The sequence below is a fragment of the Mytilus trossulus genome, chromosome 12 (genome assembly GCF_036588685.1).
Source record: "Mytilus trossulus isolate FHL-02 chromosome 12, PNRI_Mtr1.1.1.hap1, whole genome shotgun sequence".
Classification (NCBI taxonomy): domain Eukaryota; kingdom Metazoa; phylum Mollusca; class Bivalvia; order Mytilida; family Mytilidae; genus Mytilus; species Mytilus trossulus.
Window position 1 is genome coordinate 50,286,408 of NC_086384.1, and position 72,089 is coordinate 50,358,496.

At 31.7% G+C, this 72,089-nt stretch overlaps 4 protein-coding genes across 4 annotated transcripts; 1 reads left to right on the top strand and 3 right to left on the bottom strand.

The window, feature by feature from the left end:
* Window positions 1-23,328: 23,328 nt before the first annotated feature.
* Window positions 23,329-23,802, bottom strand: LOC134692544 (toll-like receptor 5). The gene has a single exon (XM_063553000.1). The coding sequence runs from the start codon at window positions 23,800-23,802 to the stop codon at window positions 23,329-23,331; it is 474 nt and encodes a 157-aa protein (XP_063409070.1).
* Window positions 23,803-31,181: 7,379 nt separating this feature from the next.
* On the bottom strand, window positions 31,182-31,655 carry LOC134692545 (toll-like receptor 13). The gene has a single exon (XM_063553001.1). The coding sequence runs from the start codon at window positions 31,653-31,655 to the stop codon at window positions 31,182-31,184; it is 474 nt and encodes a 157-aa protein (XP_063409071.1).
* Window positions 31,656-34,580: 2,925 nt separating this feature from the next.
* Window positions 34,581-36,451, top strand: LOC134692766 (toll-like receptor 4). Its single transcript, XM_063553283.1, has one exon. The coding sequence runs from the start codon at window positions 34,724-34,726 to the stop codon at window positions 36,440-36,442; it is 1,719 nt and encodes a 572-aa protein (XP_063409353.1). The 5' UTR covers window positions 34,581-34,723; the 3' UTR covers window positions 36,443-36,451.
* A 15,762-nt stretch (window positions 36,452-52,213) lies between these two features.
* On the bottom strand, window positions 52,214-53,011 carry LOC134692546 (uncharacterized). The gene has a single exon (XM_063553002.1). The coding sequence runs from the start codon at window positions 53,009-53,011 to the stop codon at window positions 52,214-52,216; it is 798 nt and encodes a 265-aa protein (XP_063409072.1).
* Window positions 53,012-72,089: the final 19,078 nt, after the last annotated feature.

A 72,089-nucleotide genomic window follows, 5' to 3' on the forward strand; every position in this document is an offset into this window, starting at 1 on the left:
AAATCCATTGAAATCACTCGTAATATTTCCAATGACTCCAGATTACCTTCGTTATACAAATAAAGATAATTGTAAGACAAACTAAATAATAATCATAATAAAAAACAACAAATAGTAAGTTTGAATTTTTGGCAATTTTTTGTCATGGATTTATTAGGACAGTTCAACTATTCATCAACCGGCCTATGAATTTGCATTCATCGACAATGTCTCATTAATGTCCAAGATAAAAACATTGAAGGGCAACCATCATATGTTTTCTCCAAATGGCAACTGGGCTACCAGACGCCAACTGTAATAAATTCAGCCATTCAGTAAATCAATATATTCAGTTCATATTCTGTCCAATCCATGACGCTTCTTTAACAATATCTGAAAATATACAACAGAGAGCAGAAAATATTCTCAAGGGTGGGATAGGGTGGGTTTTGTGTTCCTTCGGTTCAAATCACGCAATGAACAATTCACGAAAAGCATGCAATTTTATACCAAATAAAAGCGGGAAAACCGCTTATGAAATTAGTAGGTAAATAAAAGACGCTCAAGTCCTTCAAAATTAAAGAAAAGATAACTCAAGTTTTAGCAGACGATAATCTTAATTTATTAAATTGATTTAATGCTTAATGATTAAATCTTATTATTAAATATTCGAAAGAAACCAACAGATATAGATTTAGGAATTCGATATACCAAATAAAAGATAACCCAAATCCATTGAAATCACTCGTAATATTTCCAATGACTCCAGATTACCTTCGTTATACAAATAAAGATAATTGTAAGACAAACTAAATAATAATCATAATAAAAAACAACAAATAGTAAGTTTGAATTTTTGGCAATTTTTTGTCATGGATTTATTAGGACAGTTCAACTATTCATCAACCGGCCTATGAATTTGCATTCATCGACAATGTCTCATTAATGTCCAAGATAAAAACATTGAAGGGCAACCATCATATGTTTTCTCCAAATGGCAACTGGGCTACCAGACGCCAACTGTAATAAATTCAGCCAAATGCTAACAAACTTGTTTGTAAGCATCGCCAACAAAATTTATCAATCCATGACAAAAAATTAATTTTAACGCACAAAACAAATGAAAAATTCTAGGTTTTGAACAAATATATCAATTCAAACAAAGTTCACAACTAAACATTAGTTCAACGAAGTATATCAACTTTACTATACAACAGTTCAACGAAGTATATCAAATAAACTATACAACAGTTCAACGAAGTATCTCAACTATACTAAACAACATTTCAACGAAGTATAACAACTATAATAACAACAGTTCAAAGAAGTAATCAACTTTACTATACAACAGAATAAACAACTTTCACAACAACCAAAATTATTCAACTATGTATTTACAACTAACAACAAAACTGTTGTATCTTCAACAGAGCTTTCAACTTGATACATGCGTTTAACAACTGAATAAATTATTCAACTGACATACAACATCATGAGTCCATGCACGATGGCTGACAAATTAGAACACTTTAAAGTTCATTTGGATATAAAAATCTGTTTGGATATTTAATGAACAACTCTAATGCTGACTGAATAGCATTAATAAAAATGTCATTGCCAATATATGACAGATGTACGCCATCATCAGCGAAAAGAGTTGGATGGATATCATCAAAATCAGTATGTTTAATAGCCTTGCCCCCAACTTTGTGTAGGTAAGATCTAACACCCCTATTTACACGGGCTCTAGATCGTTCTATTGCCTTTTTATTCATGGCATTCCTCCAAATTCGTCTTGGCAAAATGTATGACCAAATAACAGTTGTGTTTGGTAACGATGACATTAACTGACGTAAAGTGTCCTTAATATTGTATAAAAGTTTACCATTTTGAATGTTACATAAATCATTACCACCGCAATGAATAATAATTATTGAAGGTTGCGATCTCCAATTCAACAATGCAGTTATAATTGAAGGAACCATATGCCATAACATTCCTGAATGACCTATCCACACAACACTGTAACCAAGTTTTTCCAGACCCAGATCAATACCAGTTGCTCTAGTTTGGGTGTGTTCAGATGCCTTTTTTTTTTAAAAGATGAACCAATGATCCAAATGTCATTTTTTGCTGAAACAAATTAAATATTAGGAATTCTAATGTAGCGCTGAAATGATGACGACATCCAGCGACCCATGGTTTTAATCTGATTTTCAGTTTTACCAGACATAAAGGCTGACGTTGCTGCTCCTATTCTAAACGAATGCGTATTATATCTAGATGTGTTTAAACTCAAAAACTTGAGTCCTTTGTTTAAAATAGTCTGAAACTGAAATCTTGTCAATGATTTCCCATTTATATGGCAAAAAAGAGGACCATCATTTCTAGGTCTAATTTGCAAAAAAGCTTTCAAACTTTGTAGAGGACAAATCTCATTTGATTCATTTTTTTCCACAACTAAAGTAGTGGATCTCCCATTTTGATCAGTTTTCGAAAATTTTATCGTAACAAACAGCTGATTTTTTACATGGTCAATATAAACATCCCGCCTATGTAAAACATGCTCTAGCATAACATTCGTTGTAATGGCAAATTCACTCACACGTAAAAATGCAGCAAAAGCTAAGTTAAATGCTGTTTGAAACAATATTGTTTCATATCTTGAAGAGCACACGTGTCTCAAAGCCACATTTAATCTAATCAAAATATCAATAGTCAAAGGTTCCCGAAGATCTTTACACTTGTAAAGTCTATCACAACCACCCAAAAGTTTCTGAATAATAAAAGATTTCGTTAAATCTTCATTCCCTTGAATTTTTAATTTGTAACTTATTCCAGATATATATGATCTAATTGTAGATGATGAATAATGATTAAGTGACAAAAAACCAATATAACGAATAATTTGTCTGGTACTTGGTGGCCAAATAAGGGGAATAGAATATTCCACCCTGAACATATTGAACGAATGCAATGCATTTTCATAAACATTTCTGGTACTTTGAGAAATTGAATAATTCAACAATTTTGAAGCTTCTACATCAAAAGATCTAAGAATTCTTGTGGAATAGTCTGTGGCGTCGGGTCGGCATTGCTCGTTACTTCTCTGAACTTCTTCATCTGCCCACGAGATAAAGCATCAGCAATAAAATTGTCTTTTGAAAAAATATGCAATGCTTTAAATTGAAAATTGAATAATAATGTCCACAAAACTATTTTTCTCAACAAAAACATAACCCTGTCATTTTTTGAAGATTTTGAATTTAAAATTGTAACAACAGCCATATTATCACAATGAAAAATTATCTTCTTATTTGTAAACCTTTCTTTCCATAAATAGATGGCCAAAGCAATAGGTATAATTTCCAAATAAGTAATGTCACTTAATAAAACTTTGCTCCAATTATATGGCCATTGTAAAATTGCCCATGACCCATTTAAATAAGCTGCACAACCCAGTGAATGACCACCTGCACTGTCTGTATACAAATGTAAATCAGCATTTGAAACCCAGTCTAAATCTTGGATATATGAATAGCCATTAAATTCTTTAAGAAAATATTGCCACATTTGCAAATCATCTCGTATTCCTTTGGTCAATCTTATAAAATGATGAGGTTTTTTAACATTTTTAAAAGAGCCATATAGGCGCCTCAAAAATGCTCTACCAGAGGGAAGAGCCCTTGCACAAAAAGCCAACGAACCTGTTAAAGACTGCATTTCTTTCAGAGTAATTTTTCTTTTTTCCAATACACAATTTATCTGATCTTTAAGTTTTAGAATTTTATCATCTGGTATTCTAACCAACATCTCATCTGAATCAATTAACAAACCTAAATATTCCAGTTTTGTGCAAGGACCTTCAGTTTTTTCATTTGCTATAGGAACTTCCAAGCTTGAACAAACATTTGAAAATGCAGTCATAAGAAAAAGACAGTCATCTTTATGAGCTTCTCCAACAAATATAAAATCATCAAGATAATGATCCAAATTTTCAGAATGCGTTTTATTTTTAACTGACCAATGTAAAAAGGTTGAAAATTTTTTAAATGTAGCACAACTAATAGAACATCCCATGGGCATTGTTTTTTGGATATAGTAAAGACCATTTAGTTTGATGCCAAGTAAATCAAAATCACCAGGATAACATTTAAGTAAAGGAAATGCTGATTTAATATCCATTTTAGCCATTAAAGCCGATTTCCCCATTCGTTTAACAATTTTGACTGCATTGTCAAATGATGAATAAGTGACCTTGGTAAACTGAGTATCAATAAAATCATTGATACTTTCATTCGGTGGGTAAGACAAATGAGTTATCAATCTAAGTCCACCAGTTTTCTTAGGAACTAAACCAATAGGAGAGCACCGAAGATTTGAAATAGGTTTATGTTTGAATGGGCCTGCCATTCGACCTAATGATATCTCATTATTCAACTTCATTTGAGCTTCAATAGGGTTTTTTAAAACAGACAACAAATTTCTATATTCACATGAATGTCTAGGACCTTCGTAATGAATTTTAAAACCATATTTAAATCCATTCAAAAGTTCAACAGAGCTTTGCTTATCATGATATACTTCCAGAAGCTTAGAGAGTTCATTTACATTAACCGGAGATTTTCCTAGGGCCCAAATATTAAACTGGTCTGGATGTAGTTCTGAAAAATTGTAAATTATCTCTTGTTAAAACCACCTTTTGAGTTTTGTCTATTATCAGAGTTGTTTACCAAAGGTGTAAAGTTATTTCTCTTAAACTTAGATGGACCAGTATTACCTTCATTGTCCATAAAGCGACGACATCGTAAAGCAGGGTGATTAAAACCACATTTGAGACATGCATGTCTGTATTGGCAATTGCGTTTATTGCAAAAACCTTTAAAATTAAAATCATAACATTTATAACCAACATTAGCCTGCTGTTGTTTTTGAGTATTGTTATTCAAAATACGCAACCACAAAAACCCATCTATGGATGACCATTTTTTTGTATGATCCCTTGATACTCTCAAACGAAATTGCTGGTCATAAGAATACCATTTTGCAACAGGGTAATCAGCCGCTGCACCCCTTATTATGGACATATATGAGAAAAGTTCACTTGCTTTTCCAGGATGCCTTTCAATAAGGACCTGGGCATAAGCAATAAAGCAATCAGTCCAATTTTCAACAGAAGTAACAGTATGGTTATTCTTAACTTTGTTTTGTATTACCAGCAGGCCTTCATTAATGCCAATGGTGTTTTCATTTGTTTGACTGTTGAAATTGTTGCGATGCATAAGAGACAAATCAACATATTCAAAATTCCAAATTTTATCCTTAAGCTTTTGACTTATAAAAATATCAACCTCATTAAAACCAGGCATCATTAGAGGTTCATCAAAAACTTCATTAACCTCACCTAAGTCAGCTAATGGAAGTTCATTCTCTTGCAATTCTACATCTGGTTGCAAGGCAACTAATTGAGGTTCAACTCTCCGTCTTCTAACTACAGGGGCATCTTCATCAACCTCAACTTGGGGACGCCTTCTCTCATTCCTAACTGGTGGTTGCTGTTGTTCCCTAGGAGCCCTTCTATGACGAAGTTCTCGACCTCCTCCAACCGGGTCCTGCCGACGACGCCTGCCTCTACCCCTTGGCATTGTTATTAACTATTATAATTATAAAAACAGATTAGATACATACATCAAGTATTAAAAGCCCTAATCATATTTCAAAATATAAATTCAGGTTCTTATTCAATCATTCAATTTAGATACATTAAATACCACATATAACCCACTACGTTGTCTTCAATAAACTTAATACATTTGAATGCATTAAACAACTGAAGTTGGTAAGTAAATACAATTAACTTATAAAAATGCACGTGTATCAAATAAAACATTAGCGGACATGTAAATGTTAATACGGCTTACACTACAAACATGTAATTACCTGTTTAAAGAATATCGTTCATACATTACAATCAAAACAACTGAAGTTGGCAAGAAAACACAATTAAAACAAGTATAATGTTCTTTTTAACCAAATAAAACGTCGTTATAAACGGCAAGTTAAATAACCAAGCTTAATTAATTATTCGCAAATTAATAACTTATAAAAAATGAACGTGTATCAAATTAAACATTAGCGGACATGTAAATGTTAATACGGCTTACACTAAAACATGTAATTACCTGTTTAAAGAATATCGCTCATACATTACAAAGAATACAAATATATCACCTGTATTAAAGCATTTTAATTTTAATGCTATTCACTGATTAATATATGTGTGCACAAATGTAACTATTAAATAATAGTCTACTCCGTATAAAAGCTATCCAAGTACGCGATAATTTGAATTAGAACCAAACTATTGCAAGAACAACTTTCAATAAAATAAAATTATTCGTCACAAATTACAGAAATAAAATCATTCGGAAAATTCAACTGCAATAAATATATCTAACACTAAAACATATGTACTTATCTTATGTCTGAATCCTGTCCTTTTGTGTTCCTTCGGTTCAAATCACGCAATGAACAATTCACGAAAAGCATGCAATTTTATACCAAATAAAAGCGGGAAAACCGCTTATGAAATTAGTAGGTAAATAAAAGACGCTCAAGTCCTTCAAAATTAAAGAAAAGATAACTCAAGTTTTAGCAGACGATAATCTTAATTTATTAAATTGATTTAATGCTTAATGATTAAATCTTATTAATATTATATCAGATATATATAACAATAGTCAAGCATGTGTAAGAGTTGGAGCTTATCTCATTGACCCTTTTAGCATTAAATTAGGTGTAAGACAAGGAGACAACTTGAGTCCTACATTATTTAATTTTTTTATAAATGACTTCCCATCTTATCTTGACTCCTGCCTGGATGCAGTTTCCCTGCACTCCGAGGAATTAAATTGTTTGATGTATGCAGATGATATTGTGATTATGTCAACATCAGCCACAGGGCTTCAAAGTAGACTTGATCAGCTAGAAAAATATTGTGCTGACTGGTGCCTCATAGTTAATATTTAAAAGACTAAAGTCATAATTTTTAATAAGGCTGGAAGGAAAATTCAGGCGAATTTTCGACTGCAGAATAACTTGATTGACTGTGTCGCTCATTACAAATATTTAGGTGTTCACTTTAATGCATCTGGAAGTTTTCATCTAGCTAAAACTGAACTTTATAATAAGGCTCTTAAGGCCTACTATAAACTTAGAAAGGAGTTTATCAATTTTTCTCCTGGAATAAAATCTTGTGTTCATATTTTTGATCATACCCTTAAACCAATTCTGTTATATAATTCAGAGGTATGGGGAGGTTATAATGTTTCTTGTAATAAATTACAGTCTTCCTTATTTAATCTTGAAAATATTTTTAAAAATCTTAAGTGTGAGAATCTCCATCTTAAATGTTCTTAATTTATACTTGGTGTACACAAAAGGAGTGTCAATTTTGTATGGAACGCCAACACTGTCTTGTTATGACCATTTTCATTATATGATGTGCATTTACCTTTATATGATGTGCATTTACCTTTATATGCTGTGCTTTTACCTTTATATGATGTGCACTTGTCATTATATGATGTGCAAACACCTTTATATTAAGTGCAAATATCTTTATATGATGTGCAAATATCCTTATATGATGTGCAAATATCCTTATATAGTGTGCAAACATCATTATATTATGTGCAAACATACTTATATGATGTTCATATATACTTATATGATGTGCAAGTATACTTATAGGATGTGCAAATATACTTATAGGATGTGCAAACATTCTTATATGATGTGCAAATGTACTTATATCATGTGCAAAGATCCTTATATGATGTGCAAAGATCCTTTTATGGTATGTACATATCCCTCTTTGATGTGCAGTTTTCTTTATATTACGTGCAAACATCTTTATATGATGTGGTTGTGTCATTATATTATGTGGTTGTGTCATTATATTATGTGCTTGTAATCTTATATTATGTGGTTAGGTTTACTTCATTATATGATGTCGAAACGTCATTATGATGTGCTTTCATCGTCGTTATGGTCAATGAACAATAATTTAGTTTTTGAGAGATCCATGCACTTAATCACAAGATATTATAAAATAGAAGATGTGGTATGACTGCCAATGAGACAACTCTTTATAAGAGACCAAATGACACAGAAATTGTCTGGAAACTTGTTTTTGGTGCCTATTTTGGCCCCTTAATTTTAAACTGTGTTTATTTGCAATTTGTGTGACTTGAAGTGAATTATCAGAAATGTATCAAGACCATATCCCACTTGGAATGGCCAACCTCATTTATTTTTTTAAATATGCAATTTCAACAACACATGTTGGCACAAACATGCGTGAATGTGTTGAAAACAACCTGAAAATCAGCATCTATTGCAGAATGAAATATAAAATTGAGCTTTAACTAATCATGGTACTCACTTAAAAAAAAATCAGTGCAAAATATGAAGGTGTATAGAAAAAAGTCCATATAACTGTGCTTTTCAGCAATTTTCAAAGCACAAAATCCTAAATTTCAGCAAAAGTCAGAAGGGCCAAAAGATTATTTGTTTTAACTTTCAAATTAACTCTATCTCGATCTAACACATATCATGGTTAAATGAACCGGTGCATTAAACAAAGATTACTCGGCAGAAAGTCTGATGGCGTTGCGGACAGAACGACAGAATGATGGCCAAGGGTAAAACTGTTTTGCCCAGACTACTTTGTTGCGTTGCAGGGCCATAAAAAAAATTAGCAGCATTTTTAAAACTACCCCCCCCCCCCCTCCCCCCTTTTTGAGCGCATTTTCATATTACCCTGAATCCGAACTTGGTAACAATGTGTGGATAGAAAAAACGAATAATTTAATAGAACGAAAGGAGAAGGCCCGTAAGACCCCTTTTTGGCCCCAAAATATAGCAGATTAAAACATTGTTAAATTGATAATTTTTATTTATTAATTGGACAGTTGAATACTTCCACCTTTTCTAGCATTTCTCAAAAAACGGCCCCAAGCACAAACATCCGGTCTAATGTGTGAACTCTCATGTGTACAATTCTTATCAGATTTTTATATCATTAGCAATGATAATTTCGAAAATAAGTACTAAGCTTTGACCTTTTGAAATATAAATTATAACGAAAATCCCATTGCATTTTCTCTGAAGCTTTTATTTCTCCATTAAAAATAAAAGGAAAAGTAAAAACACTGTTTTTATTAGTGAATGCCCTTGTTCCTTGGTTACATAAAATATGTGCAATGCAGGGGACATATGAACTTTGTTTTTTTTTATTGAAAATAAACAGAACTCCAGATCATATATTCTCTTTAAAAACACTGATAGACAAATACTGTCACAGTAAAGAGGACAGATTATATACTTGTTTTGTAGACTTTCGCAAAGCATTCGACAGGTCTTAAACTGAAGCTTATTTATATGAAAGTTGGTACTTTATTTAATATTATATCAGATATGTATAACAATAGTCAAGCCTTGAATTTGTATTCATTTGAACTTTGATTTAACCCCTTAGCTTAATATGGATAACGCGTGAATTGTATGTGTAAAGTTATTCAAACGAACAAAATGTCAACATTGAAAGTGAAATAAAGGTAAATCCTTTGATTGACTGATTCGATCCACAGATAAACATTCTATTACAGGGAAAACGATGATAAACATTTAGTTTTTATCTGTAATATAAAATTGAATAGACCTAGAATAATTCAACAGCACGTGTTCACCATTGTTAATTATTACTTGTATTATTTGTCTGCCTCTTGTTACAGTGTAAACTGTCTAGAGTGTTAATAAAAGTTGAAGTTGAAGTTGTTTGCTTAATCTATTTATACCTATATTTATGTTAAAATCGCATATATGGTCATGGGATAACTATAGAGACCAACGATTAATAATTAAATGGCGTCTAGACATAAAACATATATCCAAGCTATTAAAAATGTAAATAAAACAAAAAACGAGGCACAGGCATGAAAATACATAGCTTCGTTTCGTGTGTATTTGATATTATTGATTTGTAATTTGAATTTATCCATTTTAAGCTAAGGGGTTAAATCAAAGTTCACATGCATATGGATTCAGTGAGGTCGAATGATTCACTTGCAAGCGAATAAGTCATAATCAATGAGTTTTGCTTATTTTGACAAAATTGAACCTTATTGGCTGCTTAAATGGAATTATTATTTCACTTTTTGTATTGAAAATGCCCCCCACCCCCCAGAATATCAAATGGTCGTTCCTAGCATCATGTGATTTTTTTCCAAGACGCCATCTAATTAACTATCGAGTTGACCTTCTAAGAGACTACGATCATATAAAAGAAATTTCTGATGCTATTGCAAGCTTAAAATCAGGCAAGGCCTGTGGACCTGATTTGATTTCAAATGAAATGTTAAAATATAGTCAGTCATATTTGATAGGTTGCTTATATAATTTTTTTAATTTGTGCCTCAAGAATAGTGTGTACCCAAAGATTTGGGCTGATGGTTTTATTTCGCCAATTTTTAAAACAGATGATCCTTGTGGTCCATCTAACTATAGAGGTATAACAATTACTAGTACCATTGGTAAACTTTTTAACAATATTTTGAATACAAGACTTGACAAATTTGTGTACCAAAACAACTTAATTCATAATTCTCAGATTGGCTTTACAAAAAATGACAGAACTCCAGATCATATATTCTCTTTAAAAACACTGATAGACAAATACTGTCACAGTAAAGAGGACAGATTATATACTTGTTTTGTAGACTTTCGCAAAGCATTCGACAGGTCTTAAACTGAAGCTTATTTATATGAAAGTTGGTACTTTATTTAATATTATATCAGATATATATAACAATAGTCAAGCATGTGTAAGAGTTGGAGCTTATCTCATTGACCCTTTTAGCATTAAATTAGGTGTAAGACAAGGAGACAACTTGAGTCCTACATTATTTAATTTTTTTATAAATGACTTCCCATCTCATCTTGACTCCTGCCTGGATGCAGTTTCCCTGCACTCCGAGGAATTAAATTGTTTGATGTATGCAGATGATATTGTGATTATGTCAACATCAGCCACAGGGCTTCAAAGTAGACTTGATCAGCTAGAAAAATATTGTGCTGACTGGTGCCTCATAGTTAATATTTAAAAGACTAAAGTCATAATTTTTAATAAGGCTGGAAGGAAAATTCAGGCGAATTTTCGACTGCAAAATAACTTGATTGACTGTGTCGCTCATTACAAATATTTAGGTGTTCACTTTAATGCATCTGGAAGTTTTCATCTAGCTAAAACTGAACTTTATAATAAGGCTCTTAAGGCCTACTATAAACTTAGAAAAGGAGATTTTTTTTTTTACTTTTAAATTAACTCTATCTCGATCTAACACATATCATGGTTAAATGAACCGGTGCATTAAACAAAGATTACTCGGCAGAAAGTCTGATGGCGTTGCGGACAGAATGACAAAATGATGGCCAAGGGTAAAACTGCTTTGCCCAGACTACTTTGTTGCGTTGCAGGGCCATAAAAAAAATTAGCAGCATTTTTAAAACTACCCCCCCCCCCCTTTTTGAGCGCATTTTTATATTACCCTGAATCCACACTTGGTAACAATGTGTGGATAGAAAAAACGAACAATTTAATAGAATGAAAGGAGAAGGACCCGTAAGACCCCTTTTTGGCCCCAAAATATAAAAGTTGTTAAATTGATAATTTTTATTTATTAATTGGACAGTTGAATACTTCCCCCTTTTCTAGCATTTCTCAAAAAACGGCCCCAAGCACAAACATCCGGTCTAATGTTTGAACTCTCATGTGTACAATTCTTATCAGATTTTTATATCATCAGCAATGATAATTTCGAAAATAAGTACTAAGCTTTGACCTTTTGAAATATAAATCATAACGGAAATCCCATTGCATTTTCTCTGAAGCTTTTATTTCTCCATTAAAAATAAAAGGAAAAGTAAAAACACTGTTTTTATTAGTTAATGCCCTTGTTCCTTGGTTACATAAAATATGTGCAATGCAGGGGACATATGAACTTTGTTTTTTTATTGAAAATAAAATTAATATGTGGACCTAGATATAAACAGGAATTTACTGTTAAGCCTAGAAATTATCACACTCTATTACAGATTAGGTTTTTTTCACATCGCCTTTCATGTCACAGGAAACGATATCAGAATATGGTGGTTTAGTTGTCAGTTATGTTGTTAGTCAGTTGTAGAAGCCATAGCTCCGCTAGGCTCAATTTCAGATGAAACATGCCCGAGGATCTCTGCATTATCCTCTGCACTTGCCTCAGCCGACAACGTAATCTTTTTACAAAAAAAAAATGAGAACACTTTTCTTCGATTTCTCCATCTTGTTTTATTACATGAACTAAATTATCCTTAATAAATGACTACGCATTCTTCATCGGAAATAATTGGATGTTATCCTCATATCCTAACCCTTGTAACATACGGATACCTCCAAGTTTAACTGCTGCGAACATATTTTTATTTATAATTTTTTTCCTGTCAAAATGATGTGGATGCTTGAGCATCTGAGCATACATGTAAGCTACGCCACTGCCGAATATGCCGACAGTTTTCGAACAAATAACTTCCGTCAGTGTCGGTTCACTGTCTGGTCACTCTCTGATCTCAGTCGGATTACATTCGGTAGAGTCGGGACGCAGTCGTGACAGACTTGGTAGAATTTTACCTGGCGAAAAATACCAATCGGATTAGAAGCGGATTCAGAACGGGATAATCGGGACTTATTCGCTTAGAAACGGTTGAATATCGGTGCTTCCTGAACACTATCTGATTGTTGTCGTGATCAAATTATTTTTTTTACAAATTTTAATTTAAGTTTGAATTTCCATCCACGATTCACAGGATCTTGATCAGACTTTTAATAAAATTTAATCGGGAATGGTCCTGTCAAGAACGGTAGTAAAAATCGTAAATAACATGGTAAATACTAATTCATTCGATAAATTCCTGTGTGACAAAATTTCTAAGCGAATAGGCATTCAACTTTATATATGTTAAGTACAAAAATGTATTATCATAAAATACAACTTACACTTGAATATTAAGGATGAACACAAATGATCGAAACCGTCTAAAATTTACCTAAAACTTTTTGTAAAATGCTAGAATTGTGAAGATTTCAGTAATTTAGCTTGACTTAATGGTGTTAGTACCCGATATATATTTGCATTGTATTGTCAAAAACAGCCCATATTTATGTAGCAGAAAAATTCTACTGTTCAATAAATAACTAAAAGTTTACATTTTAACAATTTTGTAAAACCACTATTTTTGGGGGCAAAAAAGGGGTCTTACTGGACCTACTCCTTTGATAAAAATTTGATAACCCTCCAAATTCAGACAGTAACAAGCTTCAATATTCAGACACAATAATATTGTGTCCAAACTTGCCCAAACTGTTCAGGGTTAAACCACTGCTGATCATCTTCTACTTTGTAACAGTGACCACTTTCAGCACCTTGAAGTTTATGTCACTTGTTCTATCAGGCTGCCCTCAGTGAAGTGTTTTGTTATAAATGGCCCATTAGTTTCTCAATTGTATTGTTTTATATTTTTCATTACATCCACTTAAATGGATGACCATACAGACTAACAGTATGGATTTTTTTCATTGTTGAAGGCCATATGCATGATACGGTTGTCTATAATTGCTTATTTTTACTTCATTTGCACTTTTTTGATAGTTTTCTCATTGGCAGTCATACCATATTTCCTAATTTGTATGATGACAGCTAGTCTGAAAATGATTCTCTGAATTTAATGAACATTTTTATAACATTGATACTAAATCCTTGACCCTTTAAGTTTAAAAATGATCTCATAATATCAAAGGAAAAAAAGTATGTATAAAGATTTATAATTTTTATTTTATGTATTTGTAGGGCAATGAATGCTTTTTGGTGTGTTTTTTGCTCAACATGTTTACTTGGTCACTGTATAGTATGTCTTCCTACCAGTTGTGGTGATGGATATATACAAAGATATTTTCGGACAGAACAGACAGAAAGTCACTATATTTGCTGCAGAATTCTGACAGAGAATCGCCAACAAGGTGATACATGTTTAAAATAATATGTTTTGAACATGTAAGGTGTTTGTCTAAATATAAGCAGGCATTATTCCATATAAAAAGAGACAAAAGATGATACTATTTGTTTGTATGAGATGCATTACATCTATCTGTCCAATGATAAACTGGGTTAGGGACCAGCTGTAAACTCTAGTAGAGATCCTGACTTCTACATGCATCATGGTAATACTTTGATAGAGGATGGTTGATGCTTTATTCCTTTATTGATGCATCAACTGAAGATTTACAAATTCAAGAGAGGAAATCCTACGGCTTGATATATGCTGAACATTACAAACTCAAAATAAATAGGTCAGACACTAGCATAACCAGCAACAACTAAATGGTCGTGTTAGTATTCGTACATTTTATTTTTATTGGCCCGTCGACTTCATAGAGGCAAACGAGTAGCAAGTCGTGGTTCATAGAGACCTGTACCTACAAGCAGGTACATTATCATCAGGTTTAAATTGAATAATGACCATTTTTGCTTGAACATAAGAACCTGACAAAACACTCATTGGTCAGATGGGAGTCAGTTTCCCTTACTGCCAGTAGACGCCATAATACGAATTTCGCGGGGAAAATAACGGCCTTTGACCAAAAACAGAGTTTGCGCAAGGACAGCATTCAGGGCTGATGGTGTGCCAGTACGGAGTTGCTTCTTATAAGGTAATAAGCTGGGCATGCATATTCTGCAGGGTAACATACTAAAATAAACGGACAGACATACAGAGATTTGGTGCCTTAAAACATTGTAGTCCCTCATTTTAATATTTCCCCATTTACGTCAACATTATCAATACCCTTTTACCTGGATGCAACGCTATACCACACAGGGCAAGAAATTTAACCAAGTCTAAAGAGCAACCATCCATTTACACTTTTTTTTTGTCTTCCTTGACTCCATACATAAACCCTATCAAACATGTCTGAGATGCCATTGTCGGAAATCTTAATCGCAGAGATCCACTTTTACAAAAGTAAGTCGATTAAAAAGTTGGATTTAGTGTTAAATGCAACAGATGTCCTCAAATACAGTTTTGAAGGCTTTTACAGATAAGTATACGTCGTGTTATGAAACTGTACCGGAAGAGAGGTTGGTACATATGCTATTGACAAATATTGACAATAAATTTGACGAACATACCAAAGATTGTGTGTAGAAAATTGTAATGATATTGGCCAGGTGATTCATTGTTGTAAAAAAATAAAATCACAGTGAAACTTAAATTCCGTTTCTAAATGTTGTATTTTACACTATTTCTATGAACGAAAAAACTACATGCATAGAACATCCATTAGTGACCAAAATTATGTTTGTGATTTGTTTAAGATATACATTAGCAAAATTGTTATCTATTTTTCGAGGAATAATTGATTTTTTAAATTTAAAAAAAAGATCGATGCAATAAAAGGAGTTGGTGCACTGTATATATTAGAAAATTATAGCAGTTATATTCATAATTTTTTTATATTAAAAAATCCTCGCTATGATATTTGACAAATATCGCATTGATATTATAAAATATTATTAATTCGTATATTTTAACAAATTTGATTCGTTCAGGGAAAGTCAAATGTTAAACTATATTTTCGAAGGTAGAGAGAAAACAGCGGAAAGCAAAAAGCATATCGCACGGTTATTTTTAGAATATCTAAAAACCGATATACTTTGTGACGTCATGTAATGAATTTCAGGATATTGTTTAACGTTTTGAAACACCTGATATCTGTGATCGATTATTTGACGAAAAAATCTTTGAATACATAACATGTAAAAAAAAAAAGTAAATGAAATACCACTGACTAATATTTATCTCATCAAAAGACAGTAATTGTATAATATGTTGTTATTGTCAAGGAGACAATGTTATATCTATAAATTTCCAACAAACCTAAATGACGATTTTGATAAAAAATATGGTTGAAATTAATAATATACAAGTAACACATATAGCCTTTGTATGAGGTCAATACAGAATATATCGACCCAAAGAAGTATATCGACCTCGATTTCTTTTTATTGTGTTCATATTTTCTACACGATGTTTTATTGTTAACTTCCTCAATAAGAAACTTGAGTTATATATGGATAAGTTATATGTTACTATTTGTTTTGTAATGTTTTGCATGCCTTGTTTTTGTTGGTTTAAATACAACTTTAAACTTTTGAAATAACATTATTATTTTTATATTCTTTTGCAAAATGTTGTTTTATCATTTTTTATTGTTTAATATTTGGATTATTGTTGTCAGTTCTAATGTATTACCAAATCATTGTGATAGTACATTAACTAAAAAGGAAGTAAGATGTAACTGCCGCTCAAAGAATTTAACACATATACCAACAGATTGTCCATCTTACACAACAAATCTGTATTTGTCAAATAATAATCTGGACATTTTATCAAGGAAAGTTTTCACTAAATATCCACAGCTAAGATATCTTGATTTAAGTGATGGTCATGTGACATCAATCGACCAATCAGCGTTTGACAATTTAACACATTTAAAAGAACTGAGTTTATTCAATAATCCAATGAAAACTTTCATACGGAATGTATTTGCACCACTAGATAAACTGCAAGTACTTCATATATCACATGACTTACTGTCAACGTATCCAAGAGAATCGTGAGAGGATGTTTTACATTTAACGAACGTGTTTACTTATGGTGGACCGTCAAATGGATCATTTGCGGAGATATTTTCTGCCATGAAGAGTCTGAAGTATTTACATAGTGATATTCAAATTCATGTTCTGTGTGATTGTATGTTTCACGTCTTTGATAACACGTTATTAAAAAATCTATAGATAAAAGGTAAATTAATGACAATAGAAAAAGATACTTTTTCACCTTTACGATTTCTGTCTAGTCTTGTTATTCCAAATGCATGTTTCCTTGAACTGTCACATACATTGCCAGCGTTACTCGTGTTTGAAAATCGACAAAGGGACGAACTTAATTTAAACAAAGAGTACATGGTGATTTCATTACGACAACTGTTTTATTCAAATATAGCGGTAACATTTGTGTAAAGAAGTTATTCTTGACATTCAATGGCATAAGAATAGTAAATGCCGACGCAGTTCAGAAGATGAAATACAAACATTGTCTAGAGAGTTTAAACTTAAGTAACAATGACTTTGATTTTCACCAGCTGTTAACAATATGGTTTTTTAATTTGTTTACCCATCTGAGGACGTTAGAAATGTCGGATAACAACAATCAATTTAGTCAAAATAAAGTTAAGATAGATGGGATTAAACATACGTGTTTATACTAAATGTTTCACATTTCAAATGCGGACTTTTAAATCACAACCTTCTACAATCTGCCGTCAATTTGGAACAGTTGATTATGCAAAGCTCTTCACTAAGTACCGGCCTAAACGATGTTCACCACAATCAATTCCTTCAATGACTCAAACGTTTACAGTATATAGACTTTTCAAGAAATGCATTTGAAGACCGATTCAGAATTTCAACATTTAAAAGTCCACTTGATAGTTTGCAATCTTTGATACTTGAAGGAAATTTATTCACAAGTATTCCGTTATGTCTGGAAGACTTCAACATATTACGTTTTCTAAATATTAGAAACAACAAGATAACCTACTTGACAACTGAGGAAATTGACGCCATTGAAGTGCTTTTCAGAAAATCAAATAGAACGATGACAGTCTTATTAGAGGGCAACCCTTTTGTATGCACTTGTGCTTCATTAGATTTTGTAGAATGGTTATTTACTACTTAAGTAAAACTTGACAGCAATGGTTGTTATTCGTGTGTCGGAAACGATGGAAATATTACAACAACAAATACAATTTATAACGACTTACGAATTATGAGAATAAGATGTATATCAACAGGTTGGTTAATTTTTTCTGCAACATTATTCTGTATGCTTATATTGTTTATTCTAGTTGGATATCGTTACAAATTGCACCTACAATACTTTTGTCTATTCATCGGAATGGCCAATCCACTTTTCCGGAAGTCAAAAGGAGAGACACTTGAATATGATGCATATGTAGTTTATGGCGATGGCGACTCTACATGGGTTTATGGACCTTTGCGCATATTTCTTGCAGAGAGACGAAATTATAAACTTCTACATGTACTATTAGATAGAGGTGATGTTCTTGCTGGAGAACATTTACTTTTTGCTTTATACAATGCCATTCCAAAATGCAAAAAGATAATCTTAGTAATTTCAAAAGAGTTTGTTAACAATGATTGGGCATACTATGAAGCTACTGTTGGAATTGAACATTTTCTAGGAATACAAGCAAGAATAATTGTTATAAACCTAGAAAATATAACCAAAACAGAAATACCGCAATGTGTTCTTTAAATGATGTCATTGGACGCTAACGACCACATTCGTAAAACAGACACATTAAGTAAAAATAACATTTTCTGGAAATGTTTAGATCAAGCAATGAAACGTTAATGAAAGACAGTGTCGTTATGGCTCTTTTCAATTGATGCTATTCAACAATATTTTTCATTGCACGCATGCTTTGTCAGTGTAAAGCATATGTAAATAAAGTAGACATTAAAAACCTGCACGGTGGTACTGAAGATACGATGACAACTATATTTGTCAAAGGAACAAAAGAAACCTTTGATATTAAAATACGGCTAGATGGGCTTGAAGGTATGAGCAACAACTTTCCCATAACAAAAATATACTACTAAAATTTGCTTTACCAAGATGATTTTATGTGTAAAATATCATTGTCGGTAAATCGCTTATATATATTTTGACTTAAAACGTTGCTTGAAACGACATATTTTGGTCAATATACGTGGATTTGATCACTATTTTAGAGTATTTTACAATGTGACATCATACGTAACTTTCTTTGCAAATGTATCGAGACTATGTTAACCTGTTTATTAAAATGTAACACAAAAGTAATCCTTGAATAAACTGACTATTTATGCAAAAACTAATTCCTTGATCATATCTCATGTTTTATTTTTTTGGAATTTGGCGTCTATGATGCAGGTAGTTCCAGACAAGTGCTTCAGACACAACCTTTTTTTGAAGTTTTCCTTTCATTTATATAAATTCTATATAACTAGTTACAACAGTTATCAAGGGTTCCAGGATTACAATTTAATACGCCATACGCGCGTTTCGTCTTCATTAGACTCATCAGTGACGCTCAGATCAAAATAGTTTTATAGCCAATTAAGCACAAAGTTGAAGAACATTGCGGACCCAAAATTCCAAAATACGGCTAAGGTAATATATTCCTGGGATAATAAAGTCCTTAGTTTTTGAAAAAATTGAAATTTTTGTTACAGGAAATTTATAAATATATACAAATAATTGTATTTAGATGAAGAAATACTATTTCACATAATTTTGTCAAACAGACATGCTTGATTGTATGCTAATTATGTGTATGATACAAACCATATCTGCTTTTTTAAAGAATTAATAATTTTACATTTGAAAAAGAAGTAGCTTTATTGCATTCAATACAAGGTCAGAAATTTATGTGAAGTAAAGCGATGTTCTTTGTTTTCTTCCCGTTTAAATACCACTTCCGTATAGCAATATTCATATAAAATATCTTACTCATTAAACATTACCTTATTCATCAGGTAAACACGTACGAACTATTTGAAGTAAATGTTAAAATGAATGACACCTTTTCAATACACGCATAATTTGAAATTTTTCCGTTTTAACTGCTCCTCTTTTCCTCCTTTATGTATTACAAAAAGAAATGTGAATTAACTTATTCTAACAGTTTAATTGTTTTGTGCAGTGTGATAAATACAAATGTGCAACGCGAATATTATTTTGTATATTTAAATTAATAATCTTCCATAACCAAAGGTTGTTATTTTATAGTTATTGATACTGTCTAAAATTGTATTATATGCTTTAGAAGAATAAAAAACTTACGGTCTTACATCACAAAAAGTCTTTCTATTTATAAAGGCACTTCACATTCTTTGGACTCGCTCGCTAAAAATTGTTGGAAACATAAACAACAAGTTTCGTTATTGAATAGTTGTCAAAAGTACAAGGATTATAATTTAGTACGCCAGATGCGCGTTTCCTTTACATAAGACTCATCAGTGGCACTCATATCAAAATATTTATAAAGCCAAACAAATACAAAGTTGAAGAGCATTGAGGATCAAAAATTCCAAAAAGTGGTGCCATATACGGATTAGGTAATCAATACCTGGGATAAGAATATCCTTAGTTTTTCGTAAAATTTAATTATTTGTAAACAAGAAATTTATAAAAAAAAAAATGAATACATTATTGATATTCAGGTCAACACCGAAATCTTGACTACTGGGCTGAAAACTTACGCAAGTATTGCTGCATTTAAGATGAATCAACCACTTACTATTTCAAATGTCCTTCTTCGGACTCCAACTCACAGGCTTTTAGTAATTTCAATAGTCGAGGATGAAAAATTATTCATTAACTTCTTTACACATTTAAGACTTGTTTGGTAATAAATGTATATCATTCCTGAAAAAATGTGTTGCATTTCGAATTCGCTTGCTCTCATCAATAAATGTGATAAATTGTCAAAAGAACAAATTATTATCATAGATTGCTTTAGTACAATATATATGACGAACATGAAAATAGTGGACCTTACTTTCTTTTTTTTTCTCGAAAAAGTAGTATGATTGCCAAAAACTTATTAAGGAGAGTCGAGGGTGAAACAAATTCAGAAACAATTTTAACATTATTGTTTTCATTACAAATTTTATTTATTACACTTTTAGTTGTTACTTTATAATATAATACTAAAATCAACCAAAAAGATCGATTCGGTTTGGCTCTAGATTGTTTTTAAAATATTTGTATCATTGAAAAAGCATTAAAGGATCTGCCTTTGGTGCAAACATGCCATTTGTTTACATTTAAATTGAAATAAATTTTTTAACTCATCGGTGACATATATTTTTTTATTTTTTTTTAAATAAGCTGTACTTGAACTAAACAATTGTAAACTTTTAACGATTTCTGAAATTGAGGTTTTTTTTATTCCGCTTTTCGTTCATGCATGCTTTTTTCGAAGGCAGATTATGTGCTTAAATGAACGGTGACCCCACTACTTTATTTTATTTTTCTACTAATTTTATGATAAAGTTCATTTAAAGGAAAAATAGTAAAAAACATGAATTTATACCGACAAGCCCCGTTTAGACCGTGAACGACCAAATACAAGTTAGGAACAGAAGATGCACGTATACTCATTAGCAAAAAGCAAATCAACAAAATAACACCCAGTGCAGATCTAACAGAACTCGCAGTTACTGACAGCTAGTTCATAGACAATAACATGTTTATGTCATTAATATCCATTAACAATCACTTAAATAGCATCATTCGTCATAGATATCATTAATACCAGACGATTTTTTTGAGGAATAGAATATATCAGGGTTTTTCATCTATCTTGCATGTTTATTTCTTTCTCTATATTTCTCATTATAATGTTAATAATATAAGACAATATCAGGCCTCTCATGAAGGTCTACAACTGGTTACAGAAGAAAGATTTTAGTAATACAGCAAATGCTTACACTTTGATGGGAATTGCTTACTTTGTTTCATGTTGAATGCTCGTTAACGTTTTTCAAAGCCCTCGAAACTTCCCCTATTGGTCCATCGCACTTTAGCGTGATATACTGCCGTACAGTACTTTAGCAACCAAACAACCATCGAATGTTAGCGTGAGACAACGCCATAATTGAGCGTAGACCATTGCACTTTACCGTAGCCATCGCGCTTTAGAGTCCTTCATATACTTGTATAATATGTATTGCTGTAACTTATGTAATCTGTTGATGTATAGGTAGCTTAATTTTGGAACATTAAATCTTAAAATACCACTTAACAGATAGTCATTTTATGTTAAAAAAAATGTGTATTTTATTCTTTATTGAAAATTGTATCATTGATGTACAAATGTATACTCCTTAAACTACAATTACTCAATCTTTTGTAAGCAAACTATTTAAAAAATCTACATATACATGTTATACATTACAGTAAAAATATAGAAAAGCGGGTCTTGGCCTTTTATGGTTTACTTTTAAATCAAAAGATGAAACCAACACGTTTAATAATTTAATGCGTCCGAAGCGCTTTTCTTGATTTACCTTTATCAGGAACGCTCAGAGCCAAATATTTGCCTTCCCATCCCTTTAAACAGAACAATGCGGTTTCATTGTAAATGCAAGTATAAAAACAGTAACGGCTATTTAGAATATTGCTTCAAATAATTCAAATGATATGTGGATTGTTATTTAAAGTACGTGCTCTTGGATCTAATAAAAAGACACAGCAGTTACAGTTTTAAATAGAAGAAGTTTTATTTATTTATGCATTTAAAGTGTGTCACTCCTTCTTATCTTTATTTCGATTTATTCCAATTATTTTACCTGTTAAGATAAGTTATTTTATACGAAATAGATTTGGGTATATTGAAGTGGTATTTAATATGAAAGAAAACCGTTATCGTTTAAATGCACATAAACTTTACTATTGCATGCAACGTTGTCACATCCTGTTAGAATATTTAATTTATATTGAACACAATACACATGGGTTGCATGCGTCACGGTACAAGGAAATTATATCAAAAACATATTTTACAAAATAGTTTCACATTTTTTAATGACAGTCACGTGATGTTTGTTTATTTTTTAACGTTGGGTACTTCAATATTGGTGATTGATGCGTTGAATTTTGGTACTTCCTATTTTCCTTTTTCGTTGGGTACTTGAATGTTGGTGATTGATGCGTTGAATTTTGGTACTTCCTCTTTTCCTTTTTCGTTGGGTACTTTGATGTTGGTGATTGATGCATTGAATTTTGGTACTTCCTCTTTCCTTTTTCGTGACTTGATAAATAATAGTTATACTTCCAAATAAATGTAAAATTTAACTCAAAATGATTTAAAAAATATTCGACATTTGTTTTTCTTAGGGGTTGGTGTTTTCCAGAGGTGAGGTGAAAGTATGACCATTTTAGTCATAGGGTCCACATGAACCTTAAACAAAATGTAATATATTAATGTCTTTCTCTTATTCTTTTCTAAAACAAAGCTCAATCATTTAGATATCCCAGAATATTCAATGGAATAAGTTTAAATTTGAAAATTGTTTTGTATTATAATTTTATCATTTATAAATGACAAAGTTGTTATCACTACCGTTCCATGGCTTTATCCAAACATTTCCAGAAAATGTTATTTTCATTAAATGTGTCTGTTTTACGAATGTGGTCATTGGCATCCAATGCCATCATTTGAAGAACACATTGCGGTATTTCTGTTTTTGTTATATTTTCCAGGTTTATAACAATTATTCTTGCTTGTAATCCTAGAAAATGTTCAATTCCGACAGTAGCTTCATAGTATGCCCAATCATTGTTAACAAACTCTTTTGAAATCACTAAGATTATCTTTTTGCATTTTGGAATTGAATTGTTTAAAGCAAAAAGTCTATGTTCTCCAGCAAGGACATCTCCTCTATCTAACAAAAGAAGTTTGTAATTCCGTCTCTCTTCGAGAAATAAGCGCAAAGGTCCATACACCCATTTATAGTCGCCATCGCAATAAGCTACATATGCATCATATTCAAGTGATTCTTCTTTTGACTTCCGGAAAAGTGGATTTGCCATTCCGATAAATAAACAAAAGTATTGTAGGTGCAATTTGTAACGATATCCAATTAGAATGAATAAAAGAAGAACACTGAATAAAGTTGCAGAAAAAATTAACCATACTGTAGTAATACATCTTATTCTCAAAATTCGCAAGTGATTGTAGACGATATTTGTTGTTGTAATATTTCCATCGTTTCCGACGCACGAATAACTACCATTGCTGTCAAGTTTTATTTTTGTAGTAAATAGCCATTCAACAAAATCTAATGAAGCACAAGTACAAACAAGGGGGTTTCCCTCTAATAAGACTGTCATTGTTTCATTTGATTTTTCAAATAGCACTTCAATCGCGTCAGTTTCTTCAGTTGTAAAATACGCTATTTTGTTGTTTCTGATGTTTAGGAAACTAAGACGGTTCAAGTCTTCTAGATTCAAGGGAATACTTGTGAAAAAATTTCATTCAAGTATCAAACATTGTAAACTGTCAAATTGACTTTTAAATGTTGAAGTTCTGAACTGGTCTTCGAATGCATTTCTTGAAAAGTCTATATACTGCAAATGTTTGAGTCCTTCGAGGAATTTACCTTGGTAATCCTCTTTAAGACCAACACTTAGTGAAGAACTTTGCATTATTAACTGTTCCAAATTGACGGCAGATTGCAGAAGGTTGTGATTTAAAAGTCCGCATTTGAAATGTGAAACATTAAGTATTACCACGTTCTGAAGTCCATTAAATGTGTAATTGCAGTCTGCAAGTGATGTGTACGTCAAATCTATTATTTTTAAATGTGGGATACCCTTGAAAGTTATACTGTTTATGATGCCAAAATCATGGCCAATTATAAAGGAGGCGTTTAAGAATTCGAAAGAGGAAGGAAGTCTTATTGAGTAATCTTTTTGCGTATCAGTTTTAAGACTATGTTCTCTCGTTCGTCTAGAACTATCACTCTTTTGTTTTTAAGAATTTTGTATAAAGTTACCACTAATTAAAGACATGTCTATTCTCTTGATATTGATAAAGAATTTGAAATATAAAAAGATATATTCCTGGTGAAAATCAAATTTATTTAAGTATAAAGCCTCAAGACAGTTTCTGTATTTCATTTTCTGGAAGGCGGATGTATCTATAAGCCTGATACCGTTGTCTCTTAAGGATAATCTTTTTACGCATATGTTACCGATATATGCAAATAGATCAGCCGAAATAACGTATTCACCATAACTTTTGAAATTATCGCCCAAATTTAATTCTCCATCTGTCGATTTTTAAACACGTGTAAAGCTTGTAAAGTATTTGATAGTTTCGAGAATCTTTGACCTAGCGTAATAAGACTAGAAAGTACTTTTAACGGTGCAAAAGTATCGACTTCTATTTCTCGTGTACCGCCATTGATACTTAAATACTTTAATGGCGTCCTTTTAAATGAATCAAATGTAAAGTTATGTATAGCATAACTTTCATAATCACCTTGGAAATAATGAAGATTTTTCATGACAAAAAATATCTCTGCGAATGATCCTTTTGACGGTCCACCATAAGTAAACACATTTGTTAAACGTAAAACATCTGACCACGCCTCTCTTGGATACGTTGACAACAAATCATGTGATATATGAAGTACTTGTAGGTCATCTAGTGGTGCAAATATATTCCCCCGAAATGTTTTCATTGGATTATCGAATAAATTCAGTTCGGTTAAATGTGTCAATTTTTCAAAAGCTGATTTATCTATTGCACTTATATTACAGCTGCTGATATCCAGACATCTAAGTTGTGTATATCTAGCAAATATTTCCTTACCTAGACTGTTAAGGTTATTTTTTAACCAGAAGTAAATCTGTTGTGTTTCTTGGACATTCTGTCGGTATAAATGTTAACCGTCTTGAACTGCAGTCAAATCTTGAAACCTTTTCACTACATATTACTTCACATTGCCTTGAATAAACAGAAGAACTGAACAAAAGGAAAACCAAAACGGCAATCGCCAACATTTTGTTAAAACATTTTATCGGTAGCAATCCCGTTTCGAAATCTACCTAAACAATTTAATACAAGGAAAATTTAAACATAAATTCATTCATAGGCATTTGAACATTCCGAATCCATGAGGCTTATTGGGTTACATTTTAAATGTATTTTGGCGAAAAATAAAATGACTTTCTATTAAACAAATTCGCAAATAACCGGTCGTTTCACGATTTTTTTAGTGTTAGTCAGGTATTTATAACTGTACTGATAAATTGTTGTTGGTATTATACCTGATGACGATTTCTCTCGATAGCAACTAATTGCAGTTTACAGAGAGAATGAATGGTTCCTGTATAATATTTCATATACATAATCGATTGAACGAAAATATACTACTTTTAATAGAACAGATATCGAGAAAATGGCTATCATTGAATATATCTGGTGTTTTTTTCTATTTCATACGAAACTTATCCCAGGTTAATAAGAGGAGCATTGTCACCTTCAATCCGATTAAACCTGGCAACATTCTGTGTGTCTTTCGCAAGTCATGAGTCTGTAATTCAGTGGTTGTAGTTTGCTGATATGCAACATATTTCAAATGTCGTGTAAAATTGAGAATTCATCTTGAATCATCGATACTATTCTTTTAAGCTATATTTCAAATAATGTCATCTTCTTACGTCAAGTCTAAAAAGCACGGTAAATAATATTGAACACGGTCAATAGCCTATTATTGTGGTTTCTTTCACGTATGTTTATCTGTAGTTGAGGAGTAGGTTCAGTAATAACCCTTTTTGGTCCAAAAATATAGCAGTTTTACAAAATTTGTTTCCATGGTTACACAGGAACTTATCCATGATATAGAATGTTTTGCTTAGCAACTATCGCAATTCAGAAATATATTTAAGTACAGTTCTTTGTACGAACCAGGCAGAGTGCCATAACCATGTGATATATGAGATTTTCATATTTTTTTCTATAAATGACCTGGTAGAAGAAGTAATTAAACATGTTGAAAGTATGCATTTTCCTACAAAAGAAAATCAGAATAAAGATTCCCGAAGAATATCCGTTGGATAAATTAGTTATATGAATGTTATATAAAAAAGATAATGTGGTATGATTGCCAATGAGACAACTATCCAAAAAAGACCAAAATGACACAGGCATTAACAACTATAGGTCACCGTACGGCCTTCAACAATGAGCAAAGCCCATACCGCATAGTCAGCTATAAAAGGTCCCGATAAGACAATGTAAAACAATTCAAACGAGAAAACTAACGGCCTTATTTATGTAAAAAAAATAACGAAAAACAAATATGTAACACATAAACAAACGACAACCACTGAATTACAGGCTCCTGACTTGGGACAGGCACATAAATAAATAATGTGGCGGGGTTAAACATGTTAGCCGGATCCCAACCCTCCACCTAACCTGGGACAGTGGTATAACAGTGCATCATAAGAACGAACTATAAAAATTATATTATTACATTGATAACAGTGGATTATCGGATTTATCCATCTCGATAGTTAAATTATAAATTTTAAAGTCCTCGCCAAGGCTCGGACTTTAAATTTGATAATTTAACTATCTCGATTGGATAAATCCGATAATCCACGAGTAACTATGTAAGAATCTGTTTCTCTAATGATGAACAAAATAACTTTTCATTTTTTTTTAAACTAAAATCCCCTTCGAGTGCCTACCGCTTTCTAAAAACTAAAGCATGTGTTGTCAATTTCATTAACACCTGTTAGCATATTTTGATTCATCCGATGAGCTGAAAAAAGGTTATGACCCTTACATTCTTCAATCATCTTCTGGGATCACTGGCAACCACACGTTGATTAAAATTTTTTTACACAATGGGTTCGGAAAGGTATAAATTTTCATAGAAATTGAGAAATACAGTTATAAGATCTGTGAATATTTAAATCAATAATTATAACATTGACTATGCTCTTTGTAAGTTGGCATTATAACAGAGTAATATTGTATAACTGTTAATCGCGTTGAAGACGTTATTCGAACATTGATAAAATACGATGCTTCGGACGGATGAGCAATTTCTACTTCACATAAGGTACTAGTGTATTTGCTAATATTAATACAAACCCGGTAAATAGTCAAATTCGGTAGATCACATTCGTGAAAAATGAAAGGGACGGTTGTTACGACATTAAAAACATATCTGATGTCAACAATTAAACGGATATTCTATAGCTAGCAACCAACTCTAGATGGCGTCCGTAGAACGGAAGAGAAGATTTCAACTTCACAATTTGGAACTAGGGGTAATCTTTGTGAGCAGCAGCTCTCTGTCAAGAAACTCATGATAGAAAATACAAGCCTGGAAATATCGTTTCATGTGGGATATATATACTTCCTAATTAGGCGCTACTTGATGTTGCTACATGTAAAATTGAATTAGGAAGATGAAATAATCTCTTTTGTTTAAAGTTTTGTCCGCAATCGATCCTCATTGTCAATTTATAGATGTAATTCCAGGTATGAATGCTTAACATTTAATCATTCCTTTTTCGTCGTCTTCTTTTATAGTAAACTATATGTTCACTATATTGATTTACAATCAAGAATGGAAATGAGGTATGTGACAAAGGGAAAAAACCCAAACCAAAGAGCAGAAAACATCCGAAGACCACCAATGTGTATACAATACAGCGATAAACCCTCGCACCAAGAGGTGCCCTTCAGCTTGCCCCTAAACAAAAGCATGTATTAGTTCAGTGATAATAGACGTCATACTAGTCCTCGAAAATATATGAATGAACTAAAACCATTTCTCATAGGCGTGATAACCCTCATCATACATACCAGGCTATATATTTTGCATTTGTGACAGACGCGCGTTTCTCCTTCAAAGACTCAGTAGCGACGCTCGAATCAAACAAACATCCAAAGGTCGATTAAAGTAAAAGGCATCTCTAGGTACTTGCATTTCATATGGTTTGTAGTGGTCTTAAGTATTTGCAATACTACTACATTTTGTTTGATTTTTATTGCATAGAGTTTAAAACAAGTATGTTTTTTTAAACGTCAAAAAGTAAGGTCCACTTTGTTTATTATGCGTATCAAATTAAGGCCATGTTTTTAACAAAAGCTAGTCATTTGTACTTTCTGTACATACGTTAACGAGCATAAGTGAATCTTTAGTAATACATTTTTCGGAATGAACAAATAAGTATGCATTCAAACTTTAAAAGTTCTTCTTCGTAACTTGAATTTTCCAGACTAAGAAATTATTTCAAACATCAAAAACATATTTTGTCCGTCAGTTTTGGGTGCAGGCAAATACATTTTCAATATAAAATAGCGGATTTATTTCATATGGAGCAACCTTGATAAAGTTTTAATGAAGAAACATTTTTGACTTGCCAACATTTTTAAGCAAGCAAATCCGAATTATTTGCCGTGGGCGTATGGACAGAAACATTGCCAGGGTTTAAAGATTCTTTCTTTAGCATAAGGTATAATTATAGTTTAGCATTATTGTAAATTGTATAATACAGTATTATACTATAAAAAATTTAAAAAAAATAGTAATGATTATTTACTAATATTGCATTAAATATTCAAAATGATATTTGGTTTTTAGATTTAAAGTATTTTAACTTATTAAACTGGACAAATAGAAAAAAATGTAATAGGAAGACGATGCAGATAATTTGATCATTGCTAAGGAATTTCAATTATTTTTTGTAAAATTCATTCTAACTTACCGACATGTTGGAAAAAAAGTAAAATCACAAAAATACTGAACTTAGAGGAAAATCAATTCGGAAAGTCCATAATCACATGGCAAAATCAAATAACAAAACGCATCAAAATACTTTTTCCTGTTATATAAAAATAATTTTATTCGAATTTGATTGAGGGTATAAAGAAGTGTTATTTAAAATGAAAGAAACAGTTATCGTTTAAGTACTCATGACACTTTCCTATTGCATGCAGCGTAGTTACATCCTGTTAGAATATTTAATTTTGATTTACCAAATAAAATTGAGAATGGAAATGGGGAATGTGTCAAAGAGACAACAACCCGACCAAAATAAAAAAACAACAGCAGAAGGTCACCAACAGGTCTTCAATGTAGCGAGAAATTCCCGCACCCGGAGGCGTCCTTCAGCTGGCCCCTAAACAAATATATACTAGTTCAGTGATAATGAACGCCATACTAATTTCCAAATTGTACACAAGAAACTAATATAAAATAATACAAGACTAACAAAGGCCAGAGGCTCCTGACTTGGGACAGGCGCAAAAATGCGGCGGGGTTAAACATGTTTGTGAGATCTCAACCCTCCCCCTATACCTCGAACCAATGTAGAAAAATAAACGCATAACAATACGCACATTAAAATTCAGTTCAAGAGAAGTCCGAGTCTGATGTCAGAAGATGTAACCAAAGAAAATAAACAAGTACATATGGTTTGCATGCATCACGGTACAATGAATTTATAGCAGACACAAATTTTACAACAAATAATGTAATATTTTTCAATAACTATCATCATGATCATGTGATATTTGGTTCGATTATTTCCGCAGGATATTGGGATGCTGGTGATTGATACATGATCACGTGATATTTGGTTCATTTATTTCCGCCTGATATTGGGATGTTGGTGATTGATGCGTTGAATTTTGGTACTTCCTATTTTCCTTTTTCGTTGGGTACTTGGATGTTGGTGATTAATGCGTTGAATTTTGGTACTTACTATTATCATCGTTCATGTTAGGACTTTCATAAATAACAAATTAATTTCCTAATAATTGTCAAATGTTTAAGTTTATATGATTTTAAATAATATTTAACATTGTTTCAGCTTTTATTTTTTCACAATTCCACAATCAAACTTTTTGTTTTACTTTTCATAAAGATAAAGGGGACCGATCTGAATGAATTTAAATTAATAAAACTATAGGTAGGTGTGAATATAAGAAAGTTTTATCATATTTTGATGCTTTTTTTTGTGTCAAATTTACCATGCTGTCAATTTTGTAAATTTCTGATTTTTCGCCATTTTAGGTACAAATTGCAATTTTTTTAACTTCTTTGTTATAAATGATTGAAAAAATGCATATCAGGGATATTTGAAAAGAAAAAACGGGATGTGGGATGTACATGTTTCTGGTAAAATTATTTTGTGAATCCATCCCCCGTTTTCTCACAATTTTGGCTACAAAGACTGACTTGATTGGTAATAAAATTTGAAAACTTGATTACTCTAAAAATTCTCATTGGAAATACCCAATTTTTCACAAAGTTAAGATTGCTTATAACATTTTTAAAATTCATTGATATTTTCCACTTGTGTTAAATATTTTGGAAATAATCATGATAATTCCATAACGAGATTTCAACGAGACTGCACGTCAGAAGAGTTCATCCTTAACGTTCCATGGCTTGATCCAAACATTTCCAGAAAATGTTATTTTCATTTAATGTGTCTGTTTCACGAATGTGGTCATTGGCATCCAATGCCATCATTTGAAGAACACATTGCGGTATTTCTGTTTTGGTTATATTTTCCAGGTTTATAACAATTATTCTTGCTTGTAATCCCAGGAAATGTTCAATTCCAACAGTAGCTTCATAGTATGCCCAATCATTGTTCACAAATTCTTTTGAAATCACTAAGATTATCTTTTTGCATTTTGGAATTGAATTGTTTAAAGCAAAAAGTCTATGTTCTCCAGCAAGGACATCCCCTCTATCTAACAAAAGAAGTTTGTAATTCCGTCTCTCTTCGAGAAATAAGCGCAGAGGTCCATATACCCATTTATAGTCGCCATCGCAATAAGCTACATATGCATCATATTCAAGTGATTCTTCTTTTGACTTGCGGAAAAGTGGATTGGCCATTCCGATAAATAAACAAAAGTATTGTAGATGCAATTTGTAACGATATCCAAGTAGGATAAATAATAGAATCACACCGAATAAAGTTGCAGAAAAAATTAACCATATTGTCGTTATACATCGTATTCTCATAATTCGCAAGTAATTGTAGACGATATTTGTTTTTGTAATATTTTCATCGTTTCCGACACACGAATAACTACCATTGCTGTCAAGTTTCACTTTAATAGTAAATAACCATTCTACAAATGTTAATGAAGCACACGTACAGACAAGAGGATTTCCCTCTAATAAGACTGTCAATATCTTATTTGATTTTCTAAATAGCACTTCAATTGCGTCAATTTCCTGTGTAGTCAAAGATAAGGAGCCTACACAAGATAAGAGGTTTCTGTTCCACCGGTGTTTTCAGACGTGTCATTCCATATAAGTCGGTGATCAATTCAAAATTAATATATCAGAAGTCCTCTATGACACAGATATTTCAAAACGATCAACTCGAGTAAATCTTTCAATCTTTTTACTACATGAAGTAAATCACGCTAATTTTCAAATTTTGAGTAATGTAATGTCTTCTGACCAGACAATGAATGATCCACATTTTTTTATATTTATGACTGGCCCAACATCATTAATGTTCTTTCCTACCAAAGTGTCGACTGTGGCATCATCAAATGAAATGATAAACCTAATTTGTCCTGACGTAAAACAGCACAACGGGAGCCAGGTATTGCTCACATTTTAGTAGTATTTGCGAGTTTTTTTTCAAATTTCTAAACAATCATCCCTATATTTTTAAAGAAGGAAGCGCTTCTTGTAGTACATCATCTTTATTTACCTGCTCGTGTTCTCATGGATATGAGATTTAATTTTGAAATGAAGGTTAATTTTCGAATGACTGTTAGCCAATCAAAATAACCTATAATAGTGAAATATACACGCAATGTACTCATGTGTATGGTCAAATTTTGAACGACATCAAAGAAACACGAAGACATAATTCAAAAAGATTTGATAAAGAAAAGATGAGCGAGACTTTTGACTGTGTTCTATTTTACATAGCTATTGTTATAGATCAGACTGATATAGATGATGATCATTCTTGTAACTCTGGAGTCTCTAAAGATTGATTTAAGCTGTACTACTGTAGTCGGTACTGATGATTTTTTCAGTCCGTTTGCCGCATATCAAAAATAATTCATTCATTTCATAAGAATTATTGTAACATAGAGGCAAAAATTACTAAACTTTCGAAATCATAATTCTAAAATAATATCAAGAAAAAAAAGACACATTTCAAGTAAAACATAAAAAAACACAACAAAATACTTACATACAAGAGGGACGAAAGATACCAAAGGGACAGTCAAACTCATGAATCTAAAACAAACTGACAACGCCAAGGCTAAAAATGAAAAAGACAAACAGAAAAACAATAGTACACATGACACAACATAGAAAACTGAAGAATAAACAAAACGAACCTAACCAAAAACAAAACCAGGGGTGATATCATGTGCTCCGGAAGGGTAAGCAGATCCTGCTCCACATGTGGCACCCGTCCTGTTGCTTATGTGATTACAAATCCGGTAAATAGTCTAATTCGGTAGGCCACATTCATGAAAGGGAAGGGTATTGTAGTTACGACGTAAGGAACATATCTGATATCATTTGTGAAACGGTTATTCCATAACGGGCAACCAACTCGTGATGGCGTCCGTAAAATTTACGAAGGGATGACTTCAACTTCACCATTTTGAACTCTTGGTTTAATAGCTTCCTTGTGAGCAGTAACCCTCTATCAAGAAAATCATGATAGGAAATGCAAGCACGGGAATATCGTACCAATTGGGAGATATATACCCCGTATGAAGGTGCTGCTGGAATGTTGCTACTCAGAAACGTGATTGATTTTAGGTGATCCCGTAGTCTTGCGATGATTAGTCTAAAAGTTGAAAAATTTGACATTTGATTTGAGTTTTGTGAGTGATTGTTTATTATCTACATGTATTTCATGATGTACTAGATATTTATAAATCAATTGATGATACTATAGGGATGTATTGTTATATGAAGTGGGGATTTACATTGGACACAACAGGGTTAAACTTCCTGTTATGAATGGTTAAATATTTTAACATTGTTAACAAAAGATATTTAGCACAATGAACTTAAGGTATGAGGTTTACAGTTATATATTTAAATGTTAACGTTATGGCTGACTGGCTTTATTGGGTATGGTGAACCGATCAAAAGATATCATTTCATGGTGATACATTCAGAAATTAGATTAGAATTGTAAAGATTTACATAATAGTTTTATCACAATGTTTACAACTCAATGTGTATTCTTTCTTTGTGTAAACTGTACTTTTTCATTGGTTTATTCCGGATATTGTGAGATTTCAATAAGTATAACGGAAATAAGATGTGACTGTAGTTCGCAGAATTTCACATTTATACCTACAGAATGTCCACAAAATACATCAGGATTATATCTGGCTAACAATGACCTTGGCATTTTAGGTAAGGAAGCATTTTCTAGATATAAACAACTTAGTTATCTGGATATAAGTAACTGTAAAATAGCGTCAATCGACCAATCAGCTTTTGATTATTTGACCCAATTAAAAGAACTAAAATTTGTCAATAATCCACTGAACACATTTCAAAGTAATGTATTTGCACCATTAACTGAGCTACGAGTTCTTTCCATATCGTATACTCTACTGTCAACGTATCAAAGAGAATCGTGGTCTGACTTTATCAGACTTACAACACTGTATTGTGATGATGGCCCATCGAATGGAACATTTTCTGAGATATTTTTTGCCATGAAAAGTCTAAATTTCTTCGCAGTTGATTATCAGAGTGATGTTATTTATAACTTTACATTTCATTCATTTAAAAGGACGCCATTAAAGCATTTACATATAAATAGTCATTTACGGGAAATTGAAATCGATGGTTTTGCACCGTTAGAATTTCTTTCTAGTCTTATCATTCCAAATCAAAATTTTCTTAAACTATCAAAAACATTACCAGCTTTGCACGTGTTTGAAAATCGAAAAATGGAAGAATTGGATTTGAGAAATAATTTTAGAAATTATGGTGAATATGTAATTTCGGCTGATCTATTTGCATATATCGGTAACATTTGCGTCAAAAAATTATCTTTGAGTTGGAATGGCATTAGGAGGATAGATGCTATCGCCGTTCAGAAGATGAAATACAAACATTGTCTTGAGACTTTAAACTTAAATAACAATGACTTTGACTATCACCAGGATCTTATTATCTTGTATCTTAATTTCTTTATTAACATTAAACGAATAGACATTTCTTCGATAACAAGTCGATCTATTGAAAGCATTCGCGAACAAAACAGTAATGGCACTGGAATCCTGGATCACAGAGCTATATTCGATACTCGATCAGATTGGTCTATAAGACTACCTTATTCACTCGAATTTCTAAACGCATCATTGATAATCGGACGAAATGATCCAATAAACAGTATAACTTTCAAGGGTATAAAACGATTGGAAATCTTTGACCTCTCATACTCATCACTTGCAGACGACTGCAATTACACAGTGAGGGGACTTCAGAACGTGCTGATACTTAATGTATCACATTTCAAATGTGGTCTTTTAAATCCATACTTTCTGCAATCTGCAGTCAATTTGGAACAGTTGATAATGCAAAGTTCTTCACTAAGTATTGGCCTTAAATATGATCACTATAGTCAATTCCTCTCTGGGCTCGAACGTTTGCAGTATATAGACTTTTCAAGAAATGCATTTGAAGACCATTTCAGAATTTCAACATTTAAAAGTCAATTAGACAGTTTGCAATCTTTGATTCTTGAAGGAAATTTATTCACAAGTGTTCCCTTAAATTTAGAAGAATTCAACCGTCTGCGTTTCCTTAACATCAAAAATAATAAGATAGCCTACTTGACAACAAAAGAAACTGACGCCATTGAAGTGCTATTTAGAAGATCAAATAAAACAATGACAGTGTTATTAGATGGCAACCCTCTTGTTTGTACTTGTGCTTCGTTAGATTTTGTAGAATGGTTATTTACTACAAAAGTGAAACTTGACGGCAATTGTAGTTATTCGTGTGTCGAAAACGATGGAAATATTACAACAACAAATATCGTCTACAATCACTTGCGAATTATGAGAATACGATGCATTACTACAGTATGGTTAATTTTTTCTGCAACTTTATTCGGTATGCTTCTTTTATTCATTCTAGTTGGATATCGTTACAAATTGCACCTACAATACTTTTGTTTATTCATCGGAATGGCCAATCCACTTTTCCGGAAGTCAAAAGGAGAGACACTTGAATATGATGCATATGTAGCTTATTGCGATGGAGACTATCAATGGGTTTATGGACCTTTGCGCATATTTCTCGAAGAGAGACGAAATTATAAACTTCTTTTGTTAGATAGAGGAGATGTCCTTGCTGGAGAACATAGACTTTTTGCTTTAAACAATTCAATTCCAAAATGCAAAAAGATAATCTTAGTGATTTCAAAAGAGTTTGTTAACAATGATTGGGCATATTATGAAGCAACTGTTGGAATTGAACATTTCCTAGGATTACAAGCGAGAATAATTGTTATAAACCTGGAACATATAACCAAGACAGAAATACCGCAATGTGTTCTTCAAATGATGTCATTGGACGCCAACGATCATATTCGCAAAACAGACATATTAAATGAAAATAACATTTTCTGGAAATGTTTAGATCAAGCGATGAAACGTTAATGAAGAACAGTGTCGTGATGGCTTTTTCAATTTATGCTATTCAACAATTGTTGTTTCATTGTACAAATGCAGTTTCAGTCTTAAACGTATACAAATAAAGTAAACATTAAAAACCTGCACGGTGGTATTATAGATATGATGACCACTATATGAACGAAAGGAATGAAAGAAACAAATGACATCACAATACGTCTAGATGTGCTTGCAGGTATGAGCAACAATTTATCTTAACACAAATGTATATAAAAATATAATTACAGACGATCATATGACTGTAAAAGTAAAATATCATTATCGGTAAACGCTTAAACGATATACATGTATTTTTATAAAAACTAGAGGCTCTAAAGTGCCTGTGTCGCTCACCTTGGTCTATGTGAATATTAAACAAAGGACGCAGATTGATTCATGACAAAATTGTGTTTTGGTGATGGTGATGTGTTTGTACATCTTACTGAACATTCTAGCTGCTTACAATTATCTCTATCTATAATTAACTTGGCCCAGTAGTTTCAGAGGAGAAGATTTTTGTAAAAGAATACTAAGATTTACGAAAAAATGGTTAAAACTTGACTATAAAGGGCAATAACTCTTAAAGGAGTCAACTGACAATTTCAGTCATGTTGACTTATTTGTAAATCTTACTTTGCTGAACATTATTGCTGTTTACAGTTTATCTCTATCTATAATAATATTCTAGATAATAACCAAAAACAGTTAAATTTCCTTAAAATTACTAATTCAGGGGCAGCAACCCAACAATGGGTTGTCCGATTCATCTGAAAATGTCAGGGCAGATATATCTTTACCTGATGAACAATTTAACACCTGTCAGATTTGCTTTAAATGCTTTGGTTTTTGAGTTATAAGCCAAAAACTGCATTTTACCCCTATGTTCTATTTTTAGCCATGGCGGCCATCTTGGTTGGTTGGGTGGGTCACCGGACACAATTTTTAAACTAGATACCTCAATGATGATTGTGGCCAAGTTTGGTTTAATTTGGCCCAGCAGTTTCAGAGGAGAAGATTTTTGTAAAAGTTAACGACGCCGGACGAAGGACGCCGGACGCCGGACGACGACGGACGACGGACGCCAAGTGATGAGAAAAGCTCACTTGGCCCTTCGGGCCAGGTGAGCTAAAGAACTATAAAATTGAAATCGCGTTTAGGTTAAATACATGAGTTTGACATTCCACAAGAATTTATGAACAAATTGTCGAAATTATTTAACCTGTTTATCCAAATTAACGCAAAAGTCATAATTTTGAAATATTATCACAGGACTATAATTAAGAACGCCAGACGCGTATCGTCTACGTAAGACTCATCAGTGACGCAAATATCAAAATATTTATAAAGCCAAACAATTACAAATTAAAGTTGAAGAGCACTGAGGATTAAAAATTCATAAAAACAGGAAATTTATAAAAATGACCACATCCTAGAAAATACTTACTATTTGTCCAATATAAAAGACCATTTCATTGCTCTAATCTTATGTCTTTCTTTTTTGAATTTGGTTATTATGGTGCAGGTAACTCCAGAAAAATGCTTCGGCCGAAACCCATTTTTGAATGTTTACTTTCATGTATACAAATTCTAGATTACAAGTTATGCTAATTATGTGTTTGATACAAACCATATCTGTTTATTTAAAGTTTTAATATTTTTATATTTTAACAGGATATAGCTATAATATATACAGCACAAGGTCAGGAAAGTATGTGAAGTGAAGCGAAGTTTTTTGTGTTTCTTCCCATTTAAATACCATTTTCTGATATCAATATTCAGATCAATATCTTAGTTGTTGAACATTACCTTATATATCAGGTAAAAAAGAACGAGCAATTTGAAGAATAGGTTAAAATGAAAGACACCATTTTAATACACGCATGAAAGGAAATCATTCCGTTATAAGAGCTCCTATTTTCATCTTTTCTGTATTACAAAAACCTAAATGTCTTATTTTAACTGTATAACCATTTATTTTTGCTTATCGAGAAGCGGGATAGAATAATTTAAGACTGCAGGGAAGATTAACTTTGTTATTTTATAGCTTTAACTGAGGTAAAGGCGGACCATATTTTTGTGTATATATAATTTGAGTTGTACTTAGGTGGGGTTAGGTGAAAATTAATAAATTTAGAAGTTAAAATTGATACTATAAGCTGGTAGAGCATCCATCAATTAAGGATAAAAATAAGCTAAAAATATTGATAGGTCATGGACCTCCTTTTCGAAATATTTGAGATTTACAATATGGCAGGAAAAGGCTGGCTCGGACTTTTACCTTATATTTGCATTGGTGTTATTAGATCTCAAAACAAAAGAAAGAAAATTAAGAATCTTCTAAAATTTTGGTAAATGACCTTTCATGAGCTATTAAGTCTTATATGAAAAAATAAATGGGTGTTATTGGGGAAAATATTTTACATTGTATTGTATGGAAAAAACCCAAGGAGTCCGAACATTTGACACAAATTCCAAAACCTCACCTTAGTACATCTTTAAATAAAATTTACTTCACTTTTTGCTACATTATGGACAAACGTGCAGTTATTTTTTGCCATTCTTTCATTCGTAGGTTAAATGATTTTGTTTTATGCAATAAACATAAGGGCCAGTCAAATTTGTCTTTTTACGAAAGAGATATTTTAGTATTAATTATTAAGAAACTAAGGTTTCAACTCCCTCAGGCAAAGTTGGCTTGAGATGAATTTGGCTATTATTTTAGAAAATTTTTGACATACAGCTCTTCAACGGGATCGGTACTTATACATCTTCGGATTTCATATGTTTGGCTTTGAGCGTTCCTGATGAAGGTAAATCCAGAAAAGCGCGTCAGACGCAAAGAATTAATAACGTGTTGTTTTCAATATTTTACATCACTGGGTCGATACCTCTGCTTGTGGACTATCAGTCCCCGAGGGTATCATCAGCTCGGTAGTCAGTATTTCGGTACTGACATGATTTAACAAACTGTACTAAAATTGTCCGTTTAAAAATTTATTAATTATTAAGAAACTAAGGTTTCAACTTCCTCAGGCAAAGTTGGCTTTAGATGAATTTGGCTATTATTTTAGGTATTTTTTTACATACAGCTCTTCAACGGTTTCGGTACTTATACATCTTCGGATTTCATATGTTTGGCTTTGAGCGTTCCTGATGAAGGTAAATCCAGAAAAGCGCGTCGGACGCAAAAAATTAATAACGTGTTGTTTTCAATATTTTAGTAAACTTATTTGGTTTTGGTGGCGGCAATGTACGTCAAGGTCTACAATGTATGTTTCAACCATGCTTATTAAAAAATTATAGCTGAAGGTAAACCCAATGTTGTATTTTTGCAAGATGGGGGTAATGATATTAATCATGATAGTGTTGACCAAAAACTATAAGCTCGAAATAAAACTTCATTTGAGGGTTTCATCATTAATGGTTATGATGTAAAACATATTATTGTCGGTCAACTTTTTCACCGTTTTAACGCGAATCGGCAATGAAATTACAACGAAATTGTTAATGAAGTAATTGCACATGTAAAATTGATCATTAAGAAAGTTTTGGCATCACAGAGGCATGTGGTCTGATTCTGAATCACTGATAGCAAACGACGTTGTGCATTTAAATGAAAAAGGCAATTTAAAGTTTGCAAATAGTATCAAATCCGCCTTAGACATCTGTATGAGACGTGTTTTATTTTAATGTATGCATATGTTACTCATTACTTTGAATTTACGATGAGAAAATATGTTTTTTTCTAAATATGTCGCAACCCAACACTTATTTTGTTTCATTTATTGATCATCATTTTCTAATATTTTATTTTTCAAACCTAATTTCCTTGCTAATTTGGATAAGGTTACCGTTTTTTAATTGGTGCAGAGGTCGTGGTTGCTTGTTATAATGACCTTTTGTGTATTTGTTTTTGCAAATAAACCAATTTTCCTTACTAGCTTGGTATAAGATGGATGATATTTTAACTGGTGCGGAGGGCTTAGTTGCTTGTACTCATGTGTATTTGCTTCGTCAAATATGTGTTAATGCAGTGGTAATTTTATGGTTAATGCTTCGTCACGAAACTCGTGCTACTTCAGTTATTATTTTGATACGGTGATATTGGTTTGGAACATATTAATATTTGCATTGTAAGCTATCATAGGTTATAATTGCCAGGTATTATATTTTAAATAGATACTGACTAAAATTATATGCTATAGTCTTTCTAGTCATATAACATGTATAGGCTCTCCAAATCCTTCTAACTCGCATGTTGAAAGTTGTTGGAAACCTTAACAAAAGTTTCGTCATTTAAAATTTACTCAATTATTGCTGCATTTAAACTTAGTCAACCACTTAAGATTTTAAATAAACTCATTGTAGATACCAGGACTAAATTTAGTATATACACCGGACGCGCGTTTCGTCTACAAAAGACTCATCAGTAACGCTCGAATCCAAAAAAGTTATAAATAGCCAAATAAAGAACGAAGTTGAAGAGCATTGAGATCCAAAATTCCTGAAATTCCAAATACAGTTAAATTAGTCTATGCCTGAGGTAGAAAAGCCTTAGTATTTCAACAAATTCACAATTTGGTAAACATTAAATTTATAACTATACTAATATCAGTGATAATTCATGTGTCCTCGGTTGCACTCAATTTCACACACTTAAAAAAATAAGATTCGAAGAGGAAAACTCATAGATAAATTTCAGCTCAACTTCCAGTTATTGCATTGTAATATGAATTTCGATTTTGCCTATTCTCGTCAATAAATGAACGAAATAGTCCTAAGAACAAGACAAGTTTTTACAATGGGCTGGCCTTAGTGCTAAATACACGAGGAACACGATAAAAAAGACGTTCATTCTTATTTTAACAAAACGGAGTATGCTTGCCAGTAAAATTTCTTAATACTGTTATGAACTGAGTTCATGTTAGAAAGTAAAGATGCCCGTACACTCATGAGCAAAGGGACAAATACAGAAGATGAAAAAACAATAAACCAAATGTATGTCTGACTAATTATTTTTAACAATAAGAATATTTGAGGTTACATATTAAATGATCTCTCTCTCTCTCTCTCTCGCTCTCTCTCTCTCTCTCTCTCTCTCTCTCTCTCTCTCTCTCTCTCTCTCTCTCACTTACTCACATACAACACTTAATACTTTCACACATCTGTTTTTCTACAATATGTATCATGACTTACTTTTTGATAGAAATATTTTTAAAGGAATAGATTTACTCATAGTTTATAAATTATTTCTTTTCTCTTAACTAAGCATAGATCAAATGAAAACAATGCTTATATAAATAATTCTTTGGTAATTATGATTAGCAGATTATATAATATACTTTCATGATTGCAACCAAGAAACACATTCTCTTTGTTGAGATCAAAGTTTACCAAAAAACGTTTCACAATGATATTAGAAATAGACTGCCACAATTGAAATGTTATTGGGCATTCAAAAACAGATGTTCAATGGTTTTTCTCCAAGTTTACAAAATTTACATAACCTGGTATTTTCTAATTTCATTTTGAACAAAAAGGTATTAGTTGCTATAATCCTATGCAAAAATGTCTATTGACAGGTTTTTAAATAAGCATCTCTACAAGATTTTTTTTTATTATGAAATATTCTGACCTTTATGTAGTATAAATAACTAATAGTTTTTTTCAAAAATTTGATTGTTGGTAGTTGAATAACTGCATCTACTCAGTTTTCATATACAAATTTGACTTTCACATTACACATGTTACACCTGCTTTTTTTAAAGAAAGTATCACCAGTGTTAGACAGTTTTCTTTGAGGCATTTTTCATAGTGTTAGAGATTTTTTATATCAGACCATAATATTTAATAAAATTGTTGGTTTGTACTTTTTTGGAAATTGCTAAAATTTATTAAAAAATCATATTTTCACGATAAGTAAGGTCACTTACTGACTGCACATACCCCTTTTCCCATTGAATGTAATGAAGCAAATCATCCTAAGAAGAAAAATTCAAAATATCTAAGAATAAAATGTCACTGACAGAAATCTCAGTAACACGAAGTGTTGGCCCACACCGAACCACACGCCAAAAAGAGATCCCAAATGTTACTAGATACGTGTAAAACTATTCAAACGGGAAAACCAACGGTCTTATCTATTAAAAAAACAAGAAACGAGAAACCTTTTTGATCACGTCAACAAACGACAACTACAACATCAACATGACACAAAATTGTAAACCAACTTAGCAAAGAGCTCGATTTGCGACAAGGAATAATTTTTTTTAGAGAACTTCTCTAGGTGTGATAAATTAGGATAGAGACATATTATAGCAGGTTGTGGATATCTTAACGCCAAGTTATAATTTGATTTTGAGTAGTTCAAGTTATATCCCAATTAATTGTACCTTAAACATGGAACACACATCATTGGTAGTGTATTCAACAAACGATCCTTTTGATAAACATATCCAATTTTCTGATGTAGAACTGTTTGCTTATCAGAACTCTCATTTGTCTTTTGAATTATTGAAATACTTAGTATTTTTACCTCGGGAAAAGATTATCTCAGCTGTATTCAGCACAACTTTTGGGAATTTTGGTTTCAATACTCTTCAACAATGTTTAACTTAGTATTTTATTTGACCTTTAATTTTTTTTGGGAATCGAGTGTCACTGATGAGTCTTGGGTAGACGAAATGTGCGTCTTGCGTGAATATTAAATTTAATCCTTGTATCTATGATGAGTTTATTGTCAGAAAGATAGTTACTTTAAAAATAGTAGCTCAAGCATAATCTAATCTTAAGCTAACCAGAGAGGCGAAAGACACCAAGAACATATTTAGGCTTATAAGTCAAAAACATACTGATAATCTATTGGCATAGAAAAACGACAAAACTGTACAACAGTTTAACCCCAACGATCCTGCTACACACATAAAATCAATTAAAGTGGGGAAATTTTACGAATAACCAATAATGTTTAAACAGTAGGACAACAAAATTACACAAGTATTTCACAAATGTATCCATGTATAAAATATTTGTTAATGTAATGACATCTGTTAATGTTTAGGGTAGCTTTGAATATTTTAAACAACCTTTAAATACCACTAAACAGATTATTATATATAACAAACACGAAAAATTATGTGTATTTCATTTCTTGGTGAAAACTGTCTCATTGATGTATATGTAAAAAAACAAAATCTTTAAACAACACGTTCAATAATTTAATGAGTCCTAAGCGCATTTCTAGATTTACTTTTATCAGGAACGCTCAGAGCGAAATATTTAAAAGCCGAGGATGTATGAAAACCGAAACAGTTGAAGAGGTATATAACAAAAAACACCTAAATAAAGCCAAATCCATCTTAATACTGACTACTAAGCTGATGCTACCCTCGGGAAATGATTCTCCACCAGCAGAGGTATCGATCCAATGCTGTAAAAAAAATTAAAAGACAACACTTTTAATAATTTAGTGCGTCCGAGGCGCTTTTCTGGATTCAACTCCAATTGTGAACTGGATAAAGAACTGTTTTATTAGCACTTATACTACATTTTCTTATCTGTGTCTTTTATAGAAATAAAGTCAATACCCGATCTCTTTAAAGTCTGTTCAATTTTGTATTAAAGATATTAATTTCAAATATTAGCGAAACTTTAGAAACAGTTCACCTTCTTCTTATAGCATCTCTGTTGTTACTTTTGTATACTCTTAAAACTGAAGATAAGTGCAATGCAAGTGCATACGGGCATATTTGGTTACTTTACTTATATGCATTTTATATGGTCTCTAATGGTCTTCAATGGTTTTTATGGCAATCATACTTCCTTCTATTTAATTGTTAGTGCTTAAAACTTTTAAAGATGCGGCTCATTCATCACCAAATAGTAAGTGATATTTATCCTATTTAAAAAAAATCAAAATTAAGCAATTCACAAGGCATGCAATTAATAATATGTAGCTTCGTATCATGTGTATTTTAGTCCAGGCGCCATCTAGATAACTATCGAGATGACTAATACAACAGCCGACGGCCATGGTAACAATATATAAACATTAATATAACTAGATAATGCAAAAAGAAATTTCTATGTCAATTCATTCTTTTTTCAATTGACCTCAATTTTGAGGTTAAAAGGATGTATATTTTTGAATTTACCTGTATTAGAATGGCATTTAGGTGATCGAATCAGACAAATCATAATGTTTACCTCTGTTTTACTTTCAATGAATGTTGACATTATTTTCCTTGTACATTCTTAATCATGTATAATCCATCTCTAGCTTAGGAATTAAATTGAAGATCACTTGAAAACGAATTCAATGAGGTCTTATTATTCTCTTGCAAGTGTATAATTCATCAACGATATTTTTTAGCTTATTTTGACAAAATATAAGCACACTGACTGTTAAATAAATGATTGAACAAAAGTTTTTATGTTTCTCGTAGCTTGTGTCCCCAGAACAATACACTATCATTATATTTACAGTATAAAAACCGTAATGGCTATTTAAAAATATTGCTTTATATATTCCAAATGATATTTGGTGGTTGTGTAATGTATGTTATCTTGAATCTAATAAGAAGACACAATTAGTTACATTTTCAAATAAAAGAAATGTCATTTATTTATGCATTTAAATGGTGTCACTATTTCTAACCTTTATTTCGATTTGTTCGATTTTTTTTACCTATGAAATATGTAATTTTATACAAAATAGATTTAGGTATATGGGAGTGGTATTTGAAATGAAAGAAACCCGTTATCGTTTAAATTTTACTATTGTAGCAACTTTGTCACATCCTGTTAGAATGTTTAATTTTCATTAAACAAAAGACACATGGTTTGCATGCGTCACGGTCCAAGGAACTTACACCAAACACATTTTACAAAATAATTTCTCATTTTTCAGTGACAGTCACTTGATCTTTGTTTATTTTTATTTTTCGTTGGGTACTTCAATATTGGTGATTGATGCGCTGAATTTTGGTACTTCCTATTTTCCTTTTTAGTTGGATACTTGGATGCTGGTTATTGATGCGTTGAATTTTGGTACTTCCACTTTTCTTTTTTCGTTGGGTATCTGGATGTTTGTGATTAATGCGTTGTATTTTGGTACTTTCTCTTTTTTTTCGTGTTAATACTTTGATAAAACAGATATACTTGTAAATAAATGTAAAATTTAAACTCTACATGATTTAAAAAATAGGTGTTGATGTTCCCTATTTAACAAAAAAGTATGATAAATGTAATATGTATGAGTTTCTCTTCCTTTTTTACTAACAAAAAGCCCACTAATTTATATTAGATATCCCAGTATATATAAATTAAAAAAGTATGAATTCAAATTTATTTGATATTATAATTTTATCATCTATCCTTTATAAATGACAAAGTTGTCTTCACTAACGTTCCATTGCTTGATCTAAACATTTACAGAAAATGTTATTTTCATTTAATGTGTCTGTTTAACGAAGATGGTCATTGGCGTCCAGTGACATCATTTGCATTACACATTGCGGTTTTTTTTAATTTTATATTACTCTCCAATTTTTTTCGTTTGCAACCCAATTAAATGCTCAGTCCCAATAGTAGCTTCATAGCTCGCCCATTAATTGTTAACAAACTCATTTGAAATAAATTAAGATAATCTTTTTACGTTTTGAAATGGAATTACTTATGGCAAGTCTATTTTGACCAGGCCGTACATCCCCATTTCCTCTGTCTGACAAGATAAGATAATAACTGTGTCTCTCTTCAAGAAATGAACGCAAAGGTCCATACACCATTTCATAGTCGCCATCACAATAAGCTTCATATGTATCAGATTCGAGTGATTCTTCCTTTGACTTTCGGAAAAGTGGATTGGCCATTCCGATAAATAAAGAAAAGTATTGCAGTTGCAATTTGTAGCGATATTCAAGTAGGATAAATAATAGAAGTACACCGAATAAAGTTGAAGAAAAGATAACCCATACTGTCGTAAAACATCTTATTCTCATAATTTGCATATCATTGTAGACGTCATTTGTTGTTGTAATATTTCCATAATTTCCGAAACACGAATTACTACCATTGCTGTCAAGTTTGTCACAATTGTCATTCAATGATTCCACCTCTGGATTATTCTTCGTGGATTTCTGAAATTCATGGTTTACTGTAACCCACGAAAACCAGGAAAACAGGTAAACCACGAATAAAACAAAATCCACAGTAGGGAAGCAGGACATGTCGCCCCACTGACAAGTCGCCCCACACCTAATCTCCCCACTTTTTCACCAACTCGCCCCACTTGGATCACCAACTCACCCCCCTTTTTTTAAAAATCGCCCCACATGTGAAATTGGTTAAATCGTGATTAATATTACTCCTGCCAACTCGCCCCACTTAATGGAAAACGGTAATATTTAGCTTAATATAAAATTAGAAATTTAAACTCTCTCCACTTAAATGAAAACTAATCTACACAGAATACAAACAAACCGAAATTTATTTAATTAATATAATTTACATACTGAGATTATCTAAAAATTCCTAACCTTCTATCTGTTTTATTTCAACTATGCAGAAGAAAAGAACAACAAATAAAGAAAGCATTTCAAACATTCCCATAAGTGGGACCAATTTCTTACTGTTATATATTACAAAAAAGGAATAATATAAGAAGTTTTCATAAGGTTTCAATGGAATAGCATCTTTTTCCATAGGTGGGGCGAGTTGGCAGGAGTAATAAACACGGAATTTAACTTATATACAACGGGATAACATCTTTTTCCATAAGTGGGGCGAGTTGGCATTACTACATTTATCCTGGTTAATAATATATTCTAACATGACGTCCTTCAAACGCTTTGAGTACACACCCGTGGTAAAATATGAATATATTGATAGGGCTGTTCCTATTGTACTCCCACGTCATATGTATTTTAATGAATGAGCTACCCGACGTCATAGAACAACGACGTCAGAATATAAGCATTTTACGGGAAAATACACGCTTGTGAAACCGAAAATCATCACAACTAGAACACGCAAACAAACGATGCAAATATGTGATATAAGCCAATTTAAAAAAAAAATATATACGACATATAAGTAAATTATCATTAAATTCACCCAAAACTATCTAAAAACATAATGGTAAATAGTTTAGCATGTCACTAATTCAGTTTGTTCCGTTCTTTTACGCCAACTGAATGGTGCGTTTATTTATGGCAACGGCAAATATCAGCCTCTACCTAGAGCGCTTCGACCCAAAACAATTGCCGTATTTGTCCTATTAGAATCGAAATAATTTATGGGGGCTTGGATATATCTAGATTTTACCATGGGTTGTCCCTTTATGCCGATATTTTACCCCTCGCTATCGCTCAGGGTAAAATATTTGTCATAAAGGGCCAACCCGTGGTAAAATAACGATATATTCAAGCCCCATTGAATTATTTCTTAATTAATCTAGATATTATCGTTTTCCATAAGTGGGGCGAGTTGGAAGGAGTAATAATCACGGAATTTCAGTTATATACAACGGGATAGCATCTTTTTCCATGAGTGGGGCGAGTTGGCTTTACTAAATTCATCCTGGTTAATAATACGTTAATCTAGATTTTATCGTTTTCCATTCAGTGGGGCGAGTTTTCATGAGTAATATTAACGGGATTTAACACATTTCACAAGTGGGGCGATTTTTTTAAAAGTGGGGTGATTTGGTTATCCAGGTTGAAGCGGTTTTTTTTAAAGTGGGTCGAGTTGGTGAAAAAGTGGGGCGATTAGGTGTGGGGCGACTTGCCAGTGGGGCGACTTGTCATGGATTTTCTACTGTGGAAACCATGACAAGTCGCCCCACAGGCAAGTCTAAAGGCAACAGTAGTATACCGCTGTTCAAAACTCATAAATCCATGGACAAAAAACTAAATATAAGAGGAAAACAACGACACAACACTGAAAAGTAACACACAGAGAAACGAACCAAGCATCAGACAAAATCCCACGAGAACAACAAATATAACATCAAAACCAAACACATGAATTTGGGATAGACAAGTACCGTGACACGGTATAAAGAAAATAAGAGAAAACAAACGACGCAACGTTGAAATGTAACACATGTCTCTGCGTCGCCAGGTGAACTCAATTTGCGACTGTAAAACCCCCAGTTTACCCACGCAAATCCCCAAAGACAATACGGTATCTTCTTATTTAGACTTCTGTGCTTACATTGACTATCATTGATATGATAATATTTATAAATAAACTGTGTACAACCCTTTTGAAATTGTTGAAATATCAAGGTTTTTCTATCTCAGGAATTTAGGATTTTTGTGGTAAACCGGGGTTTTTACTGTCGCAAATATCCGTTTACCTGTCTCTGCGTCGCCAGGTAAACTCAAAATTGCGACAGTAAAACCCCCAGTTTACCCCCACAAATCCTCAAATACAATACGGTTATCTTCTTATTTAGACTTCTGTGCTTACATTTACAATCATTGCTATGGTTATATTTATAAATTTACTGTTTACACCCCTTTTGAAATTGTTGAAATTTTCTAAGGCTTCTCTACCTCAGAAATAGATTACATTAGCTGTATTTGGCGAAAACTTTACGAATTTCGGTCTTCAATGCTTATCTTTGTACTTTATTTGAACTCTTTCATTTGTTTGGATTTGAGCGTCACTGAAGAGTTATTGTAGACGAAACGCGCGATTGGCATAAATACTAAATTCAATTATGGTATCTATTAAGAGTTTTCATCAAGACTTTGCTAGGACGTCCATTTACCGACACGTATTACCGCTTTCTTCAAACATTGCGGAGACACAGCAGTCACGGTTGCATATATAGGAGTACAAAAGAGGCAGATATTCCAGTACCTGTACAATATTTATAGGATGGTCTGCTATCGGCTTACATCATCTACATAATTAAAATTTAACTGTTGAGAGTTGAAAATATCGTAATACACATTTGCTGAGAACAGATATTTTAGTATTGATACGAAATTTGTTTCTTACACCGATCACGACATGTGACAAAAGCATCCAGTAATAACTAAAAAACCAACCGATGTCTAAGAATGAGCTTATCTATTTTCATCCTAGGTACATGTAGGTTGCGAATTATAGTGTATAGCATAAATATTACGCATCTCAATATGAATTTCGTACATCTGCCATCTTTAATCACCAACATAGTTCTAATACATTTTATTTTAACTTATACTAAAATGCATAAATATTAGTTAAACAGATTGTAAAAATATTCAATTCAATAATTAAAATCTCTTTGCAGCAAATTTGCGCAATGCATTCTGAAAAATTTCAACAGACCGATGCAATTCTTTCCGCATGGATTTTCTTGTCGCTAAATAATTTTAAAGCAATTTCCAATAAAGTGAAGGTCTCCCGTGCATTCCAATTCGGTATCAAATACTTTTCTTCTGTACAAATTGTAGACCATCAATGATATCCTAACACTGCCTTACATTGTTGAGGTGAAAATAAGCATATGCTGTGGGAGGAAATGGACATGTAAAAGTCCTTCCCTCTATTATAATTTTATCTGGTGTTAATGTTGAATCTCCGGAAAATCATTTTCACACGCATTATTTTCAACAGATTGACAACACTCTTCCTGTGGATTGATAGCAGTTTAAGTGATTGGTGATGGAGATCTGACGAGGTCATCTCGCTATACAGTTTTTCGAACGTACATTTCAATAAAGACTACCGTATAATGTGTAAAGCTAAACTGTATCGTTTTCTCTTGTGAAAGAAAAGGAAGCTATCAATAGGCATCCAGATACAGCGTCATGATAGATATTTGTTAGCAGATTACTTAGACACCGTTTGTACTATTTGTATTGGTATATCGACATTTGGACCATCAAGTGGTAAACGTTGAGCTTGATTTTTGCACCACTGTGATATGCAATATGTGTTTAAATGAAGATTATTGACATAATATTGATTTTGATAATCCTGTATTGAATATATTAGATTCAGAATAACGTTCTTAATTATATACATAAAACAACATGTCGGATTTTACTATTTTCTAAACATCATTTACATATGAGGTTAATGGTTTGATAGGGAAATTCCATATCGACACATCAAAGTTAGATATTTAACTGAAAATAAGATGTACCGCCAACCAAAGATAAGCAATGTATACAATTTGTCTATAAGTATTTTACGAGCACGACCCACGAGCATTGATGGTCCACGATTATTTCACGAGATGACCTTGTCAGAAGTATGTCAGGCTTCCATACAGATAATTGTAGTTCTTCAGAAAATAATTGTTTTCAGGAAACAAGAACAGAGTAAATCTTTACATTCACAGTATTTTGCATTAACATCTTGTGAAATATTTTTTAACACAGTATATATAAAGATACAATGTATAATAAAAATACATATATATATGTAATGGGGTGTGTGTAAATTCTAAATTTTCTTTAGGTGATCCATGACATCCTATCGGTATAAAAACTACTCCTTGGTATATAATACTTTGAGTTTCTTGATGGTGTTATCCAATGTACCACAGGAAATACCCACGTTTTACAATGTAACAAGCAAAGTCATAAGTTCTTTTTTCATCAGTTTTATACGGCCCCTGAATTGTCATGCGCATATCATTTCAAAACAATTTTTTTTTTATATAATTCACTCGCAAAAAAGATGTTGACTTTTATCAACTTCACAGCATTACAAAAGTCTTCTTGCTGCAGAATTGTACGATTCATCGGGAGAGATTGTGAAAGATTGTAAAAAAGCTTGTCGTGCGGATTCCTTGTCGCCAAATAATTGTAAAGCAATTCCCAATAAAATGTAGGCCTCCGCTTTATACCACCAATCTGACATCAAATATGTCTCTTCTATAACAAGTTTTAAATCTTGAATAGAATCCTGACACTGTCTAACATTATTGAGGTGATAATGACAAAGAACACTAAGGAAGTATGCATACGCTGTGGATGGAATATGATAGGTTTTTTTCCATCCCTCTATTAAAAGTTCTTCTGGTATTAACGGTGAATCCACTTTTAACTGTATATGATCTACGAATAGTATTTTCAGAAGATAAGGAACACTCTTCTTGTTGAATGACAGCAGTTTAATTGACTTGTAGTGGATTTCTGATAGAGTAATTCCAAAGAACAGTTTGTCGGGAGTACATTTCGATATAGAATACCTAATGATGTGTAAAGCTTTTCTGTATTGCCTTGTTTTGTAAAACAATGAAGCTACCATAAGCCATCCAGAAACAGCGTCATGATAGACATTTGTTAGAAGAGTACTTAAACAGGATTTGTACTGTTTGTATTGGTATTTATTATTAATAGTTGCACCAGCAAATGGTAAACGCTGAGCTAGATTACTGCACCTCTGTGATATGTAGTATGCATATAATTGCTTTAGTGAAAATTGGTGATACCATATGTTGTGTAATAATCCTGTATTGAATATATCTAACTCGGAATAAGATTCTAAGTAACCATTTGCAATATACAAAGTACTGGATTGCACTATATTCTCAACGTCATTCACATATAATGTAAATGGTTCAATTGGAAAATTCCACATCGCTACATCAAAGTTAGATATTTGATCTGAAAATAAAATGCATCGCCAACCATAGCTGTGTAACGTGTTTAATTTTTTTAAAAGTACATCACGAGCACGGCCCTCTATTTTGTTCTCGAACATGTTGTTTTCTGGAATGAAGTAATGTGAACAAACCGAATGCTCAACACACTAGACTAACCTGCTGAAACATCGCATAAAACAAGTTATAAGATTATCAGGTTTCCATACAGATGATGGTAGTTCTTCAGATATCCAGAACATAATTGTTTTAAGGAAATACGAACAGAGTAAATCTTTACATTCAGAATCATTTGATATAACATCTTTCAAAATTATTTTCAAGAGAGCATAGCACATTAATTGGGTGTGAGTAAATGTATTAATTAGAAGTTTTTCAGCTACTGAAAAAGATACTCGCCATTCTAGATCTTCTTTCGGTGATCCGTGAACTCCGATCGGTACAAAAAGTACTCCGTGTTTTATAATACTTTGTATGACGTTATGACTCGGCCATGAGCTACCTGATCTTGTTATCCAATTTACAGCAGAAGATATCCACGTTTTACCATGTAAAGAAAAGGCATGATCAAAAACTCCATTTCTGTCAGATATACACGGTCCATGAATTTGGTTGCCTTCTTTCAATAACAATAACATATTTCCCTTACACAATGCACTAGAAAAATAACGTTTACCATAATGTTCTTCACATAATTGAAAAAGACGAAACGAATCTCTGCTATAGTCTAGTCTTAATAAAGTATAACAAGGCTTTACATCGTCTGTATCCATGGACAAATAAGGTCTACGTATATCAAAGTCAGGTTGTACATTTTCAATAACCTCAACGAATTTGGTCACAAACATAATATCAAAATCACTTCCTCGCATGTCAAGTCCTTCTCCAATGCTCCCACTTGTTATTACTGTTTCCTTCTTGTTATTCGACAAATTGTCTCTCACCATGTTCATTAATCTGATTGTTTTAACATGCTTTTCCGTTCCTACGATATTTTGACATAAATATCGGTAAAGAGCTTGTGATATGTTTGGTGTTATAATATCTGTAATTAGAAAATTAAAACAAACATGGTAAGAACATAATTTTGTTCAAGGTATATATCATCAAAAACTGTACATTTATGATGCCTTCACTAGTTTTATTGACAGTTAAGTTCTCCACAGTATAAACAATTATTTGTTTTGAACGTTAAACTTAAATCAAACGAGATATTAATATGCAGATGATGTATTATACACTTATTAGTAAAGTAAAGTTCAAAATAATTGAAATTGATCAGGGGAAAACTCTTAAATACATAAGAGGACTAATACATTGATATGAATTAATTAGAGACATGAATAAAACGGAATGTTTGAAAATTTATTTATTCTTTCGTACAGTAAAAAACGTTTTTGATTCATGCTTTTCTCTTATATTGATTTTACCATTCTTTTTTTCAAAACTCCTATAAAAGTATTTATGACCCTTTTATTTTTTATACTTTAAGTCGTGCAAAATTGACCTACTTTGATTGAATTTTTTATAATATTTTGTTTTAAAGTATTCTCCCTGAATTGCTAAGTTGGAAAGATTTTTTTTTACAAAACCAAATATCTGGGTTTTCTTCAAATATACTAGTACTATAAAAGAAACGATACACGATTTTTTTTCAAATCAAAGATTCATTTTTCCTTTTATAGGACCAATATTGAAGGTAGACATATTTAATGACCATGGTAATACAAATATGTTTAAAGCAATTTTTTTTGCTTTCATGACGTCACTTGGCGAAATTTAAACTTTTTGACAAAATTTTCATAAAACGACAATTTTAAAAACAGAAGTTCCAACTAATGATGCCATTCTCATATTTAGAGGTAAAGACAATGTGTGCCATCTATTCTTTTTTTCAAATAATACAGTTTCTTCGTTTATTTGTTTAGAAATCGTAAAAATGCATACATTATCAAATGATTTACCATAGACAGTATGTGTTAACTGAAATTCAAAAAATGGTTTCAATCTTAAAAACTAATCAGAATGGTTCCAAATTTATAGAGTGTTGTTTTCATATCTAAAGCATTGATTTGAGGCGAAAAAAATAAAAAAAAACATTATTTTAACCGATTTGTTACAACATGAACATGACTTGAATAGCATATTGAATATTTTTGAACAAATTAGAAAATTCATTTAGTACTGAGAACATTGTTTGTCGATTTTTTATCCAACTTTCTGCAAAAGGAATTTGCACCCTATGTTCATTTTCACGGAATTTAGTTACTTTCCGACAGGTTACAAGTTTCATTATCGTATGTGCATAAATAAAGGCAACAGTAGTATACCGATGTTCAAAACTCATAAATCGATAGAAAAAAAAACAAATCTGGGTCATAAACCAAAACCGAGGGAAACGCATTAAATACAAGAAAATGACGACACAACATTAAAATCAAAACTAAATACATGAATTTGGGATAGAAAATTACCGTGACACGTTTTATAATAATGTGAATTCACACTCAAATACAAGAGGAAACAAACGACACAAAAGAAACACAACGTTAAAATGTAACACACACAGAAACGAACTATAATATAACAAAGACCATATTCCTGACTTGCAAATGAAAATACATTGCAAATGAAAGCTTTTTAAAATGGTGTGTCTCAATTTGTTTCATATTTTATACTCTTTGTTAAATTTATTCCAAAGTCGTGTAATTAGTATACTAGTTTAAATATTGCGTAAAACACTTGTGTTTCAGTGTTTAAAAAACTGTGTCAAACATTGTTTGCCAAACAAAGAACTAAACCTTATTATGTAATGCTATCAAACACCTAAACATCGTGATTAATAGTTAAATCATCTCAAAATAGCCTAACCTGTTAATATTTTGTTTACAATATAAATAAGTCATTTGTAAGCTATGGTGATGAAATTTCCTTTAAATTATATTTTTTATGTGAACACAGAATAGTATAAAATAAAAAGTTGCTCATACTCATTTGAAAGTTTGAAAGAATATACAAATTAACGTTGTTGCTAAACTACAATCTCACAAGCCTGTTTTTATCTAGGTGCGATATGTGTTTTTCTGTAAAATCTATGTTCGTTCCTATTTTAAACAGACGTTCTAATGATTCAGAATACGCAATATACTTTAACTTTGTAATTTGGTTATAAATGGCAAGAAACATTGCAAATGGAGTATTTTTCAAACTACCTCAAGATATAAATAATTGTGTTAAAATACATGGTAATTCATATGTAAAGTTGTGGATATAAAATCGAGTTCTCTTTTATATGAAATATAAAGTTCCATACACAATATCGTTCTGTATACAAAACCATTCGAAAGTGAATAAACGCATACTTGAGATGTGCTTACATGTACATATAATACATTCACAGACCCATCTAGAAATCCGAGGGAAATTAAAAACAGAACGTCAATAATCAAAATGCAAAATCAAAACCGCAAACACATCAAACATATGATTACTAATTGTCATATTCCTGTCTTGGTACAGATATTTTCATTTGTAGAAAATGGTAGATTAAAACTAGTTTTATAACTGCCTAAACTTGTCACTTTTATGAAAGTTACACAAAATGACAATATATTGTCAACGATAGGTGAACAAAAAACAAAGAGATATATAAGTTGAAAATGTCAGAAATAGGGGTACATCGGTCAACATTATGTTATAATCTGAAATACTGTAAGAAGAAACAATCATGCCATCAAAGAAACACAAAAAGGCATATAAATAAAGCACATCAGCCACAACGAAAACAAGAATACTAAAATTTACCATAGCACAACGACATCGAATAACACAATGACAGTTTACAAGTGTGAACAAATCTTATGTACAGGTAATTAAACAAGGTGTATAGATGTGAACAACTTTAATGTGAAACTAGTGTACATTACATTAAACTAATTGTAAACATGTTTACTGTACACGGTGTTTGGTGTGCACACGGCCTAAGTAGAACATAATACATGTGTACCAATCTTTATGTTGATATATTTTTTAGCACAAGTTTGGGTATAAGCTTTAATTAGAAGGTATAGTCTAATTAGCTGATATCACAATTAAAGAAAGAGGACTGGTTGAAATAATGATGTATTCCAGATTGTTCATGTGCATGATGTGTTTATCATTTTCGTGGTTTTGTTCTCTGCGAGAACAGAAAACTTAAAGATAAAATGAAATTATATTTGCATATGAAATTTTTTTTATGGTTTACCTGTCATTCTCTTTGTCTGTTTTAAAGTTGGGTCTTTCTTTAATATTTGCTGTATTTTTAATTAAAATATTATTTCACACGTTTGCAATGTTTTACATTTGAAAAACAGCAGTTGGTAACTATTCTATCACAATATTAATCATATTTTCTATGTAAATTAACATTAAATTGTTTACCTGCCATCCTCCTGTTATAGGATTTATTATGAACTGTCTATTTCCGTAAAATCAACTTTCGTTTTTATTTGAATTACTCGTAGTTATAAAACCTACGCAATACTTGGTTATTTATATTTAAAAACCTAGGTAAATTAAACATGGTAAAAATTAAACATAACTTAAGGTCTAATAACAAAATGTGTACACACAGGGCCAATTAGATTATGTAAATAGTAAATCGATATAATTTGTGTTTCTACTAATATAACATCACAATATATTGAAGATTTAATCAATCAATTAAAGGTCATCATCTTTGCCTTTGATATGAACCTTGTATTCCGGAATACTAACTTTCTTTTTCAATTAAATTACACGTTCTTATATCATCTACACATTTTTTTATAATTTCCTTTAAAACCCCAAGGTACATAGTAAAATAGTACCATTAAAAAGTGTAGACACGTAATGATTTTGGTTGTAAATTGTTTATGTTTTTGTTTTTGTTTTTGTTTCTTTTATATTTTTATTTTATTTGTTACATAGGCAGCACTTTTTATAACTATTCGTAGTATATTATTGAAATGAACAACTACGTAGAATGTGGATAAAAACATTAAAAATATGCTTTGAGCATTTTCTTTTATTTGGTACTAGCTATTTTTCTTATATTTAATTTGTTTCGAGTGTGAAGTAGGTAAATTAAAACAAATCATCAATAATTAAAAGTTTTTCGTAGTGTACTTATGATTCATAGGCATAAAACTACATAAAAAGAAGAATAAATACATTAAGAGTTGGCTGTAAACATTTGCTGCGAATTGAAACTAGCTAAGCTTTTTATCAGTACAATGTAGAGAAGGCAGTAAGTGGGTTTAAACAGATAAATAATTGTTAATTTTGATGATAACACTTTTTCTTTCGAACTAATGATTACATAAAAGTTATCAAACTGATAAAATCAAATTAACGTACAAATATTTTGTCTTAGATAGGGATAAACTGAACTTCCTTTATCTATTCTGGAAAATAAGAAAAACAATACCGATTTGAAAGATGCACCTTTCGAAAATTATTGTCTCTTCAGTGATACTGAGTTCCAAATATCTGAATATCACTAAGTTTGCAAATATTTTAAAAAGACTAAAAAGTTCTTACCTCATCAGATCATTACAGAGAAGAAGAAATATATAACAAAAACAAACAACGAGGGTGGAGTCCGGACAGAAATTTTTCTTCTAGTTTATGCAAAAAAAGACATGTTGAACAATACATAAAGAATGTGTCATATAAAAGAAGGGAGCAGCTGAAAACCCCATGTAACATTTAACAAAAAACATGTAAAAGATGAAAGATGAAATACAAACACTGTCTAGAGAGTTGACACCTAATTAACAATGACTTTGATTTTCACCAGCTGTTAACAATATGGTTTTTCGATATGTTTAAACATCTGAGGATATTAGACATGTCGGATAACAACAATTAATTTAATCAAAATAAAGCAAAGATAGATGGGATTAAACATACACGTGGTAATAATGATCTATCTGATAACAATAATAAAAATTAAGTAAAGATAAATGGGATTAAAAATACACGTGGTAATAACGATCTATCTGATAACAATAATAAAGATAAAGTAAAGATAGACGGGATTACACATACACGTGGTAATAATGATGTATCTGATAACAATAATAAAAATAAGGTAAAGATAGATGGGATTAAACATACACGTGGTAATAATGATCTATCTGATAACAATAATAATAATAAAGTAAAGATAGATGGGATTAAACATACAGGTGGTAATAATGATCTATCTGATAACAATAATAAAGATAAAGTAAAGATAGATGGGATTAAACATACACGTATTAATAATGATCTTTCTGATAACAATAATGAAAATAAAGTAAAGATAGATGGGATTAAACATCTTGAAATTCTGAATATATCTTGTATCAAAGTAGTAGGGAACAATTGTACCATAGCAAAACATGTATCACAAAATGTATTTTTACAAGATATGCTAGTATGTAAGACATATCGCTGTCGATAAAGTGCTTATATACAATTTAAGCAGAAAATATTCACTAAATGGTATTGACAGTCAAAAAGATTAATTTCGATATTTATAAGGTGACATCAACAAGATAACAGATTATTTTCTGTTCAAAGATGTCGAGATCATATTAACCAGGACAATGTAATTATCATAATTTTGAAAACCTCGAAAAAACTCACTATTGATGCAAGATATATTTTTTTGCTCTTATCTTATATACTTCGTCTTGAAAATTAGGTCTTTCTAATTAAGGTATCTCTATAAAAATACTTAGACCACAACCTATTCGAAAAGATATACTTTTATTTATAAATCTCTTAATTAATTAGTTGTTAATATTTAAATTAAGGAAAAATGTATCAGATCATTTTACACGACAGACATGCTGTATTGTAAAATACAAAACGTATGCTTCTGTTTATATATAGATTAAACATTTTAAAAGGACGTAACTACATTGATTACAATATAAGCTCAATAGAATAGGTGAAGTTAAACGCGTGTCTTTGTATTTATCCCATTTAAATACTGCTTACATATATCCATATCTAACTTGTAAATCATTACTTTATATATCAGGTTATAAAATACTAACAACAGGTTAAAATGAATGCCACCATTTTTATACACGCATACATGGAATTCTTTCTATTTTAAGATCTTTTCTGTATTTAAAACATGTATCAACATAATCTCGCATTATATCTCAATTGTTTATAAAAAACACCGACTTAGCTAATTACTACAGAACTACAATTAGATATTGAATAGAATTGTAATTTTCACTAATTATAGTCAGATAAGTCATACAAATCTAATCTTGAATTTCATCCAAATTCTTTTTTAATTTTGGGAACTCGTTTTAGAAATTCAAATGTGACCTCACTGTGAACTTTGTGCGTAGCACTGGCTTTAGGTCAACACGGCTCTGTATTTTTGTCATGTATCCGTTTACTCTATTGTTTAAAATATGCTCAAACTGTATGTCAAAACAGTTATGGTAGACAGAAGTTTATCAGAAATGTAAGCTCCATGTTCCAATAGCTAACAGAAAAAAACTAAGTCGAACGACAAAGATCAACATAAACAGACTTTGGACGACTAGTAATTACTTAAATGTCATAATAAGACCTCAATTAAACGTATATAAAGAAAACATATCATACATAGAATTCGCTAGGAAAAAGTCCGATATTACAGACATGATCAAATGTTAAATAATATTCAAACAATTAATTATATTGCCATAAATATGCTATAACAATAAGCAAAAACAAAAGGGTTGACATTGTTTTAATATGACAACGTATCTTTTTTTTAACTTTTATAATTAATACAAGATCTATAACACCATTTGCAAATATAAATTAACATGCACACATCTTATTCGTTCATATACTTACTAACCTTTCTTCTATGGTTAGATTCTATATCAATCACAGAATTTGAAGACTTAATATGTATTCCTTCATATAGTTTTTGCATCGAATATAAAAAACCCATATTTTTTTATCAAGTATTTTTGCATGTGCTTCTCGAATGATGTATGATGGCATTATACACGACCTGTATGGGGAAGGATTAAGGTTGATTTTGAAAATAATGATATAATAATTCAGATGAAATGATGTCGTCTGAAACTGGCATTTTAGTAACTACTAGTAATCCAATGATAATGTTGACACTGAAACCTCTATTTGAGTAGCACCTGATATTAACTAAAGTATTTTCTAAAGGGGATCGTGTCATTCTTTGCTTAAGATTTTCGTGTTTTTGTTGTTACTTTTTGATTTCTCATGTCAGTATTGTTTACAGATTTAACAATATTAATCAAGACAGACGTGGTTCATATTGAACTGCCAAAATACAAACGTTTTCTATCGGAGCAAAACAAAGGTTGGCAGATATAGTACAGGATCGGCTCACCTATCAAAATCTCTCATAACATCATTCTCGATTTTTGTGTTAGTTTTCTCGCTCGGTCTATAGTTTTCTATGTGGGCTTTGTGCTTTGTTATTTTAATTTGTTCCATTGGCATTTAACTTTAAATTCGTTTTCAAATTACATGACTTATGAGTTGAGGATCCCTTTGGTACAATTCGTTACATTTTGCTCCTCTTCTGTAAGATTCTACCATCACATTGCTAATTCTTCCATAGAGAATATAATAAAAGCTTGTGATTAAAAAAGTCTCTGGCAACCTGTTCTTAAACGAAACAAAAAAAACCCGAAACTTCTTTTTTTTAGTGGAGATGCGTAATTAACAAATAAATTCAATTGTCCGTGTCTTTGATTACGTTATAGATTCTACTGATTAAATATCCTTTCACCAATTTTAATTTGTTACCACAATTGAATTAAAACCTTGATAAAAGCTTTCATTGATCAAACTTGTGGTTTGGAAGTTTGCTTTTTCCTTTAGAAGACTTATTACGAACAAGATATACACCTTAGGCTTTATCGAGATGTTCGAAGCTATCGATACTTTTAATAGTTTTGTTTTGCAACTCTGTAGGTGGAACTTTGAAATTGTTTTATTTTGGAAAAAAGATAGAAATTGTTATTAATGGATTCAAAAGAAATAAAATTTAGATGTACAGCTATGAACATTTAAATGATTCTACATTTGTTTTGTCCTAATATACTTGAAATTGCATAAAATTATGTTTTTTTTCAGACGTAACAATAAAAAGACTTTAACTTTATTCATTACTTATGGGCTGATTGGTATTTTGGCCTAGGATGCATTGTTTATTATTAGATGTTTGACTTTAAACCACCTTTAAGTAATTGGAGTTTCTTAAAGATCTATACTTTGTGTTGGTGTTATTGTATTTGCACTGCTTTCAAAACTTGAGGTTCTAAGATAGACCTTATTTGTCAAATTGTTTCAAAGAATAGTCTCGATTCTTCTAGACTAATTTGCAATTCCAAACAATTTCAATTCAAATTTATGTTTATATGGTTTACTAAAAGCAAGAAAGTTGAAACACCAGGTCTACTTATCTCATACATTGGCTGCTCGAAGATGTTGATTCAGTTTGTAGTTGTAACATTTCTATTTGTAGGGCTTTCGAAATTGATGTACGAGGATTTAAATATTTTACAATAATTTGGTTTTATTTATGATTAATTCGAAAACCAAAAGATTTCCCGTTTTCAATTCTAAATTTTATAAGATATTCATAGATATTCAATCAGTTGATAATCAATAAGCACATAAAATAATTGGCATTCTACTGTAAGGTAACGCTACGAATTTGACTGTTCCTGTGGTATATTTCGTCCATCTTATACACTTTGTCTGAATAGTAACAATCAAAACAGGCAATATCAGTGTCAACATAATGATTTTGGTTTTTATTATCACATATTTGTTCAGTGTCCTGTGTTCGTGTGGATGGAACAAATACCGAGTACAGCGCTCGTTATTTATTTCAAAATACTTAAGTTGAGTTCAGTGAAGGGGGCCTGAATAAACATGATATATTATGACAAAAGGTTGTTACACTGATTGGTCAAGTTTTCTCCATAACAATATTTTTTAGATTATTTTTAGTGTTATCTTCTATTCGATTACTTTTATATTTGAATTGGTTAAGTATTGATACCTTTTAGTAACTGGCTACATAATAATATCATGACGTATGATAGTCGGATAGAATTGTTCGCTGCATTGAAGACCTGTTGGTGTTCTTCTGCTGCTGTCTGTTCCAAGGTCGTGTTGTTGTTGTTGTTGACACATTCCCCATTTCCATTCTTAATTTGTTTATAATATATATATATATATATATATATATATATATATATATATATATATATATATATATATATATATATATATATATATAAATACGTTTCGTTATCTATAGTTATAATCGATTGTCTACCAAAAGTCACAATGTCGAACCAATTGAACTCGACATAAGTTTTCGATTTTTTTTAAACCGTTAAAAATTAATTATTGCATATGGAAATATTGCTTAAGTTATTTTACGCAATCAGTTTCAGTCTAGTTATTGTTAAATTATGTCATAAAATAATGTGTTTTTAATTTGTTTCTCCGAAATTCTGAGAGTTTAAATGTTGTTTTCATCTGTGACATGATTTAACTCTCTATTTAATGGCAATTCAAGCTGTGTTTTGTCCCTCTATGCTACCCCCCTCCCCCCCTTACATGCACGTATCGCAATACACCAATAATTGTGTAAACAAACAAATTCTGTGTAGTGATATTGATCATGTTTTTCTTCTTAACAAGTTCCTAAAAACAATTGAAAACAACGTGTTTGATAATTTCTAGCGTCCGCAACACTTTTCTAGATTTACCTTCCTCAGAACGCTCAAAGGCAAACATTTAAAATTCGAAGATGTAAACGTTCAGAAACCGTTTAAGAGCTATATGTCAAAAATAACTAGATTCGTAATAATTTAAAATTTATAAACGGACAATTTTAGTGAACTTAACCATGTTAATCATTTGTGTTAATTTGAACCATATTATAAATTTGTAAAAACTATTGAGATTTTAAAAGTATTCAAAGTATTAAATTTTCAAAGAACTTATTGTGTGATGAAAGGATTTTTTTCAACGAGGAGCTGCATCACAAGAATATTACGGGGTAATTTACGGGAAAAGTAATCCCACTTCGTACCCCGAAAATTCAAACACATATGTAGGAATTTCGCAGCTTCGAAACGAGTTATCATACAAATCCAAGTTTACGATATTGACTGAGAAGAAAATGTTACCCATCGAAACAATAACGAATATAGACCCAAATGTACACGCGTTATCGAATTGTATCTATGGTAAACTTTTGTGAAATACTTGGGTGTGGTTTTGTCCTCAGATTGTTTGAACGTACTTATCAAATGATTATTTGTGAAGGTTTTTTTTAATGTGTTTATTTGAAGTCACGTATGAAGCAGGATCTAGATATTCTTCCAGAGCATCTGAGATAATCCCCGGGTTTTGGTGGGGCTTGTTCTGTTGTATATTTTATTTGGCTATTGGTTGTTTTGCAATGTCTTGGCATTAATAAAATTGAGAGAAAAAAATGGAGAATGTTCAAAGCGATAACATCCCGATCATAATGCAGAGAACAGCCGAAGGCCACCAATGAGTCTTCAATGTAGCAAAAATCCTCCAGCAGGCCCCTAAACGAATATGTATACTAGTTCAGTGATGATGGTTGTTTTCCACTTAAACGTCTCAATATCCTCTTGGTGTTTCACCTGTCTTGTAAGTTGAAGTTATTTCATTATGTTTTTTCCTTTTATTATCTGTACTTCGTCCCTCTTTTATCATCGCTGAATCCCTTTATTGGCGAACACCATCACTTGAAGAGTTACATATATGCATGTGCTTTTTCGACGTTATTGCTCTGATTTAGAGTGCCAAACATGTATATACCAACCTAAAGGGACATAACATCTTAATAATTGAAAAAGGAGAAAAATGTCTGCTATGTAGTTTTAATTGTTCTTATGGAGGAACTGAAGAAGCAAAGGTCGAAACGTCTTAAAAACTGGTTTAATATTAAATTAATGAAACGGACTTTGTTTATTAATTAAAAAATGTTGCATATAATTAAGCAATGTGTCGGATAATGTACATCTAATTATGTTTTATACACGATTTTGTTCAGAATCAAAGTAATGCAAATCATTAGCAGGACAACATTATTGATTGTATGTTTTAACTCCCCGACTTCATTATCGTAAACACCCTTCAATTCACCGACGAAGAAGTCCCGCTTGCGCCAGAGAATAGCAATTATCAGACAAATGAAAAAAAATGCTTTAATATTTTGATGCATTTTATATCGAGATCTATATACAAAACTGATTCATTTGCATGCAATACAACGGAACGGACTGTTGAATTCCTTCGATGAATACGATTTGCTTTAATTTTATTTTGTCTAGAAAAGGATATCTATAAAACTGAAATATAAATAAGAGAGAATGATAGATAGAGATATGTTTTTTTTTTATATTACATGTATTAAAATAGCTGAGACAGGAATAATTTTACAATTCAACTTTTGGAAAAACAAATGAACTAATGTAGTTTCATTATACTGCAGCTATTTCATGTTCAATAAAACGACGGAGCTCTGATAATTTGTATACCTTTATCAGCAACATATATTTAGCATATTCTCACTCATGTGGTATTGTCTAGTATATTGTAGGTACAAACAACTAAACAAACATCAGTTTGACAGATCAACAAATGCACAATGAATTATTCAATTGAAAGACAAAAGTCTCCATGCGGCAAAACTATGAGATTCATCCTCGGATAGTTCAAAAGATTGTAAAAAAGCTTGTCGTGCAGATTCTTTGTCGCCATGTAATTCTAAAGCAATCCCTAATAAAGTGTAGGCATCTCCTCTATTCCAATTTGGTATTAAATAACTTTCTTCTTTTACAAGTTCTAAACCTTCTAAGGAATCCTGACAATGTCTAACATCATTGAGTTGATAATGACAAAGAAAACTAAGGAAATAAGCATACGCTGTGGATGGAAAATAATAAGTTGTATTCCTTCTCTCCATTGAAAGTTCATCTGGGGTTAAAGTTGAGTCTACCGTTAAGTGTATAGAATCTACGAACATCATTTTCAGCAGATGAGCAACACGTTTCTTGGCAAATGTTTGAAGTTTTAGTGATTGGTATTTAATATCTGATAGACTTATTCCAAGGAACAGTTTGTCGGGAGTACATTTCGATATAGAATGCTCAATGATGTGTAAAGCTTTTCTGTATTGCTTTGTTTTGTAAAACAATGAAGCTACCAAAAGCCATCCAGAAACAGCGTCATGATAGACATTCATTAGCAGAGTACTTAATTAAGATTTGTACTGTTTGTATTGATTGTTGATAGTTGCACCATCAAGTGGTAAACGCTGAGCTAGATTACTGCACCTATGTGATATGTAGTATGCATATAATTGCTTTAGTGAAACATGGTGACACCATATGTTGTGTAATAATCCTGTGTTGACTATATCTAACTCAGAATAAGTTTCTAAGAAACCATTCGCAAAATGCAAAATGCTGGATTGCACCATTTTCTTAACGTCATTTATATATAATGTAGATGGTTCAATTGGAAAATTCCACATCGATACATCAAAGCTAGATATTTGATCTGAAAAGAAAATGCATCGCCAACCATAGCTGTGTAACGTGTTTAATTTTTTTAAAAGTACATCACGAGCACGTCCCTCTATTTTGTTCTCGAACATGTTATTTTCTGGAATGAAGTAATGTAAACAAACAGAGTACTCGACACAATAAACCAACCTGCTGAAACATCGCATAAAACAAGGTATAATATTATCAGGCGTCCATACAGAGAGTGGAAGTTCTTCAGATATCCAGAAAATAATTGTTTTAAGGAAATAAGAACAGAGTAAATCTTTACATTCATAGTAATTTGCTATAACATCTTTTAGAATGATCTTTAAGAGAGCATAGCACATTAACTGGGTGTGAGTAAATGTATTAATTAGAAGTTTTTCAGCCACAGAAAAAGATATTCGCCATTCTAGATCTTCTTTTGGTGATCCGTGAACTCCGATCGGTACAAAAAGTACTCCGTGTTTTATAATCCTTTGTTTCACGTTATGACTCGGCCATGAGCTACTTGATCTTGTTATCCAATTTACAGCAGAAGATGTCCACGTTCTACAATGTAAAGTATACGCCATATCCAAAACTCCTTTTCTGTCCATGAATTATGTTGCCTTTATTCGCTAACAATAATATATTTCCTTTCCATAATGCACTCGAAAAATAACTTATACCATTATGTTCTTCACGGCATTCCAAATTATACTGACTTCTGCTATATTCTAGCCTTAATCGAGTATAACCAGGTTTTACATCGTCTGTATCCATGGACAGATAAGTTAAACTTGGATCAAAGTCGGGTTGTATATCCGCATTCACCTTAATAAATTTGTCTACTTGCATTATATCTAAATCACTTCCTCGCATTTCAAGTCCTTCTCCATAGCTTCCACTTGTTATACATGTAAATGACTTGCTACTTGAAAAATTATCTCTCACCGTGTTCATAAATCTGATTGTCTTAACATGTTCTTCTGTTCCTACGACTTTGTGACATAAAAAGCGATAAAGAGCTAGTGATATTTTTGGTGTTATAATATCTGTTATTAAAAAAATGTTCAAGGTATATATCATCAAAAATTGTATATTTATGATGCCTTCACTAATTTTGCTGACAGTATATTTGTTTTGAACATTAAACATAAATCAAACAAGATTTGAATATTCAGATGATGTGTTATATTACACTTATTAGTAAAGAAAAGTTCAAAATAATTGAAATTGATCAGGGAAAAGCTCTGAAATACATATGAGGGCTTATAAATAGACAAGAATTAATAAAAGACATGAATAAAACGGAATTTTTAGACAATTATTTATTCTTGCGTACAGTAAAAAACGTTTTTGATTCATGCTTTTCTCTTATTTTGATTTTACCATTCTTTTTTTTTAAATTTCTATAAAAGTAGTTATGACCCTTTTATTTTTCATACTTAAATATAAAAAAGATCATGTGGTATCATTGTCACTGAGACAACAGACCAAAATGACACAGAAATAAACCACTATACGTCACCGTACGGCCTTCAAAAATGTGCAAAGCCAATACCACATAGTCAGCTTTAAATGGCCCTGATAAGACAAAGTAAAACAATTCAAACGAGAAAACTAACGGCCTCATTTATATAAACAAAATTAACAAATGTTACGAAGTTTCTGTCAGTAACATTTCCAATGTCATTGACTACATTTCAATGGTTCAGTGACTTTGTGAAAAAAAGTTAACCTGGGACAGTGGTATAACAGTATAATATAAAAACGAACTATAAAAATCAGTTGAAAAAGGCTTAACTCTCAGATGGACAAAAATAAAAGTGGACGTGGCTGGGTACTTATACATTCCGACACAAAAAGACACAATGAAAAGATCTGAGAGTACTAACAGTTATCTAACAGCTACGCCAAAGCCGCTAACAACTCATAAAAAAATCATGCATCTAAGACTAAATAAAGACAACAGAAGTATACCGCTGTTCCAAACTCGTAAATCTATGGACAAAAACCAAAATTGGGATAACAAACTAAAACTAAGGGAAACGCTTTACATATAAGAGGAAAACAAAGACACAAAATTAAAATGTAACACACACACAAACGGGCTAAGCATTAAATAAAATCCAATGAGAATAACAAATATAACATCAAAACCAAATACATGAATTTGCGATAGAAAAGTACCGTGACACTTCTTATAGTAATGTGAATTCACCCTCAAATATAAGAGAAAACAAAACTTTCAATCCATACACATCCAACATTCAATGGATTTAATGTAAAGACAGTCAGAAAACAACATGACCTTGTGCAATGCCAAGTTACAGGTATCGACAGATTGTAGATCCATGAATATGAATATGTATATAACATACTGGTAATATTTAGTTAGCGTTTAATTTACTGATAACACAATCAATATTTATATCAATAAAAACAATATTCAATGATCTAATTACAGTGTTGAAAATGATGAATAGGTAACCTTCTAGAATAAGTTAATTTAAAGGAGCGACAAGTTTGCATGGATCATTTCTAAATTTCCAGTCACGATTAAGGTTCGTGTGGACCCTATGGCTAAAATGGCCGTATTTTCACCTCAAAATTCACTCTGAGTACAGGCAAACCTGTGCATCTGGAAAAGTTTTAAGGCATAGCATGCCCTAGATAAATAAAATGCAAATGCATTGTATGATTTAATTTTTTTTAACTTAACTGGATTTTGTCGTACATATACACTTTTTTGTCGTCTCTGCAGAAGATGATAACATTAATAAACAATTGAGTTTACCTTGATATGGTCCAATCAGGCACACAATTTAAATAACCAATTATTTTCAGGTATCTTTTGTCTATCTATTGTCTATGTCATTTAAAACAGCTCACTGTAATTATTACATGTGGGGAAGTTCTCAAACCCGGTTTATTTTGGCACCTTCTGGAGGAATGAAAAAAAGTCCATGGCAAAATCATGGTAAGTTTTTATTTTTCGTAAACATAAAACATGTTTAAAATTTATCTAGGGCATGCTATGCTTGACATTTTTTGTAGAGGCGCAGGTTTGTCTGTACTCAGAGTAAATTTTAAAGTGATAAGACAGACATTTTAGCCATAGGGTCCACATGAACCTAAACAACTTTTCTGTAAAAATGAGGATGTGCTATCCTGTTTGAAACAAGTACAGATACAACCAAACTTCAAAACCAGATCTTTATATCTATGGAAACATTTAGTAAAGGTTTTAAGTAATTTATGGTAACGATATCCCTGGTTTAATAATTTACCAGCAAAACATAGATTGCGTGCTTAAAATCAAAAACATCACAAGAGACATAACATTGAAACAGTATGACTAAAACTTGTTATTTGCATCAACTTAGACTGCAAGCATGTCCTCTTTTTATTCTAAATATTGAATCGTAAATAGATTTCATTAGTTTTCCTACCTAAGACTGACTCGTATGATAAAATTATTTGTTCGCAACAATTGAAATTGACCATATTAGCACTTAATTGTGTAAATCTATATAGCCACATAGTAATTGAGTAATTCAGTAGTTTTCTAACTTCAGACTGACTCGTATGACACAAATATTTGTCCAAAACAACCAAAATTGACCATATTAGCACTTTATTATGCAAATCTATTTATTCGCATAGTAAATGAGTTTTATTTACATGCAATGATAGATTGTATGAAACAAATTAGCAATAGTGGAACAATATGACTAATAAAGTTTGTTCGCATCAATCTAGAGTGCCAGCCTGTGCCCTTTTTATTGAAAATATTGAATCATAAACAATTTTCAGTAGTTTTCTGACCTATGACTAACTCGTCTAACGAAATTATTTGTCCGCAATAAAGATAAGAAATATTTGAATATGATATTATAAATATATAAAAAAAAAAAAAAAAAAAGAATGAACGAAAAACGATAAGGTGCCAGCTTCTCCTCTTTTTATTAAAAATATGGAATTGTAATTATATCAAACTAGTTATAAACCAAACAAATACAACATGTACAAAGTTAAAGAGCATTGAGTATCCAAATTTAAAAAAAAAGTTGTGCCAAATACGGCTACGGTAATCTATGCCTGGGATAAGAAAATCCTTAGTATTTCGAAAAATTCAACGTTTTGTAAACAGGAAATTTATTAAAATGACCACTTAATTGAGATTCAGGTCAACACCAAACCAAAGCTGACCATATTAGCACTTTATTATGTACATCTATATAGCTGCATAGTACAGGCGTTATATTTTTATGCTGGGATGGATTGTATCAAACAAATTATAGCAATACTTGATCAGTCTGACTAAAATATGTTGTTGGCATCTATTTAGAAAGTCAGCATGTGCTCGTTATACTCAAAATATTGACTCGTAATCAAATGTCAGTAGTTTTCTTACCTAAGACTGACTCGTATAAAAAAGATATTCTGCATCAACCAAAACTGACCACATTTTTTAAGCACTTTATTACGTAATAAAATTGAGAATGGAAATGGGGAATGTGTCAAAGAGACAACAACCCGATCAAATAAAAAACAACAGCAGAAGGTCACCAACAGGTCTTCAACGTAGCGAGAAATTCCCGCACCCAGAGGCGTCCTTCAGCTGGCCCCTAAACAAATATATACTAGTTCAGTGATAATGGACGCCATACTAATATCCAAATGGTACACAAGAAACTAATATAAAAATAATACAAGACTAACAAAGGCCAGAGGTTCCTGACTTGGGACAGGCGCAAAAATGCGGCGGGGTTAAACATGTTTGTGAGATCTCAACTCTCCTCCTATACCTCTAACCAATGTAGAAAAATAAACGCATAACAATAAGCACATCAAAATTCAGTTCAAGAGAAGTCCGAGTCGGATGTCAGAAGATGTAACCAAAGAAAATACACAAAACTACAATAATACATAAATAACAACAGACTACTAGCAGTTAACTGACATGCCAGCTCCAGACTTCAATTAAACTGACTGAAAGATTATGATTTCATCATATGAACATCAGGCACAATCCTTCCCGTTAGGGGTTTAGTATCATACCATCATAACATATATGAGAAGAACATAACCCGTGCCATGCCAACTTTATTACGTAAATCTATATAGCCGCATAGTAAATGAGTTAGATATTTATGATAAGATAGATTGCATAATACAAGGGATGACAATATTGGAACACTGAAATTAAAGAAATTTTACAAATGGACAAACTTATGTTACACTATACTAATATCCCTTTAAATACACTTTACAATTTTAGTTTAATCAATTATCAAAACAGAAGCTTAAATGATGTAAATCCAAGGCAAGCAAGGTGAATTACGATTAAAAAATAATGTATTGAATGCACCGAGTTATAGTTAAGAATTTGAAGAGACAGTTATAAATGGGGAGCGAAGCAAAGCAAACCATGATGTTTATATCCCATTATATACAAAACAATTTCTGATGTGTATGATAACCTTCCTTTCCGCCTCGGTATGTGAACATGTAACTTTTTTAAAGAAAATGTAAAACATCTGCTTATCAGTAAAGTCATTGGCACTGATATGTGTAATTAAGTGACATTAATATTTCGAATAAAAAAGAGTTTTTGATTTGTCCTGATTGGAAATACATACACGTAAGTCCCTGGTAAAATATTAAGACAAAAAGTCGTTTTTATAAAAAATAAATGTACAAATGAACTTAAAGTTTATTTCTAAATTTACACATTCAGTTAACGCAAAAAGTAAACGTGAGTTTCAAGTGCACTTAAATATAAAATATACTGTTAAAATATGTAATAAACGCCCGTTTACTCGTAAGTGCACGTATTTTGATTTTTTAAGAATTCTGAAGTAAACACCTATTTACTACTGACTAAACGGACACAGAGTAAACACCTGTTTACTAGGGTAAACATTAGAAATTTCCATTTTGACCTCGTTAACTTAATTATAGTAAACGCGCGTTTACTTGTAAACGGGAAATTTGAAGTTAACTAATGAAATACGTGCACGCGGCGTTAACTTGCGTTTACCATATGTAATGCTTGGTCTGCACCCAGCTGTGTTTTCCTTTGTCCAAGTTTATTATTATTTAGACCAAGGGGATAAGCTGTTTGAAGTTGTTTAATCCAAGACAGTTTGATAATTTTACGAGAATCTCAAAGCTGTTTGAAGTTGTTTAATCCAAGACATTTTGATAATTTTACGGGAATCTCAAAATTGTTTATGCGACGGCCCTTGTAGTTTCTGGACCGTTTCGAGCGGTTGAAAGCTAATAAATTTAATATTATGGTTGTGTTTACCTTATAAATTATACTTTTGAATTTATAAGGCTTTTGGAAGCGATGTAGATGTTCCTGTGTTCGTTTAAAAAAAAACGTCCTGTTTGTCCTACATATTGT

What these genes read in the sequence shown, in the direction of transcription:
- LOC134692544 (XM_063553000.1), bottom strand. Translation starts at nt 23,802, where the DNA reads ATGGCAAATCCACTTTTCCGGAAGTCAAAAGAAGAATCACTTGAATAT.
- LOC134692545 (XM_063553001.1), bottom strand. Translation starts at nt 31,655, where the DNA reads ATGGCCAATCCACTTTTCCGCAAGTCAAAAGAAGAATCACTTGAATAT.
- LOC134692766 (XM_063553283.1), top strand. Translation starts at nt 34,724, where the DNA reads ATGGAAGAATTGGATTTGAGAAATAATTTTAGAAATTATGGTGAATAT.
- LOC134692546 (XM_063553002.1), bottom strand. Translation starts at nt 53,011, where the DNA reads ATGGTGAGAGACAATTTGTCGAATAACAAGAAGGAAACAGTAATAACA.